This window comes from Molossus molossus, unplaced genomic scaffold (genome assembly GCF_014108415.1).
Source record: "Molossus molossus isolate mMolMol1 unplaced genomic scaffold, mMolMol1.p scaffold_m16_p_6, whole genome shotgun sequence".
In the NCBI taxonomy this organism is placed as follows: Eukaryota; Metazoa; Chordata; class Mammalia; order Chiroptera; family Molossidae; genus Molossus; species Molossus molossus.
Window position 1 is genome coordinate 2,538,607 of NW_023425399.1, and position 70,132 is coordinate 2,608,738.

The following is a 70,132-nucleotide window of genomic DNA, read 5'->3' on the forward strand; positions in this document are numbered from 1 at the left end:
TGGAGGTCCCTTCCACCCTGCCAATCATATCTCGGAAGTGAGGGCCTTTCCTGAGTCCCCCGTTCTTGACCCGACTTGCAAAACCCAGGTGATAGATCAACACTAGCACGCAATTGTCCCCTGGGGAGAAAGATAGCTCTTTTTTTTTTTTTTACGCTAGTACATGTCCTTTCTGTGTTGTGTGCGGCCTTCCTGTGCCCACCCAGGGGGCGCGCCCAACCTGAGTGTAGTCTTCTTTCCATATGTCAACCGAGGGGCGGTTCCTTCACGTCCTGATTCTCCTTGTCAATCTCTGCAGGGTTCGCTGCGCCTCCCGCGACCGACCCCCATGCTCCCACGAGAGAGAGAAGAGAACGGGGTCCGATGACTTCGTTTCACCGTGTTAAGAACTTCAGGGCAATTTATCCGTTCTCACCGGCCTCCCTTCCACACCTGTGCACGGCCACCACCAAGACCCCCTGGGCCACGGGACTGCAGGAGGGAGGCCCAGCTGCATCTCTGGAGGGTGGAGAGAGGGAGTGCAGATAGGAGTCCTTCCCGAGGAAAGAAGGAAACGTCTTCGCTCTTCGCTGGCAAGAGCTGGGGTCCCCGTGCCCTACTCTGCGGCCCCTCCTGCACCTGTACAGGGCACTGCTGCCTGGAGATTCAACACTTCCCAGGAGGGTGTCCCTCATCACCTCCCAAGACGGTGAGCTGTCTTTGAAGAAATAGAAGGGCACGCACGGCCTTCCCAGTGTGCCCAGGGAGGTAGACTAAGGCAGTAGGTGGCTGTTGATGCCAACGTTGGGGTGTCCTTCCCCAAAGACCATGGAGCCCCTGGACCTCAGCTCCAGCAGTCTCCTTGCCAGCCCCTGCGGCGACGGACCACCCGGCACTGGCCTGTCTTCCCTGGCACACAGCCCTGCAAATTGTGAGGGCGAGGGGAGAGGGAGAGGCAAAACCAGGACTGTGCTCGCCACTAAGAAGCCAGGGGGGTCGACCAGCAGGCCAGGAGACTACGTTCCCGGGACAGGTCCTCCCTCTGCCTGTGGGTTTGGCTCCTTGACACATTCTCTCTGGTTTTTGAGGAGGAGTTGGGAGGATTCACATGTTCCTTTTCACCCACGCTGAGTGCCTGGGGACAGGCTTGCTCTGGCCTTCTTTGGTAGACCTGGCTGTGTTTCGGCAAAGGAACAGACCGAGCTGGCCTGGCTCCCGCGGCGGGGCCGGATGCGTCCCCCCCAACCTGGTCCCACTAGCCTGCCCCAGAAGACGGAGACACAGGCACAGCAAGGGCAAATGAGGCAGAACCCTGCAAGTCTTCCTTCACCTGGGGCCTCTCCCTTCTCCACGCCGTGCCTCAGTTTCCCCCCGGGGCTTAAAGGACTGTGTTCTGTTCGAGTTCGCTCCAGTGTGGTGTCGTGACGACAAATCACATAAGGAAACGTTTTGGATCCTGTCCAGTCCCTTGGCATCTCTGATTCCGTGAAGAAAATTCCTACTGCCACTATGAGGCCCCGAACCCCCGCCCGTGTGAACGAAGCAGGCCTTGGGCCCCGGCTCATCCTCGGGCGAGGCTTCCTGCCAACTCGAACAATGTTTTGTTCCGTTGCCTCTGTTCATGGTTAGCGTCTACTGCACATGGCGAGGAATAATGATTTTCCACTCCGACCTTTGTCAAGAAATCGGTGACTTTTTAAAAACAGGCAAATTGATTTGGAAACAAACATCACAACGTCCCATCAGCGAGAGTCAAAGGGGCGAGTTCTCGATGGGGCCGCCTGCCTCCCAGGAGGCTGGCGTGGCAACCGAGTCCCCAAACGCAGAACCTTCCTCCCCAGTCTGGAGTCCACGGGGCTCTGGAAACCAGGTCAAGGTTGGGGACCACGCGGGAAGTTAGAGAACCCGCTTTTACCTTCCCGTCAGCCCAGGCCGTGCTGGGGACACGAGGGGCTGGAGAAATACCTGCACGATTGGGTCAGATCCTCAAACCCACCTGTCACAAGCCCAGCGGACGTGCAGACAGACCAGTGCCCACGCGCAGAAACACAAACAGCTGGTCCCGGCCGGCACAGCACCCTGGGGCACCGGAGCTGAGGACACCTGGACAGCAAGGGACAGGCCAGCCCGGCGCCCTGCTCGTTCCAGAAACTGAAGCTGCCGGTTTCTGCAGCCGCGTTGCTGGCCCGTCGGCCGGGGCCCGCTTCCGAGGGAGCCTTGGTCACCAAAGCCCTGGCCGCCCTGTGCCAGGTCGTCAGTGCTGAAGGCGAGCAACTCCACGGAACATTTGGCAATTAATTGGGTTCCCCAAGCGCCGGTCAATAAATCTCGGGGGAGCTCTCTCCCGGAAAGCCTGCCCCTCACGGCGAGGAGCGGAGCGCAGCTCCGGGCTCGGCCAAAGAGGAAAGGAGCCGGCGGCGCTGCTGGAGCGTCCGTGCCACCTCCTCCACCTCCCCTCGCGAGGGCGAGTCACCCACCAGGGGAAGGTCAGTCGGTGCAGCAGCCGCGGGCCCCGCCCACCGGGGCCCTGCTGGGCAGAGAGGGAGCAGCCCCATCCCTGGACTGGACGCCGCCTCCCTCTGGAGCTGGGCTGCCAGCTGGGGTTCCCAGGACGGGCCAGCACTGCCGTCCGAACGAAGGCCGGAGGAGGGGCCCGGTGGCGATGGCCCCGGCCCCCTGAGCTCCCATCGGCTCCCGTGTGCCTTACCAGGGCCCGGGAGACCAGGTGGGCGGGGGGCTCAGAGGGGTGTTTGCCGTAGGGTCCCTGTGCCTCAGTGGTCACCCTATAGCGAGCCCTTCCTCGGAACCCTGGCCGCTCGCCTGCCCCGGGAATGTCTTTGTAGCACAGAACAGAGGCCAGGTCCGAAGGGCCAGGTCCGAAGGGCCAGCTCCAGCCCCGGCCCCGGGCAGCTTACAGGTTCCCGGCCCAGGCAGGGAGGGGCGCAGGCCCGGAGTCCCGGCGGTGTCAGCAGTTACTGAGGAAGGAGCCAGGCCCCGGGCGCGTGGACACTGCCCTCTGCTCGGGGCGGAGTGCACCCTCTGCACTCACGTTCACCCCAAGGCCGCTCAGGGGACAGTCGGGACTCCCCATTTTACTGAAGGGCAGGCAGCCTGGGGCTCAGGCCTGGGGCGGGCCTGCCAGAGAGCACGCCTAGGGGTGACCACACCTGGGATCTAACCCCGGGCCTAACTTCACTCTACCTGCCGCTGTCCCTTCCTGCTTCCCTGGTTCTGCAGTTCGTCCTGAGTGTGTCCTGTGGGCTTGTCGGGGCTGTGCTGGGGGCGCCCAGGGAGTGGGGGTGAAGGAGGGCTGGAGGGGCTCAGGCACGGAGGACGCGCTGGCCAAGCCCCCTCCCCTGGGCATGGGGCCCCGGCTCCGCACAGCCCACGAAGCTGGGTCCGGGCCCCCAGGGGCACGTTCTCGTGCTGGCCTCGTGACCGGGAACAGCGGCGTCGGTGACCTGCAGCCTAAACCAGGGAACTGTGCTCCCGAGATGTCTGGGGGACCAGCACCCTCAGGTCCCACCGCCACCACCCACTGTCACTGTCCGGGAGCCCTGTGCCTCTCCTTGGCGGCACTTGTGACCCTCTGTCCTTGTCTGTTTGGCTGTGCTGGAATCCAGTCTCTGTCACCACAGTCGGTGTCAAGCTTCCCGAGGGCAGGGACTGTCTGTTTCATGTTTCCTCCTGAGCCTTGAGAACAGTGGGTGGATCTGAAAAACAGAGAAGGAAGAGGGAGACAGAGCCTGGGCGGGGGGACTCATACACACCCCTGGACGCGAGGCCCCTCCGTGCTTTTGGGGGGCTGCTGAAAGGTGCTCCCCTGCACTGAAAAGCAGGTCGGAGGAGGCAATCTGAGCCCCCCCCAATAACAGTGACAGTCTAGAATTCTGCAAAATGGGAGGTCAGCTGTCCACATGGGTGATGGGTGTTACTCACAGGACCCCGTGTCCTTAAGAAAAGGCGAAATGATGCTGCGAAACGATGTTGCTGACTGAGGCAGGACCTCGAGCAGAGTGTCCACCGTGGCGTCCACGTGGGGTGCCCCCGAGGCCCTCCGTGCCCTGCAACCAGAGAGCTCACGCAGCGCCCGAAACACGCCAGGCACAGGTTGCGTGGCTGAGATTCTGGGCGGCTTCGCTGAGCTTCGACGTTCTGAAACCAAGCTCACGTGGACTACTGATGACAATCCGCAGTCTCCCTCGCGGTCCGTTTTGCCAGCCGTGCTCATTTTAGTCATTCATAAGCGAGGCCTGCCCGTGTGTCTGCTTGCAACGCGTGTAATGAGCCAAATCGTGAAATTAGATAACGCCAGACTGCGGCGGGGGGACAGGTGACCGGCCAAGCACCCAGATCGGGGAGCACAGACCCGCCGGCGAGGAGACCGTGGCCCCTGCCGCCACCCGGATCTCGCCCCCCGCAGAGCCGGAACGAAACTTTTCCCATTAGGACAAGTGAGTCACCTTGTTTGTGAAGTTCTTTGTATTAGAGAGACATTTGCCCCAGACCGTCATCATTCATTCCCGGGTTTAATATCCTGAGACGTCAGGAACTTTCCCCCAGTATCTAAATTAAATTCTTTCCTCTGAAGCTCCGCTCCGTGTCCTTCTGCACCGATAGCGAGCTGGCTGCTCCCTGTCTGGGCGGTAACGAGAGCCATAGATTTTGTAGGATTATCTGATCCAAGCTCCCGTCTTCGGAGGCAGCGGCTGCGAAGGTGGTGGGTTGCCCGAGACCACACGGCAAGCTGGGCACCGCGCTGGCCTCCGAGTCCAGGCCCGGCCGCGCCCTGCCGCCCCACCCCAGCCCACTCCCCGCGGGCCCACCCAGGACGTCTGAGGGCTAAGACGATGCCGAGGGCGTGCCTTTTTTTTTTTTTTTAATGGACACCCGGGGACATGTTTGCATGTATCTTCAGCTAGAGGAGGGAGAGAGAGAGAAACATCAATGTGAGAGAGACACATCGATGGTTGCCACCCACATGACCCCAACCGGGGCCGGGGACAAACTGCAAACGAAATACATGCCCTTAGCGGGAACCGAACCCGGGACTCTCTGATCTGCAGGCCGACACTCTAACCGCTGAACCACACCAGCCAGGGCCACGGGCGTGTCTACTGAAGGACCTGGACCGCTAAGCCACAGGGAAGGAAATCTCCGTTGGCTTTGAGCGCAGAGGAAAAGCTGCCCCACCTCATGTATAATCACAATGCAAATGAGGCGGCTGTCAGATGGCACCGTCACAGAGCTTGGCAACACCCGGTCATCTCTTGGCTCGAGGACATCAGACACCCTTGAACACGGCTGCTTCTTAGGAGCCATTGGCAATATCCATTCAGATTAAAACCAGACATGCGCTCCCTCACAGGAGTTTGTCCAGCAGACCTTCTGACCCATCGCCCCGAACAGGGAGGGTGCCGAGGACGCCCGATGTCCGTGAGGGGGTGCCGTCTGAGTCAGGGCTGGCCCACACCGAGCGCCGTGCTGCCCAAGGTGGAGCCGGGCCCCCGGGCATGGGTGTGGACCTATCTCCCAGGTAACCTGCTGCCTGAGAAACGGAACAGAACGATGCTGGGCATATCCCTAGAAGGATGGCCAAGGCGCTGTTCTCGATTGCTGATCTGAGGAGGGGACTGGAGCCCCCGGGAGGGATGGACACTGACCTTCCTTTACGCCTCCTGGGATCCTCCAAGTTGTCCGGGTGGGCACGCGTTGTCACGGTGGGCATTTCGATAGAGCTCCGCAGAACGGAACCGAGGCCCCGGAGCTGGTGCGGGGACCTGGCTCTGGGCCCTGCGGGGTGGGACCTGGGCAGCTCCGACCTGTGGGTCCATGGAGAGGGGAGAGCACCCACCTCCCCGTCCCCACATGATCCTGAAACGCGGGGCTCTGGAAGACGCCTGCCCGCCGGGCCGTCAGTGGCCCGTGGCGCTGCCTGAGGCTGCCCCTGCTCCCAGGTCACGTCCCTGAGTGTCCGACAGAGCCTGCTCACAGCCTCCATTCGCTCCCGGAGACACCGACTCTCTCTGGTTTTGTTGTTTTCTCGTTTACGGTTCGACAGAGTACCCCAGGTGGAAGCCACCGAGACTAATGCAAATCCACCTCCCTTCCATGCACCAGCCCCCCCGAATACCCTTCCTCGTGCAAAGGAAGGAAGAGCATGCAGCAGCCCATCCAGACGCGCGTCGGCTCCACGTGGAGCGATGGGAATTCCCAGAAGCCCCCGATGGCGGTGCAGAGCGGCGTGAACTTGCGACAGTTCTGGGTTCAGTGTGACATCCAGGCAGCATGTGACCCAGCGGGAAGGACACTGTGGTGCGAGAGGACCCAGGGCAGCTGCGGTGCCCATAACCCCACACTGCAAACAGCCCAGACTCCCATCCGGGGTAAACGGCTGACAGGTTGAGCTGTGTCCATCCAATAAAATAAAGGAGAAGAAAGAAAAATAACCGGCATCACCGACACACACACACAACAAACCCTCAAAAACATGACGCGGAGCGAAAGAACCAGACGCTGACATGGACGTTTGTGTGATCCACTCCCCTGAAGGTGGACAGAAACATTAACTGACTGGACTAGAAATCAGAATAGTGGTTGCCTCTGGGCAGCCAGGGTCGGGAGGTGGTCATTACCTGTGAGGAGAGAAGGGGACTTTCTGGGGAGAAGGAAAGGTTCTATTTCTTGGTTGGGAGGGTGGTTACTTGGGCTCATACCTAGTAGAGTTCACAGGGCCGTAAACAAAAAATCGGAGCACTTCCCTGAATGCAAATATACATCCAACGAACCCCAAAAGTGAGGGCAAAGTCCCACACCTCCCTGGGCCGGGTTCGTGGCCGCTCCTCCGTCCACGCCCCTTAGGTTCAAAATGTACCAACTGCGTGCACACACCCCACTGGTAGGGTCCAGTGGCACCCCTAGTGCATGCACCTGAAAAGTGCACCCCGAAGGTAGTTTGCAGCACAAAGGAAACCCAAGGCTAATTTAGAGCAATTTCGACGATGTTCTCGACAGGTGTGGAATCGTTCCGTGGACATGAACGCTTCTGGGTGTTTTATTGCCCGATGAGGAGAAAGCTACATGCGCCATCTCTCAGCCTGGGGACCCCTGTCCGAGCCGTGCATCGAGGCTGGGGGTGGTCTGTGTCATCAGCGATGGAATTTTGTTTATGGGGAGAAAGGTACCCCGGAGCCCGTCTGGGAGTCTGTCAGTGGCAGCTCTCAGGTGATGGATGAAACGGCTTAATTGCTCAGGAAGCTGATCTTGACCTGGACACACATTTCCACTCCTGAGCGTTCACTCATCCTGCCCCTCGCCCCACCCCCTCTTTCCTGGCTGTTCCAAAGACATTTCGCTCCCCCCCCGCCCCTCTGGAACCTCACAATAGCCCTGGGACACCGGGGTCATGAGCACCCTTCTGCGGGGAGAAGGAAGAAGCAGAAACCTTCAAGGTTCGCGTGGCGGGGAGAGCAGGGCCAGGGGACCCTCAGCCTGTCCTGTCCCCACTCACTGCCCTCTGGCCCACTCCTTTCGATCACGCAAAGCCTCCATCCAGAGGTCTCTGCCCAGAGTCCCCTTGCTTCCCGGCACTCCACCCGGGCTTAACCTGGGCAACCTCTTGGACTGCTTAGCATTTAGGGTGAGTGAGTCTCCTCACACCTGGGAGAGGCTCAACCCCGTGGACACCGGACCCTCCCTTTGAGTTCTGCGGGCTGGACCAATTTGGGGGCAGGAGCTGGGGAGGGTGGAGGCTCAATACTACGGATTGATGGATTGATTGGCACACACCCCACTGGCAATCTGTGTTATTAGTCTCCAGCGGCGTACACTCTTCCTGATTAGATTTTTGCTCCATCAATTAGGATGCTGTGTGCAGACCTGCTGTGTCAGGGAAGGACCGGACAGTAAATAATGTTTAGTGTCCTCTCTGGGCGCTCGGGCACTGTGCCTGGGTCCCAGGCCGCAGAGGCGCGGCTGGGAATGTCACACGCCCCGTGCGACACGCCAGCACACACGCACGGGGAGGGCCCGCATACATCAATTAAAAGGACGGCCATTAGCATGTAGGTGAAGGCGGTGCACTGGGGCGGGGTGAGGTACGGAGGTTTTTGCTCAACTACAAGGTGACTTTGCCTTTCATCAACCTGTCGGCTGTTTTCATCCCCAGAATTAAACAATAACATGTGCTCCCCGAGCAGAAACGCAGCATACAAGGCCTTTATCCCCCAGGTATGGCCTCCCAGCTGTCGGCCCGGAGAGCGGAGGGCGGAGCAGGTGGCTCCGGGATGGCCTCTCGTCCTGACACCTCAGAAGGGTCCGGGACGCACCTGGGGTGGGGACATTCTGGTGGGCAGCCTTCCCCAAGGAGGGCTGCTTGGGACCTCTGGCTGCTTGTCGTGCTGGACTCGGACAGGAGATGTGTCCCAGGACGGCCGCCCGCGTGCCGGGGCAGCAGTGTGCCCGCGCTGGGCCGGCCCCCGAGACACCCTGGTGACTGCTCTGCTCCGGCCCTCGCTGGCTGTTTGCTCTACCACTTTGTCTCTCCCTTCCCGCTGCCTCAGCCCTGGGGGGTGCTGTTTATTATTTGTCTTCCTTAGCATTTTAAAGAACCCATTTGCGCGGGGACCCTGGTGCAGCCGCGTGGAGCTACCCCTCGAGTGGGAGACAAACCGGCCACGTTGCGGCCACGCCCAGCTCTGCCTCAGACCCGGCTCCGTCCTCAGCTCCAGCCCCAAGTTCTGTCTCACACCGAAGCCCAGACGAGCCCCCGGCCCCCGCCGTAGCTGGCCCGTCGGAGTAGGCTGGCCCTTGTCCTCACGCGGGGACGGAGCAGCTGGACCCACAGAGGACCAGCTGGAGCAGGCTCTTCAGGCAGCCCACAACATTCACCCCTCGAACCAGTAAATTGGATTCCTGAGTTCCTAAATTAAAAATTATGCGAACCGTCCTTGGGAAACGCAGGCCCTCAATGCAAACCTACATTAACATGCACGGAAAGGCAGCTCGAGAGGAGGCTGTGAGGACAGGGGCCCCCGGGGACAGTGGGGTCGTGACACAGCGTCCTCTCCACTGCCCCTCGGACGCTGGCAGAAGACTCCAGAAAGCCCTCGACACGCAAAGTCCTGACACCGACATGCTCGGTGATGGGAGAGAAACTGACTATAAATCACTCTGACCTCTTGGGCCCCTCGGCCGGAGCAGGAGGGCAGCTGCCAGGTGCCAAGCACCTCGCTGGGCAGCAGGGGTCTCTGGTCCGGGTCAGCGTGTCCCTGGGGCGACCCCGGCGGCTCCTCTCCCAGATTCGCTGGGGCCCGAACACAGGCTGCCCAGGAGCGAGTCTCCGGGCTCCTTGGGAGCCCAGTGAGTTCCCCCGTCGCTGCCATTTGAATACCCCCCTCCTCCCTGGCATCTTAACTTCATCCTGCACTCACAGGTCAGAGGGCCAGACTCCATGGTCCCCGCCACGCCTTCCGTCCCTGCGGCTCGCGAGGCAGGACCCTGGCAGCTGCGGGTTTTCTGAGAGGCTGCTCTGCGGCGGGCTGACCGGGCTGTCCGGGGCGGGGGTCAGTGGCTGGCAGGGGTGGGGGCTGAGGAGCTTGGGGCCGAGAAGTGGAGGCCGAGCCAGGACGAGGCTCCTGTAGGGTGAGCAGGGTGTCGGGGCAGAGGGCAGGAGACGGAGCCCCGCTCTGGCCCTCGAGGGCGACCCACAGAGCTCAACAGATGTCCACGGGACGATGGCTGAGTGACGGAACGCACGGACGTCCTCCCGGTCCATACAGCCAAGGGAACTCCAGGCCCCTCCCTGCTCACCACCCTACCCTGCGCCTTCCGGAAGCCACAGGTTTGGAGGGGTCCCCGCTCACCACCCTACCCTGCGCCTTCCGGAAGCCGCAGGTTTGGACTTTGAGACTTGCTGGCTGCCCTCCCTGACCTTGCTGGACATGAGCACCCACCCCTCACCGCGCCCTCAAATGCCCGCAACAGCCACGCCGAGTGGCACTGCCATTTCAGCTGCTGCCTGCAAGGCTGCCGAGGTCAAGGCCCTTGGGTTTCTGTCGAGGAGAGTGTGAGCTTCCAGGAGGCCACCCAGACGGGGCCCCTCCTCTCTTGGTGGCCAGTCCCTCCGCCACCATCTGCCCCTGGTTTCTGAACATCTGAGTGGAATGGCACGCGACCCACTCCCCATCGGGGCAGGAGGAGGCCGTGGCGGTGCCGGGGAAGCGCCGTGACCCTGGGCCTCCAGAAATGGCCACGGATGCAGCGGCCTCTCCTCGGGGGAGGGCCCCGCAGATTAGAACCAGGCGGCTTGCCCTGGCCAAGCAAACGGGGAGCTGAAAGTCTCAGGATAACGTATGTCGAGCTTCCCAGCTCCAAGCACAAGTTTGTGTCCAGCGAGCTGAGCAGATCCAGGCAGAAGTCAAAAGTTGATTGTTCAGCTGTCTGCACGCACAGGAGGAAAGAGCCCCACGCCCCGGGACGGGGGCCAGCAGACCCACCTTCTCCGTGATTTGCTTTTCAAAATCAGGCCTGGAAACAAGCTTGAGAAAGGTCACTGAGAGGGGAACAAAGATGGAGCTGTGGTGGGGGGTTCTTTCCGTCCCCCCCCCATCTCTTTCCTTTTTCTGTCAAAAAACAACGAGCGAATAGGAAGCATTTTGTTCATCAATGCATAGATTTTTAACCAACCATTTGATCATCCAACCCTCTATTCTAACAATTAACATTTTGTTTGTCTATCTATTCAACTGTCCAGACATTCATCCATTTAATTATCTATCTGACCCTTCATCCGACTACATGTTCACCCTTCCTCTATCCTTCTACACTTCTTACATCCAACTATCCATTCAAACATATAACCACCCACCCACCCACCCATCCACACATCCATCCATGCATCGAATCATCTATTCATCCATACGTCTACCTATCCACTCATCCATCCATCCATCCATCCAACCATCCATCCACCCACCCACCCATCCATGCATTGATCCATCTATTCATCCATCCATCCATCCATCCACCCACCCACCCATCCATGCATTGATCCATCCATCCATCCATCCATCCTCCTTCTCACAAACATGTATTTCACACCCACTATGCCCAGACACTGTGCCAGGGGTATGGTGGTGAACAATACAGACCTAGACCTCCTGGTGCTTATTTCCAAGAGATCAGATCCAACAAACATCTCGCGGCTATCTCTTCTGTGTCTGGTCTTGGAAACACAAGGACAACATCATAGTCTCAGCTCTGGAGGAAGAGACGGATGCAAGACGAGCAGTTGCTAGGACCTCTAAGTGTAGGGGCCGAGCAGGTGCAGAATCTATGGGGAGGCCCCTGTTGGGGAGAAAGGATATGTCATGGATCGAGAGGGTGAGTGGTGGTGAGCCAAGTAGAAAGCATAGTCCCAGCATGCCCTGCCTCCCCACTGTCTAGAACTCTGCGTAGCACACAGTAGCAGCTCAGTTTGTACTTGTCGGACAAACGTTGGATGAAAGTGAGCGAGAGAGACGGTGCTTTCGGGGAACTTAATAGTCCTGCTCGGCACAGGGTCCCAGCCCTGTTCTGAATGGAATCAAAGGGCCTTGGAAGGCACAACAGTTTGCCCATCTGTCAAACGGGGACGATAACACTGCCCGCCCATTAGGGCCGCGGCTGCAGGTGGCTCTCGCACACCGGTGGCCTGGCACATCATGGGATCCCGTGTGACTGAATAATTAAGGTTAACGACAACGGATCATTGATAATGTAATTAAATCACACCATGCCGTGCCAGTCAGGGATCCTTGGTGACGCATTTGGAGCACACAGCCGTCATTACTGTCGTAGTGTGCCGCCATTCATGCCCCGGGATGTCTGCGCGTGCTCCGCGTGGTAGCTCGCGAGCCCAGGGGAGGCACACCACCCTGGCATCTGCCCCTTCGGAACGCTGTCTGAGAGGAGCGCGGTGCCCGCCCCTCACGAGGACTGCCATGTGCCTGGTCGCATGCCGCCGCGTGGGGCCGCGCGGTCCCCTCCTGACCCGGGCGGCCTGGGCCCAGGGCTTCAAGAATGGCCCGCCCTACTCTCTCTCCCTTAATAACGCCATTATGGCTGCTACCCATGAATTTCGCTAAAACCTTTCGGGAAATTGTTTATATTTTCAGCTGAATGACCTCCTGGGGTAATGAGTTTCCATAACAACTAATGGGTGGCCAGCATGCTTCCGCCCTGAGCCGGCGCCTTGTGCTCTGATTCATCCCCAGCAGAGCCCAGGGCAGGGCCTGTTTGCAGGCCCCTGCGGCAGGTGGGTGGGGGCGGGACCGCAGGCCTGGGGTGCTCTGCAGGGACCCCCCTCTGACACGAGCCTGTACCTACCTGGGGGGTGGACTCGCTGGTGGCTGGCTGGACCTTTGCAGGAAGTGTCCCCAGACCCAAAGTGGGAACACCTAGCCAGGGTCACCTCTGCAGCCAAACAAAGGGAGAAGTTGGCAGCCCCAAAAAACAAGCACATAAATCACGCTGCCGGCGTCCATCCATTTCCCTCTCCTGGTGGGCGGGGGTGCAGAGGGCAGGGCCGGGCCCCGCTCTAGCCCTGACAGGTGGTCAGTAGGTGAGGGAGGGGGAAGAAAAGAGGAGGGGTTACCAGGACCCCCAGGTCACCTTGAGCGGTGCTACGGGGTCACCCGCGTCGGGTCTGCAAGAAGACGGTGTCTGGAGTTGCAGCCTGAGGCTGGAGGCCCAGGCGACCCCCTGCCCCAACGCCGCCCTGGAGGAGGAGGTTGCTGGGTTCTGTCTCCCGAATGCCGCTCTCCCCGGAGCGGAGACGTGACTCCGACATATTTTAAATGTTCGGGGATGAGGTGATGGACAGCTCTTAATGAGGGATTAAGGGGCACATTCGAGGGCCTGGGAAACACCAGGCCCAGATCCACGGCCTCTGAAGAGCGGCCTCTGACCTTTTCCATCTTGGGAGCTGCAGGGCTTTCGCTGGAGGGACCGGGCTCAGCGCCCGTTTCAACTCCTCCCTTGGAGGGGGGCAGTCACCGACAAGAGGTCCCATCCGCCCCCGAGGACCCTTTTGCGGGACCCAGAGGCCACATGGCAGCAGCTACCACCTTTTGAAATGCAAAGCCGCCTGGAGGTGCCCCAGAGTGGAGAGTGGACAGCTTGAGGACCCCCAATCCTGCAGGAGGGGCCCTCTCAGCACAACCCCCACCGGGGCTCTGCTCCCTGGGGTGTAACATGCCCGTAGGCGATGCTCCAGGCAGCCCGTAGCTGTTTCTTCAGAGCTCAATGCCCATGCCCAGTGGACCGTTCCTGGCTGCCAGCCCCTCAGGGGTGACAATGGGGAAACCGAGGCCGAGGGGCCGGCTGGGGCTGCTCCCTTTGCAGCGTGTCCCCTGCGCCCAAGGGGAGCAGCACAGCACGAGAAACTGGAGGCAGGAAGCTTTCTGAGCTTCCGCTGATTGAGCCTCAAGCAGAACGGAAGAAAGGGGAGCTCAGGAGGGATGGAGGGGGGTCGATGAGCAGCACAAAATTGGGCTTATACAAGAAAAATCAGTCTGTGCTCCTGCCCTGGAGGAGGGCCGCATGGGGTCTGAATGACTCCTCGGGGCTATTTGGTTTTGCCTTCAAATCAGAACATTGTGGTTATTACAGCCCCAGGGCTGATTGGCCTGGAGGCGGCCTCAGGTCCACCTCTGTCTTTGTCCGCTGAGTTCTGAATCAGAGCCGCTCCGGTTCCTCCCTGCGGCGCGGGCGGCTCTGGGGAGGGACGGAGGGGCAAAGGGCTGGGGCCTTCAAGGGGCAGGTGACCTCGCACCTGCGGCTCGGGTGGGCGCGTGCAGACACACTGCAGACTGTGCTGGGAGGGCTGCCTCCTCCCTTCCTCCCGCCCGCCACCTGGCAGCCATCATTGCCCATTGATCACCCTTTGGCTTTGCCCTTAATCCCCTTTTAAGCTTCAGCAAATAACCCCTAATTCACAACCCCCTGAAATGCTATTGATTTTATTTTTAATTTAACTCGCAGGAAGTTTTTGCCCCCCTCGCCCCCCACACACCCAGAGGGCAGGAGAGACGGAGGATGATTTCAAACCTCCTCCTCGGAGCTGTTAAAACAGTGCCCACCCACCTCGCCTTATCTCCCAAGCACAAAACAGGCACTTTCCTCATTATTTATTACAGCACAATGACCTTTTACATTCCTAACTGCTCGGAGAACAAAGACAGGTCCCCAGCGCGCATCGGGCTTTGCAAACTGCTACTAATTTGCAGGGCCCAGAGGTGGACAACCTCCTCTTTGGAGTGTGTGAGGCCCGTGTTGTGGGGAGGCGGGTCTCCCGGATGGGACACCGTGTGCTCTGGGCCACACGACCAGACGACAGACAGCAATACAGCAGACTCCACTGAGTGACGCCCTGTCTGTCCAGGAACATTAGGGCCCTGCAGGGACAGGACGATACTTTGAGGCGCAGTTTATTCATTTATCGTTGGTTTGTTTTCGCCAGCTCTGCCCTTTGTATGGCATCGTTAGAGGAGATAACTGAGCAAGAAGACATTTCCACTACCAGCTACACACTCGCTTTTTCAAGGGACACACACACACACAGTGCATGCAAAACTGGGAATGTCTGAATAGGGGCTTTGGATGGAACCCTTTCAAAGGTCCTACTTCGTTCCTACGCTGTGGTCCCATAACATGTCACTTGTTGGGGGAAGCCGGGGCAGGGTACCTGGGACCTCTCTGGACTATTTTTGCAATTGGCAAGCCCAGAGTTATTTTAAAGCTAAAAAGTTGCTTTTCTGAAGGATATAACCACCTGATTCACCAGGTTTCAAAGGGGTTCAGAGAGCGGGGTCCGTGTTGGGCACTGAGCGCCAAGCCTGGCACCCGTGTGTCCGATAGGTGGGATTATTCTTTACCTGTCTGTCTGTGTATTCAAACCAGCAATGCCCCCCTTGCGTGGGCACGTCCCGAACGCCGGGCGTTCGTTGAAAGCGGATCCTGGCAAAAGCAACACTTCCTCCTTTGTGGTGGTTCATTTGTTCCTGAGGTTAATCGTTGCTCACTGCGCCCTCGGGTTGGCAACAGAGATGTCAGCAGAAGCCCAGTGAAATGCACTGGTTGCCCATGGGCTCCGGCGAGGCAGGCTGACCGCAGACCCTGCCGAGTCTGGGGTCCAGGGAAGGACCGGTGAAGTCTGAACAAGGGCGAGGGACATGGCTGCCAGTCGGCTCGGTGCCCAGACTCATTGTGTTCCCCTTGTACCCCAAGGATCCAGGTCTCTCTGTGCCCCAAGCCACGGCCTCCCTGGACACCAGTGACGTCCGGGCTTCACTGCGGCGCCCAGGCGTCAGACAGCCCCTTTGCGGAGCTGAGCTCTGCTCCTGTGTTCGGTGGCTTGTGCCGGGCACCCTCTCCTAGGTGGCTGTTCACGCCGACAGGCAGCTGGAGGGCGACAGGCAAAGCTACCCCCAGGTCCAGCTTCAAATCCTGCCATTGCTCTGTGACCTCGTGCAGGTTTCTCAGCCTCTCTGGGCCTCAGCTGTCTCTTCGACTGACTGCTGACTAGAAACTCTTGCTTCAGTGTTAACCAGAGGGGTAGCTGGGTGTGGGGTGTGGGGTCCCCGGGAGCCCTCTCTACTATTCATGCAACTCTTCTGTACGTCTGAGATGAGCTAAACATAAAGAGTGGAAAAAAAATTGCCCTGGCCGGTTTGGCTCAGCGGAGAGAGCGTTGGCCCACGGACCAGAGAGACCCGGGTTCGGTTCCCGCTAAGGGCAGGTACCTCGGTTGCAGTTTGTCTCTGGCCCCGGTTGGGGTCGTGTGGGTGGCAGCCAGTCGATGTGTCTCTCTCACATCGATGTTTCTCTCTCTCTCTTCCCTCCTCTCTCCCTCCCGCTCTATCTGAAGATAAATGCAAAGAAATTGATTTTAGAGCGAGAGGAAGGAAGAGGGAGAGAATGCTAGAAACGGCTGAGGATAAAAACAAAAAAAAGGAAGTAAAAAAGTGATCACAAACCCTGGCTTCCCAGGTTGCGGGTTGTCTGCGGCCTGGGCGTGCCGGAGGCGGGGTGCCTGGCATGTGCTCGGTGGCCCCCGCTTTCATGAAGAAAACAGCCCAACCACTGCGCCACCTTTTTCTACCCCCTCTTTGCCTCCCTGTTTCAGATTAAGGGAATGTGGACGCAGCTCCAAGGAGAGAGAGAAATTGAAGGTTATGGGGCAGGAAAAGTTACTCTTGAGACCACAGAGCAGGGGAGCGTTCTCTCTTGAGCTACCATCGCGGACAGACAGGAGTTCCCGGGACTTCGGGCTGTTTCCAGCAGCTTGGCTGCCACACCGAGGGTTCGAGGCCACCTCGTCCCCTGGGCCACGCCAGGCCGTGGAGCTGGCGAGACCGGCACAGGCCCCATCCTTTGGCCAGGAGGATGAAGGAGGCTCAGCGTCCGCCTCAGGAACCCGGGGAAGGTGACGAACACCCCACCTCCATTTCCGCTGTCCTCGCGGGAGGCCCACTCCGCCTACGGGGAGCGTGGGCTGCGGAGGGGCAGTTCAGGGTGACGAAAGGCAGGACACCGGGGAGGTCTGGAAGGAGGGGCGATGGCTGAAGTGCTTCATCCAAACACAGTCCCGTCCCCCACCTGGAGGCTGAGAGGAGCCGTGTCCCGCCCGAGATTTACGCCCCGACTCTCGCCTCCACTCGGTCGTAAACTCTGTCCTCTGATCAATACGGGCGCTGGGCTGCCTGTCAGCAGCATGGCCGCCCATTTAGCAAAGTCACCGTGTAATGGGAAATGCAATCGAGTTGCATAATGAGTTTGGGTAATTGGATGGTCCGGGCAGAATGGGCCCACTAAATAGATTCAGTCCGGTGTATTAATTAAAAGCTCGACACTCCGAGCACCGTCCAACGTGCCCCATTAATTATTCTTTGAATCCAAAGGTCAGACCCAGTGGATGAGGTGTAAGATGAGGATCATGTGGCTCAGCTCCGGGGACCTTTGCGATGAGCGCAGCGTCGGGGCCTGGATGTACCTGCAGCTCCAGCGACGGCGGGGAGTCGGCCCCTCTCTCCTGTGCGTCGGCGCGGCTGCTCCGGTGCTGACCCGCTCGGCCCTCACTCCCGGAGGCCCCGGCCACAGACACGTGAGCAGCGTCTTCCCTTCCGTGGGAGTCGGGAGTAGCCAATCCCATCAGCCCCTGGTCTCTCAACTCTGCGGCCGAACCCAGGTGAAGGGACTCACCCGAAGCCAGAGATCCGCCGGTGAGGATTCAGACCCAGCTGTCCGGGTCCAGAGCCACAACAAGGTTCTTATTTCTGTAAAAAGAAACAGATAAGCGTTGGGCGTAAAGCCCAAAGCGGAAGTGGTGAGGGTCCCTCGGGCTGTGTGACCTTGGGCAAGTCGCTTTGCCTCTCTGGCAGACCTGTCCCAGCACCAGCTGCGCCCACCTGGCCAGGCTGGCTCCAGAGGTGCCCCTCGACACCACGCCCGTCCTCAGGGCCCGTTGGGTCAGGAGGGAAGGAATGCACAGGGCTTCAGGGGAGAAAACCAAAACCGGGCCCAGACTCAAGGACCAGCTCCCCGGCGGGTCAGCAATCCGACATCCGTCAGCATGAACAACTGTTCCCTCAGACCCTCCCCTGTGACCACGTGTCTGAGATGAAAGACCTTCCGTAGCAGGATTGCACAGCCTCCCAAACCCCAGCTCTTTGGGACCCTAAAATAATCGGATGGTGCCATACCCTGAGAACTCACCCCTCACGGAGCTAACGCAAAAGCACCCTAGAGGACCGGTAGAAAAGTGGGTGCAGACTAGCACCCAGAGGACCCATGGCGGCCGTCACACACACACACACACACACACACACACACACACACGGGACGACACACGAAAACTCCCAGGAAGGGGGACATCGGCGCGAAGGAGTCAGGAGCACTTTCTTTTCACTGTATGTCCTTCCGTCCTGATTCGTTTGTGCTCTGTCCTCAACATAGATCATAGTATAATTACGAAGGAAGAGTTCGAGTTTGAAACTTCCAGGACCAGCTGTAAAAGGAGCGGATGAGACGCAGTTCCTCGTGGCCCCTGGAGCAGCCCCGCGCCCCGGCCGGGAGCGAACCGCACTCACCCAAGCTCAGAGGCAGCGGTGCCCCGGCCCGGCCGGCCCTTGAGGTCCCGGCCCTTGAGGTCCCTGCACTGTCTGTGTAACTGACGGCTGCTGTCTTCCTTCCCGCGATGCCCACCCCATAAGAGATGCGCGCCCCGGCCTGTCGCCGTGACAGAGTGCACCCGTGTGTGCCTCTGCTGCCGAGCTGAGCGTCCCAGAGTTTGTTCGCTCACGTTCAACCCATTTTTAAGAGCTGGGGCTTCAGCGAGGGGATGAGAGAACATCTCTCTCCCTGCTTTTGGCTGGAGGCCGGGGGAGACACCCTCATGGGTCCTGCCACTCGAAGGAAGGTCCCGCTGCCCCAAGGCTCTGGCTGAGGGGCAGAGAGATGCAGGTGAGTTTTTTTTTTCTTTATTGATTTTAGAGCGAGAGGAAGGAAGAGGGAGAGAATGCTAGAAACATTGATTGGCCACCTCCTGCACACCCCTCACTGGGAATTTGACCCACAACCTGGGCATGTGCCCTGACCAGGAATCGAACTGGCGACCCCTTGTGCAGGGTCGATGCTCAACCACTGAGCCACACCGGCCGGGCAACTCTCTCACTGCAAGGGGACGCCCCTGCTCGTGCCCAGACGTGTGCCTCCCGTAGCCACACCCCACTGTGCTTAGAAACGCCCGAAACTCGCCAACGCTTCCGGCTGCCTTCCTCCCTCCCTCCTCACGCCCTCCCCGTCAGCCTGCTCTGGCCACCGCAGGTTCCCTCCCTGTCGCATGCAGAGCCGCTTCTTGCTCTGTCCCCTCAGTCAGAGTCCACTCGCGATCTACGTTCTCTGTTTCCATGAGGCTCACACCCTGTGGGCAAGAACAGAGTGGCCGGTAAGCCACCTCCACTCGTTCACTCATCCATCAACCTGACGCGCTCCCGCTGCGCCGGGGGTAGGGGCTGTGGCCATGAGCCGGTCACCCAGCCCCTGCGCTCAGGGACGTCGCCCGTGGCGGGAAGGGACGGCAGTCCTCTCCAGGACTGGACAGTGGGGCCAGCACACGGGAGCGGGGCGGCGGCCAAGACCAGGGAACTGCCAAGGAGCCGGCCAGTTCTCACCAGCTCCGCGGGGCTGGAGCGCAGAGCCGGAGCTCAGGGCGGGGTTCCCGCCGCTGGCCCCAGGGTGTCCCCTCCGGGGCACGCCCATCCCGGACCCAGGCTTTTTCCTCCATCCGCCCTCTGGGCCGTCCCAGCCCTACCACGGGACGGGCAGCTGCCGGCTCGGAGCATCGCCGTGGCCAGGCTGTCTCCGAAGCCCTGTCTGGCCTTATCCCGTGCTCGTCCCCAAGCTCCAGGCTCCAGGCTGTCCCCCACATCCCCGACCGGGGGGCTGAGGCTCAGAGAGGGCCAGCAACGGGCCAAGGGCCGGTGGCCGCGACATGTCCAACTTGAATGCCGATGCCCTGACCACCCTCTTCCTCTCGGGACGGGTGGGGACGAGGATGTGCCGGGCTGCCCGGTGTGAACGCGGGGGCTTGGCACCGCCAGCCTGTTACTGCTCCTTCCTTCCCTCTGCGCGCCGGCCAGAGGCATGCCCGCCCGGCAGTCGGGTGAAGTCCAGCATGGAGGGCCTCACCCAGCAACAGCCATATCCGGATGCGGCCTCAGGGGGTGCCCAGAGGGGTCCCCTCTGGAGTTCTGAGCGGTGCCCATCATTACCCCCGACACCTTGGGTTTTCCCAGAGTGGCTGCAAGCCCGAGCACGGCGGGACCCTACGGGGTGCAGGGCCCCTGCCACCTGCTGGGGGACGCTGCTGTATGTCACCAGAGCCCTTTCTTCGTCAGAGGGTGGGCCCTGGCCCGTGAGCAGGTGAGGACAGGGAGAGACGGAGGGGAAAGAGAGAGGGAGAGAGGGCGAGTTGCGTCCGTCCAAAGACAATGGGCAGCGGAGCAGAGGAAACGTGACCCGCGTGTGGCTGCCGCCCTGCCTTCCACGGCAGCCGGGGGCGGGGGGCGTGGGGTCAAAAAGCCCGAGGCAGCACTTCCCTCTGCTTTCCTGGATCCCAGGAGCCACTTGGCAAAGGTCCCCGTGGCTCTCCTGGGGCCATCCCCAAGGCCCTGCGGCCAGGAGATAAACCTGGGACAATGGGGGACCCCAGAGGCCTTCTTCCTTCTTCCCCACATGCACTGTGAATAAGAATAACACGAGGATATTAAAAATAGTTGCTTCCTGAGCGCTCGCCGTGCCCTGGGCATGGTCCTCGCCCACGGAGCGCTCACATCAGCCCCGGGAGGGGCCATGTGGCCCCGCCCCTTCTCAGAGGAGAGCACCCCGGCTCCCAGGGGTCAGGGGCCCGCCACCCAAGGGCGTCCGGTCCTTGGCCTCACACCCGTCGGGGTTTTCTCACCTGTTTAATTTGCTTTATTCATTCAACCCCTCCGAGGTGCAAGGCACAAGGGGGGGGGGGGTGACCGCCCCCTGGAGGAGACCCGACAGCAGCAGGTACGTGGGCACCGGGGAGACCTTGGCAGGCCGACCTCTGAGGCGGGGGCGCCCGAGGCGGCTGCCCGGACTCCGGCGACTCACCTAGGACAGGAACTCGGGCCGTGAGGGCCGCGAGGAAGTCACAGAAGCCAAATCCCAGACTGTTTACGGCCGAGCCGGCCTCTCAGGAAATCCGAGGCCTTTGTGTAATTAGGCCTAATTGAGGGGGAAATGGTTTTTTATCACAAAAGGCATAGATCTGATTTTGCTTTTTAGTTTTAAAAATTCCATTCATTTAAAGAGCAGAACAAAAGGCCTACGGGGGTGCTGTCCAGGCTGAGACAGGAAGGAGCTGGCCAGGGGAGGGGGCTGGAGGGGCCCAGGGAGGGGAGCGGGTGCGAATCTGCACCGGCTCCAGGACCCAGGTACCTCCAGGCTCGGCCCCGGGCACACAGAACGGACAGCAGCCAACCAGCAGCAGGTGAGCTCAGGCCTGGCATACCCTGGGGCCAAGTCCCAGCCCACATGGCAAGCCTCTGAGACCTGGTGTCTGCCTGGGTCCCAGGGGAAGGAGTCAGCGGACAGAACATTGCTACTGCCCCCATGCAGTGGCTGCCAGCCCGGGCAGACCAGGGACAGAGCCCACGGCCACACAGAGCAGGAGGTATTACCCTTCTGCTCCCGACCTCTGAGGACCTGTGTAGCCAGTGAGAATCCCAGGCCAGGACTCAGAGGGGCAAGAAATAGCCCTGTGCCTGTCCTGCCAGCTGAAGGGCACCGGGGGCTCCCCAGGGCCGTGCTCACGTCTGCACAGGTTCCAGTGTCGGCAAGATGCCCTGGGTCGGTGGACCGTCCACAAAGGAGCCCGTTGCCCCAGCTGAGGAGACCAGGCTAGTGACCCCCACGGGCTCCCGGCCTCCCTCCCCTGGGCTTCCTGGCCCCTGAGCGAGGAATGAAGGACGGTCCACGTCTCCCTCTCCCCCATCTCCTCTCCCTCCAACTGCTCAGGACACCGGCTTTACTTCAGCACATGCCGCGGTCCCGTCAGGACGGTGAGTGAGATCATTTCAAACTGCTCATCTCCACCTCCCTGGGCCTCCCTGTGACATGTGAGGCCCCGGGTGCGATGGGTCCAGAATGGTGGGAACCGGGGAAGGGGGCGGTCCCCATCCCTCATGTAACTTCGTGCGGCCGAGTGGACCACGCCCCACAGAAGGCGAGCTGACCCCCAGGTCACTGTGGGCAAACACTGATGCCCAGATCAGCCGGGTCCCCAAGAGAAGCTGGAATCCTGGGTTGTGTGAAACCTGTGACTCCCACGTGGCCAGGTCACAGCTGGTTTGGTTTTCTGGGGGGGCGGTGCTCCAGCAGGTGACTTCACCCCCGCACGTGTAACACATGCCAGCCAGGAGGCCAGGAATGCAGATGGGCCCAGCGAGCTGCCAGAAATGGGGGGGGGGGGCATGAAATATAAGGAAAACCAGCTCCAGTGACTAAAGAAATGACCAGCTACACTGTGCGGGGAGGCCACCCCCGCAAGGAGCAAAGGAGGGGGGACCCGAGGAGACCCCAGCATCTGCGAACCGTCAGTGAACACAAATTAGACCGCTCAGAAGCGCGGAGGGATTTGCAGAAGGAGTCGAGCCCTGCAGCGCCCTGGAGAAATCTTGGCGAATCCAGGAGCTCCGCCCTCTTCTCCGGGGCAGAGATCATTCATCACCCAGATTCTTGCAGTGCGACCTGCCCTAATGTCCTGTGATGGTCCAGTGCTGATGTCACAGCTCAGGTGGAAAGCAGCTCCCCTCTGGAGAGGAGGTGCCCCGTGCGGAGTGTGGCCGCGCTCCATCGGGTACAGGATGCGCAGACTGTGCCCAGCCCTCAGGCCTGGGAAATGCTGCCGCTGTTTCAGTCGGCGATGGAGTCATTTTCCCTCTGTTTCTTTTTCACTCTTAAAATTGTTTCACTTGGTGAGGCCTGCGCTAGAGTTTCCTTCAAACTCAACAAGCTGGTGCACAAGTGCCATCCCAGTGTCTCCTCCCACCCACCGCCCTCTGCCCTTGCCTCCTCTCCACTGCAGGAGAATGGGCCCTAGATCCCCCAGCCTCTATCGCCTCTGTAACCATCCTTAATCTGACTGCATTGAAAGGTAGGTATTTATTTGATTAACTTTCCCCGCCATGATTAGCTAAGGACTTCTAGAAGGATCACTGTTGTATTCCTAAGGGCTTCACATCACAGAGGTACTTGGTGATTGTTGGATGGATGGATGGATGATGGATGGAAGAATGGATCGATGGATGGGTGGATGATGGATGGATAGATGGGTGGATGATGGGTGGAAGAATGAATGGATGGATAGATGATGGATGGATGGATGGAAGAATAGATTGATGGGTGGATGATGGATGGATGGATGGATGGATGGATGGATAGATGGGTGGATGATGGGTGGAAGAATGGATAGATGGATAGATGATGGATGGATGGAAGAATAGATTGATGGGTGGATGATGGATGGATGGATGGATGGATGGATAGATGGGTGGATGCTGGATGGAAGAATGGATAGATGGATAGATGATGGATGGATGGATGATGGATAGAAGGATGGATAGATGGATGGAACAATGGATAGATGGATGGATGCTGGATGGAAGAATGGATAGATGGATAGATGATGGATGGATGGATGGTGGATAGAAGGATGGATAGATGGATGGATGGAAGAATGGATAGATGGGTGGATGATGGATGGAAGAATGGATAGATGGATGGATGATGGATGATGGATAGAAGAATGGATAGATGAATAGATGATGGATGAATGGATGGATAGATGGATGGATGATGGATGGAAGAATGGATAGATGGATAGATGATGGATGGATGGATGGATGGATGATGGATGGAAGGATGGATAGATGGATGGATGATGGACGGAAGAATGGATAGATGGGTGGATGATGGATGGATGGATGATGGATGGAAGAATGGATAGATGGATGGATGATGGATGGAAGAATGGATAGATGGATAGATGATGGATGGATGGATGGATGATGGATGGAAGAATGGATAGATGGATAGATGATGGATGGAAGAATGGATAGATGGATAGATGATGGGTGGATGGATGGATGGATGATGGATGGAAGGATGGATAGATGGATGGATGATGGACGGAAGAATGGATAGATGGGTGGATGATGGATGGAAGGATGGATAGATGGATAGATGGATGGATGATGGATGGAAGAATGGATAGATGGATAGATGGATGGATGATGATAGAAGAATGGATAGATGGGTGGATGATGGATGGAAGAATGGATAGATGGATAGATGGATGGATGATGGATAGAAGAATGGAGAGATGGGTGGATGACGGATGGAAGGATGGATAGATGGATGGGGGCACCATTCTCTCCACTCTACACATGAAAAGGCTGAGGCTTGGGGAAGGGAAGTACAGAATGACCCAAGTTCCCATGGAGGCTGCCACCTGGTGACCGGCCCCCAGAGTCTACATGCCCAGACACAGTCCCTGTCCTGTGGTGCTCAAAACTACATGGGCAGGGAGATGGGCACCCAAGGTCCAAACACCTGGCTATTTTGTGCTCTACCTGCCCCTGGGCGAGGGTGTGAAGGCGCGGGCAGGAGGCACTGCAGGGTTACAGAGGGCCTCCGTGCTGGGTAGGGGGGAACCAAGAGGTTCCGGGTTCCAGTTCATGGTGAGTACTGGCTTTGATTGACTCAGGGTCACTCAGATGGCCGTAAAGTAGCGACCTCACCCAGCGAATTTGAAAGGGCAGCTTGGTGAGGGGTTCCCACGGAGGCAGCTCTGGAGTGGCCCCGCTCTGAGTCGCCCCTCGCTGACACCTGTCATAGCAGGGACGCCTCGCCGGGGCCCGCTGAGCCCAGGCCCAAAGCTTTTCTGATGCCGAAATGATTCCCCTGTTAAAGGGGCCTGTTTGGCCACAGATCTCTGGGGGAGGAGAGAAGAGGAGAGACAGTGGCCAACAGCCCGGGGCCTGGGACACACTATGTGGAATGCTCGTGTCTGTGTTTTGCTCCTGACATGCTCGTTTGGATGACAACATGATCCCTGGAGAAGGTAAAAGGCCCTTTTAGAGTGTCTTAGGATCCAGGGCAGAAACTGGCAATGCTCACATGGAAAAGACTGGCTGAGCTGACTACTCGTCCGTGTCCCTGGGTGTTGGTGCTGGGGGACCACCTACTGCCCTGAGTCCCGGGTGTTTTGGGGAAAATGATGCTCCCCGAGCCGCAGGCATCTGTCTCTTCTGAAACAACCTGGGTGGTAACGGGTCCCAGTTGGAAATGAGAACTCACGCTGGAGTGAATCTAGATACACGTGGTTACATGTAAAGTGTCTGTAGCTATGTGCACGGGTCAGAACACACACATCCCTCTCCTTCCTCTGTCGGCTGAGAGGCAGAAGCGACGGCACCCCGGCAGCAGTCGGCACGCACGGCGCCCGGGTCCGGGGAGAGGCACCAGGGCTCCTGCACAAGCAGCTCGTGCGGACAGGACTACGCGAGAACTCGGGGCATCTCCCAGGGCAGGAAGGAAGGAAATGCTCGCGACAGCAGCGACACTAATAGCCACGGCGATGGGGTTATGTGCAAGCGAAGACGGGAGCCGACTGAAGACTCCCCAAGGTCAAAGCTGGGACAATCTGAGAACAAAATAAATGACGTAGTATGGACTCGTAACCCAAACATAAATATCCGTGAGACCAGACTGATTAAGTGAATGATGGGATAAATAAATAAGTCGGGAGGAGAGACAGCTCTCTGAGGAAGAATTCCGAATAGCTGTGAGTCCTCAGCCTCGGGGAGGCAGAGCATCACCCAGCCCTTACGTGGCGACACACTGGGACTCCTTCCAGAGAGGACAGGTTGGGAAGGAGAGAGGAAAAACCAAGAGTAACTTGGTGGCAGAAAAATCGATCAACGTCACCTCAGCCAGGTGACCCAGTGACAATTTCAGCAGCTCCAACCCATAGACAGGATCGGCGCTGGGGTTGGGCTGGAGGTGTTTTGAGGTCATCTCGACGTCTCCTGAAAGCAGTTGTTCTGGGTCACCCAGGGCACCTCTGGCCATGTCCAGAGACATCTCTGGTTGTCACCACTGGGTTGTCACCTCCGGTGACACACAAGGTAGCACCCACAGCAAAGAATGGCGCAGCCCAGAATGTCAGGGGACCCAGGCCGGGAACCCTGGCCCCAGGAAATGGGGATGTTGACTATGGGCTCCCTGGTCCCGAGTTCAAGCTCGGCCCCCACCCTCTCTTCTGGACGCCTCTCCTGTCCTCAGTTTCTTCTTCAGGGTGGCGCTCGGGACAGTCCCCACGCACTGCAGTGAGAATTAGTGAGGTCGGCGCTAAGCTCTGAGCCCGGGCCCGACTCAGCACCAGGGCCCGTGACGACCTTCATCACCGAGAGCTGTGCCTCCAAGCAGACACCCAAGTGTCCGAGCGGCTCACGGCTGGCCAAGCGACAAGTGGGCTCAACACAGAGCAGACACACCACCGCCGCCGCCCTCGGATGCCCCCCAAAGCACCTCGCTCTCACGTCCTTTCTGCATGGCGTGCCCATCTGCCGGGCACGGCTGGACCCAGGTGGCAGGCCCCCAGCGGACAGAGCTCCGGCCATCGGCAGGGATGTCCGACACCCTCAGATAACAGCTTGCTTTCATCAGGGCTGTCCCGTGGCTGTCCCGTGACTGTCCCATGACGCTCTTCGTGACAAAGGAACTCGGGGTGCTGCCCAGCAGCTCAGCCAAGAGGCTCCAGAACTTTCTGTGAGAGAATCCACATTCCACATTCACTCCAGTTCGGTGACCAAGCTCCCCCTCAAAGAAGAGTGTTGGAGGAGATGTCACCAGCCACAACTTTCTCCTGAGCAGAGTATGTTCTGCAAGCGAGCTGGCGGCTCTGGGGAGCCCCGGGCAGCAGCAACTCCGGCCTCTGCCACTTCTTGCCTGGCGGGGATGTTGTGTCTGAGCCCCAGGGTCTCCGGGGCCCTGCCTGACACCCCTGTACCCCCCGAGGGGACCTAAGAGCTGTTTCTAAAATGGGAACCTCACCCTGGCTGGTGTGGCTTGATTGGTTGGAGTGTGGTCCTGTGCACCAAGACTGCAGGTTTGACTCCCAGTCAGGACACGTACCCAGGTTGCAGTTCTATCCCCATCTGGGGCTCGTGTGGGAGGCAACCGGTCGATGTTTCCCTCTCTCTCTCCCTTCCTCTCTCTAAAATCAGTTAGAAAAACCACACAAAACTTTAAAAATGAGAACCTAATCGTCACATCTCAACCCATTGCTGCACAGGCAGTCTCCCGAGGCCCGAGCGGAAGGGCCAGTCCTGTGTTGGCCTCTGTGGCTCTGCTTGGCCAGACTCTTGTCCCCTCTTGTCCCTGCTCCTCGCCAAGGCTCCGGAAACATGGCCAAGTCCGCCAGTCAGTGGATATACTGTGTCCACAAAGCCCACGTCTGGTACACTCCTAGTGGGAAGGACAGGGATGACGGTCCCTCTGCGTCATGGCAGGTGCGGTAATTGCTAAAATAACTTGCTTTTATCCCCAGTTAGGGAATGAGCCGCACCAGAGAGAGACATCGGTAGGGATCGGAGGAACTCACTCCCCTCTCTCTAGGGTCATCACGTAAAATACAGGACACCTGGTGAGATTGGATTTTTCAGATAAACAGGGACTAATTTTCCAGCACCGTACGTCTGACCTGTCACATGGGACACACTCATACCAACATGTCATTTACTGTTTACCTGAAGTGCAGATGGACCCGGGCTTTCTGTAATGTACCTGCTCAGGGGGCAGCCCTTGGCCAGCGCCTTGGACATCACGGTGACCCTTGCCCGTCCACGGCCCACGCGTACTCACTGGACTCGAGGTATACTTAGCTCTTTCTGTTTCCCGTGGTGTCATCCTCAGACCACCCCAGAGGTCAGTGCCGTTAGCTGTGGTGTTACTTTACTTACCACAGCAACGCTCTCCATCCAAACAGGTGCTGTGGTTGGGAGTTCAGGTGTGGCCAGCTGGGCGGTGCCCCCCGGGTCTTTCGTGAGACCGCAGTCCTCGGAAGGCGTGCAGGGGGACGACCACCCACCTCCAGGTGGCCCACTCACATACCTGGCACACAGGTGCTGAGTGTTGGCAGAAGGCCGTGGGGACTGTTAGCATCCCCATTTCACAGGCAGAAACGCTGAGGCACAGAGAGGTCATGGAACCAACCAGGGCAGCAGGTGGCGGAGCAGGGGCTGGGACCCAGGCCGCCTGACTCCGGACGCGAGCCCTTCCCCCTTCTCGATCCCCTGTGGGCAGAGAGGTAGGTGCTCCATGCCCGCTGGAAAGGGAACCGTGACAATCAGCCACTTCAAATGCTGGTGTGTGCGACCTCACGTATGACTGCAGGCACGACGAACACCCAGAGAATGTCCCCGACAGACGCCAGGAGACCAGGAAAGCATCTCTGGGAATCACCTCCGTTTGGACTTCGCGACAGATGTTCTGCAGGTGTCTGTTCCCGGGTGGCCAGGGTCACACTCTTAATTTGCTTTTTCATAGATAATCCGAAGGGGCGGCAAAGTCCGTGCCCTGTCAGAACAATGATAAACTCTCGATTTATGGCGTCCACGTGACCAAGGCTCGACCACACAGGTGCAGAGGATGACGTCAGAGGCTGATTTAATGGAGCACCCTGAGAACAGCCCCAATTCTGCTGGTCCAGGCCCTCTGGGTAATTCACCCTGAGCCTCTGGGAGGCTTCCGGGCTGCAGGCCCATCTCCCTAATCCTCTCAACAAAGGGTCTTGTCCCAGTGTCTCCCATGGTCCCCCCAACGGCCTGAGAGTCGGCCGGGCCTCCCTGCCGGGCTGGGAAGAATGTGGTAACCGCACCAGGTGGCACCACCTGTGATGGCTTGTGTTCCAGGCCTACAGCTGCTGCCTAGCTGCAGACCCAAATCTCCAAGTTTCCTGAGGATTTTCCCACCATCTGGGCTCAGGAATTCCCATGCCCAGAAGCTTCCTCGTGAGCCAGCGTCTCGTCTCAAATTTACCACCGCTCACAGCCCCTTCCTTCCCCGAGAACATTTGAGCCCCCCACCCCCACCCCAGGCCCACACGTCAGGCCGCAGCTATGCCCACCTGTCTTCCAGCAACGGCTGTCCGTCAGAAGAGGGGGCTGCCGCCTCGCCCGTAATGTTCCGTCGCCCTTTGCGACCCGAGTTCTGAGCGAGTCACATTTAAAGTGCCCGAGCCGGTAGGAAGTTCCTCTGTTAAATCCTTCTGGAGAAGATTCAGTAGCAAGTCTCATGTTTCTTGGTGTTTCCTTATTGCTAACCTGTACCTGTAATCAGGGCTCCTTGATCCCAACGTGAATCAATAAATAACTACAAAAATGTTCCCCCTGGTTGGTCCTTCCTTCCTTCCTTCCTTCCTTCCTTCCTTCCTTCCTTCCTTCCTTCCTTCCTTCCTTCCTTCCTTCCTTCCTTCCTTCCTTTCTTTCTCTCTTCTTCACCTGAGGACATTTTCACATTTATCTTCAGATCGAGTGGGAGGGAGAGAGGGAGGAAGAGAGAGAGAGAGAAACATCGACGTGAAAGGGACACATCTACTGGTCGCCACCCACATGACCCCAACCGGGACCGGGGACAAACCGCAACCGAGGTACCTGCCCTTAGCGGGAACCAAACCCGGGTCTCTCTGGTCCATGGGCAGACGCTCTAACCATTGAACCAAACCAGCCAGGACGCCCCCTGGTTTTTCTTTTGTTTTGTTTTTTTAAGTCCTCACCAGAGGATACTTTTTTCCATTTTTATTTTCAGGTAGAGAGGGAGGGAGGGAAAGAGAGAGAGAAACATCAGTGTGAGAGACACATCAATTGGTTGCCTCCGGCATGACGCAGACCAGGGCTGGGGCTGAACCACAACTGAGGTATGTGCCCTTCACCGAAACTGAACCACGGCCTTTTGGTCTACGGGCCGACGCTCTAACCTTCGAGCCGAATCGGCCAGGGCTCCCCTGGTTTGGGAAGATTCAGCTTTGAAACTGCAGATGCTCTGACCGGGGAGTGAGGATACGGCTTCTCCTGGGGGTCCCTGTCATGGTTCCACACACTTGCTCACTGCCTCGGACCTTCCGCGGCATGGCAGTTTGGGGGGTCTCCACTGACACATCCTTAAAAAGAATTCGCATTCCCCCTACTTATACCGTCAGACTGATTCCTGGGCCACAGCGCGTGGAGGGAAATGCCGCTGCCCGGTCTCAGGAAGTCTCTGAATAAGCCTGTCGAGGTGCATGTCCCAGGGACAGGCTGGACATGGATGACGTGCGTAAGTGAGCCATTCAGGACAGGCGTGAAGTCTTCTCAAGGGCCCTCGGGTGACTAGGCACCTGCGATCGGTCCTTGGGGGTTTCGTTGCTCATCACCCGTTTCCCTTCTTCTAGAAAGAGCAACAAAACCTCCTCCGGCCCAAGAGCTGAGTGCGCATCGGGCCCAGGCTCGTCCTTGCTGTACCCTCCCGGGCAGCGACCAGGTCAGGGATGGACGCGTGACCCGGGCCGGCCCCATCGCCACGGAGCCGGGACTCCTACAGGGACAGCTGAGGACAAAGCTCTCTCTTTCTCCTTGGACTCGAAACGACACAAGCTGGTCATGCCTGGATTCTCCCGGGTCAGTTAGAGGAGGGCGTTCCCGTGAGAATCTTTACCCCGTCACACGGGGTCAGGAACTGGGGACTTTGCATCACTGGGGAGGAAAATGCATTATCGCATGAAATCCACGTCGAAAGTGAGCCAGGGCTCAGAAGTTCAACCGGAGACCAATGTCACCAGCAACCTGGCTGCGTGCTGTCCTGTCTCTCCGGGGGGCATAGCTTCCTTGCCGTCAGTTCGGGGTCCCACCAGCCCCCTCCCCCTGCTCACACCATGCCCTTCCAACTCCTGGACGGCTCGCTCCGGACCCAGCCCTGGGCCAGATGCAAAGTCTATGTTGATGCCACGGAGTGGCTGCCTGGGTAAGCAATCCACTCGGACGGAAGTCCCTGTGGGGGGCACACTCCACGGGGCGGGAGGAGAAAGCGGCAGGCTGGTTGCAGTGGCTCCCACCGCCCCTCCCAGCGATCAGCACTCCAACAGGGAGACAGTCCCCCCAGGAACACGGTGGGCAGGGGGAGATGCTCATCAGCCTCCGGGGCCCCACCTCCTTCCTCACCAGCCCTCGCTCCCCTGCTGTTTGTTACAAGGTCCCAGCTCACACAACGTCCCCACAGCGTGTCCCGGTCCAGTCCGTCCTCGCTCCTCCCCAGCGTCTGACTGCGCTGGGATCATTTCTGCCTCCTTATTGGCTGTGTCACTTTGTCACTTTGGGCCAGCCACTTCATCTTTTGAGCCTCAGATAGATGACTTATCTAGAGACGGGGATAATGAGAATGCATTCCTCAAGTCTGACAATATCTCCCCCAAATGTGGAAGCATTTACCCTTTAACACAGCAATCTCCCCGGGAATCAATCCCACAGACAGACGCGCGCACGTAGGTGACAACTGTGAAGTCATTCTTCATATTCTTTGTCGGAAACAGTGAAGGCCACCCATGGGTACCCACTGAATAAACTGTACCCTGTCATCTCCTAGCTCTGTTAAGCAAAAAAAGACACAAAAAAGTGTGGGTGTATGGGGTAGTAAAAAATAAATACTGGGTCTTTGTCCCAGTTCCTGGCACCTAAAATCGTTGCAATTTCTTGTCCCCTGTAGGCTGACGAGATGCCTCAGGCCAGCACCCCTGCATCTGCAGGATGGGGGCTCCTGTCAGAAAGACCAAGCCGTGACTAAAGGGTTGGGACTTCCGGAAACCCCCTCCATCAGCTCCAAGGAGAGGAAAGGGGCTGGAGACTGAGTTCGATCACCGGACGTCAGGGGTCTAATCAATTATGCTACGTAATGAAACCTCGAGAAAACACCCCTAACGGAGTTTGGGAATTTCTAGGTTGGTGAATACGTGGATCTGCTGAGAAGGTGGTGGGCTTGGGGAGGGCATGGAAGGTGTGTGCCACCTTGACGCCCCCTCCCCAGTAAGCCTGTCCTCTGTATCTTTTCCACTGGGCTATCCCTGGGTTGCATCCTTCAGAATAAAGCTATAAGCAGAACTAGAGAACTTTCCAGAGGTCCATGAGTCCTTCCAGTGAGCTATCCAACTTGATGGGGGGCCAGGATTGTGGGAACCACTAAATGTGCAGTCAGCTGGGCCGATGTGTGGGTCACCCGGGGACCCCACTTGTGCTAGCCTGTGCGGTAGGGACAGTCTTGTGGGACCAAGACTGGAGGGGTGGGACGCTCCCTCCGGACAGTGTCAAAGTGGAATCGAATTGTTGGACACCCCCTGGCGTCCCAGAGCCGGAGGACTGGTGTAGAGAAAGGACCCAGATTTGTTGTGAGAATAAAAAATACACATTTGGTGCAAAAGTGGTATCAGAAAAATAACCACGCAGTGTTGTACGCTGAGTTTGCAAGAAGGAGAAGGAAACAGGACGGTGCGTTTGCATTGACCCGTATTTTCACGACGAGACAGTGAAAGGGCTCGACCGGAAAGCAACAGAAATGACGACCCACAGCGGGTAGGCAGGGCAGGGAGGGGCCAGACCTCCCTACGGATGATGTTCTGTAGCTTCAGTTTTTGTTTTTGTTTTTGTACGTGCCCCTAGCGGGCACCGAACCCGGGACTCTCTGGTCCACAAGCCGACGCTCCAACCGCTGAACCAAACTGGCCAGGGCAGCGTCAGTGTTTGAATCATGTAAGGATGCCACCTCCACCCTCTCTTTGGGGCTGGTGTACACCCAGCACCCACATAGCCAAAGGGGACCCGCGTCCTGAGAGTCACCGTGGAGGAAGAACTGGAGACACACTGAGGTGAGCAGCCCCCACGCAGGCGGCGAGCAAAGCAGGGCCCCGAGAAGGGCTGACGCTCGTGCAGAGGGGTAAGCCCTCTGCCGGGGCCGGGAGCCCGACGTGGCCCCGCAGGTTCTGGGCAAGCGTGGGAATCAACGGGAATGGACGTTAAGTCGCTTCACAGTGGAGACGGAGGACGGAATCGGGAAGGGAGGAAAGAAAAAGGGAAGGAGGAAGGAAGCCGGTGGAGGCCATGCTCATTCACCGCCTCCCGGTCCCACGAGATTCTTCCTCTCTGACATGAACGTTTAATGCCTCTGCCTCTCCCGTGTACCCCCCCCCCCTTGTCATTTGCTCGGGGCCCATTGTTCTGGGAGGATGAATGAGACATGCCTGGCACAGGTTGGCTCCCTCATTCATTCTGGTCCCTGACAGCTACTGGTTCTCCATGTCCCCCGCCCCGAAAACCACTCAGATCTCGACCCCGCGGAGCCCTCCTGCCGGCAAAGACAAGAAATCGCATATTCAGTGACTGCAGGACCCCCGTGGGCTCATCACGGTCTGAATAACAGGCAACCTGATTTCTCGGGAGCCCTGGGATACTTAAGAGTCACATAAAAGAATTTGGGGATTTATAGAATACACGTCTTTGGGGTGGGGGGGGGAGTAATTATCCTGACAATGGCAATAAATCAAATTCTATGACTTTGAAGAACATTCTAAGTTCAAAGAAGTGCTTCTAGGCGAAGCTGTTAGTAAAAATAGGAGCTGGTGACTCGTTCAGGGCCAACTGTGAAGACTAGGAGCCCGTATCTTCGGCCTGGAGTGAGTTCAGGGTGTAAAATGTGGGCTGCGTACCATGGTGTCTTTCCATCCGGCCTATTGACGAAGGTGGGGGGCAGGCAGGGCTGGTATTCTCACACCCATTTTGTTAATGAAGAAACAGGCTCGGTTGAAGGCTGGCCCCCTCGGGGATTTGCTGGCAAAGCCAGGTGTGCAGACTCAACCGGCCCGGCTGCTGGGGCTCACAGGTGTGCAGCCAGGCAGGTGAGGGCCCGCGAGTGGGCTGATGCTGCCTTGTCCCCATCCTGAAAGTCTCCAAACTTTTGAACCAGGAGCCCTGCAAATCCCGTAGCTGGTCCTGCTCACAGCTCCACGGACTCCCCTCTGGACTCCACCAGAGCCCAGAAACGCCGCCGTGTCCGGGGCTGGATCCCTGGGCCCCCTCAGCTCGCCCCTGCCCCCGGAGCCGCGGGAGCCCCGAACGCTGGTCCCCCGTCTGCGCAGCGGCACGCCGCAGGGTACGTCGGCACCCCACTCCATCGGTTCATCAAAGTCAAAGTCCTTTAAAATGAGTTCAATTAAAACAAGAGGCTCTCGAGTTTTATTAGACTCAACGTGATAAAACCCACTGAGAACACTGGATTCCTCTTTGCTCTTTAGCTGGGTCTCTCTGTCCAGTTCTCTGCCTCTGATGGTCTCCAGTTCTTGACTCAAAAGAAGAGAGAAAGAGAGAGGAAGGGAGAGGGAAGGGAGGAAAGAAGGGACCAGAGAGACAGAAACAAAGAAAACCCTCCTCTCTCCTAACCCTCCCAGCTCCCAGAGATGCCTTCTAAGTCTGGAAGGATTCGTGCAGAAGATCAAACGTGGTCGCTTCTGGCTACAAACTTTCAAGAACCGCGAGCAGCAAAGCGAAACAAAATGCCCATCTGAGAGCTGATGAGGTCGACCTCGCTGCCGGCTGTCTGTCCCTCCCTGGCACCTCCTGAGCCTCCCGGGCCTGGGAGGCAGGAACAGAGCTTTGCATACCAGGGGAAGTCAGCTCTCCCCCGACCGCCCCCAATGCTTTCTCTCCTCGGCGGGGGACCCGGTGGTCCTTCTCCTTCCTGAGCCTTGCACCAGCCCCTCCTGACTTTCCATGGAGTCTATTCCTGAACCGTGACAGCCTCCACCCCTCCAGAGGTCCACGGACCGTCGACGTGCACCAGGCATAACACCCCGGCGAGAAAAACCCACAGACCAGAGCCAACGTCGAGATCTCTTTTTATTATGCATTCGCCAGCCTTTCGTGAGTGTTCGCGCCGTGCTCGGGCGTCTCCCCAGAGGGCGCCTTGCCCCCGAGCCAGTGGGTACGTGTTTTAAAAACGTTAATTCCAGCTCTACAGAATCTGAGCGCTCGACGCAGGGCAGCGTGGCGTCCGGACAGAGCCCCGGGAAGCAGCCGGAGGAGAGAGAGGTCCACAATAAATAAGGGCTTCTCTAAACGGTACGCGCCAGCCACGGCCCTTCCGCCGCCTCGGGGTCCACATCCGCTTCTCCTGACTCGGGGCCACGCGGAGGGAAGTGATCATTAGGTCCAGGCCGATGCTGCCCCTCCCACCTGGTTTCCCCCGCTGCACCCCAATTCTGGTCTGTGCCACAGGTGGGGGCGGGGGCCTGTCCCCCGCGGAGAGCTCACCCCGGCACGGCTGGAGGAGGGAGTGTGGCCGAAAGAGGCGGTGACCCTTCGGGCAGCCCCAGTTGTTCCCAATTACACAGATAAATAGGAATTTACATAATTTACAAAGAGTTTGTGTTTGCGGCTCCTTCCGAAGCCGTTCCCCAAAGATCCACATTTATTCATGAAAGCAAATACGGGGTTCGCTCCAAGGGCCCTGACCCGGGGCTGCCTTCCCAGCAGCTTCCTGCGAACAGGCCCGCGGTGTGAGCGGCTGTTCCGGGGGCTCGGACCCCACAGCCGCGCGTTCTCCCCTGGCCGCGGACATCGAGGTTTCTTTTCTCTTTTCTTCCTTCTCCTGCTCTTTTGAGATACATTCTTTCGGTGGGTACCAAGCACAGCGGACCATTTCTGTCTGCCCCGTGACCCTCCAGCTCACCGAGTCCTGCCCAGCTCGGGTCGTGCCCGCGGCTCCCCGCCCCACCCTACACGCCCGAGCGCGGCGGCACCTAGGAGATGGACAGTCCGCTGACTCGCCAGGAGGAGTCAAGGTGACAGCCAGCGAGTGGCTTCCCAACGCAGCACACCTCTCCAAAGCCCACTTCCCGCGGGGAGGCACGCCCAGGGTGTCGCGCGCCAGGCACCTCTGGGACTGCTGTCCCCACGCGGCAGACGGGGGCTGTTCGGATGGGGCGTTCTTGGGTAGGGGTGAGGGCCCTTTGGGTGGGTTTGCTCCCCCGGGGAGGAACTCATTCTGCATCTTCAGAGGTGGAAATACGGAGCAGGTGGGCGGAACGGAGGCCTTCCTAACAGGACGGGCAGCCGCTCTCCTGGGGGCTCCTGAGACGGGGCGGAGGGGCAGGCGAGGCGGGGTCCACTGCGGGCGAGCTCGGACGGTGGCGTCTAAAGGCCACCCGCTCCGTCTGTCTCTGACTTCAGCCTACCTTGGAGAAGGGGCCAAAGGAAAAGGCGAGTTACGGAAGGTCTCTTCACTGTCTGCAGAAGGCAACATCTCCCCTCTCCGTGTCCCGCCCGCCCTCCTCGCCAGTGTTTCCCGGCAGTTTCGGGGCCCGCCACGCACTGGGGGGGTGTGACCAGGACCCCGGCACCTGCGGCCGCCAGGGGCTCTCCCACGGCCCCCCTGGACGGGTGCTAGCTCAGGACAGCAGCAGCTCCCACTCTCACGGCATGAACCTGGGGGTTGCTAACTCGAGTCTTGCGAGACAGTAGGGGCTGTGGCTGACAAGGAAAGACTTTTCTGCCCAAGTCAAGCTTCTTAGAGGCGCTTCCTAGGCCCCCAGCGGACACCTGTGCCGTCCTCAGGACCCAAACAGCAGAGCAAGGCCACGCTTTTCCTGTGTGGGCTCCTCCTACGTCCTTGAAGACACCCACACGGTCCTACCCCAGGACCTTTGCACTTACTCTTCGCCTGCCTGGAACCCCCGCCCCCTTCTCATCCCTCTGGCTCACCCCTTCTCTCCCTTTGGGTCTTCATGCCGATGTCCCCATCCACCCAACCCCAAACCGCAAGCTCCCCGACACTTCCTAACCGGGCCTGGCTCCCCTGTTCTCCCTCAGAGTTTCTGTACTTGTGTGCTGTCTGCTTCCCCCACTATTTACGCTCCATGAAGGCAGACTCTTTGCCTGGCTCCCTGCTGTGTCCCCAACATCAAGAAAAGCGCCTAGAGTGTGTCGGAGCTCGGAACATCTTTTCTCTGTTAGTCCTCACCCAAGGATGCTTTTCCAGTGGTCTTCAGAGAGAGAGAGAGAGAGAAAGAGAGAGAGAGAGAGAGAGACATCGATGCGAGAGAGACACATCAACTGGTTGTCTCCCACCCTGCAGCCAAGGCACGTGCCCTTGACCGGAGTCAAACCGCTGAGCCAGACTGGCCGGGGCTCTCCGCAAATCTTCACCGAACAAATGCATAAGGGAACATGGACGTGATGCCACGGAGGGATGGTTTCAATCACATCCCTCCCTCGCCAAGAAGAGCTCGGGTCTGGAGGGAGGAAGAGAGGAGGAGACAGACGAGAGAGGCAACGCAGGAGCAGCTGGGCCTGACTCATGCTCCCCAGGGATGATGCTCTCTGCGGCTGGGCCTCCTCGTCCTCCCTCTGTTTTCATCACGAACGCGACAGACCTCTCTCCGGGGGACTAGGAGCGACCTGCCACCGATGTGGAGAGCCGCCGGTGCCCCGAGCAGGGTGCGCGCTCAGTCAGTCCCTGCCGGAGCCCAGCCACCTCCAGGCCCTTCTTATGAACACAAGTCACTGCCCCCATCGCAGCCGTGTGGGTAGGCCTGTCCCAGTGAGTCCTGATGGACAGACTGACAGATACATCCAGTTTGGCTGTAGGCAGCCCTGAGGATCTCATACGAGAGAGACAAGCGGGTACAAAAATTAATCCAACGAATGCGGGGAACCGCTGTACTTCTCTGTCCAGAGACAGCGGCTGGGAAGGAAGAAATGTTCTCTTCTGTTTTTCTCCGGAAAGACCACGTGTGCTGTGGGTCTGGGGAGATGGGCAGAGGGTCGGCTTGCCTCGTCTGGACCCACTGAGCTCCAGGACTGGGCACCACTGCACCCATGCCACAAGGGATGCCAGGGGTCAGCTCCTCGGGGCAGGGCCTGCTGGCCAGGGGCAGGGCGGTGAGTGGCTGTCCACAGCGTCAGCCTGCTCTGTCCGCACAGATGACTTACCAACGGCACCGCTGCCTGTTATGGGGTGCCCCGTGTGCAGTGGGGTTCCCACTGGCCACCTCTCAGGCCAGAAGCCACCCCCACTCGTGCCCCTGAAGGTACGATGCCCGGGGAAGCAACATCACCTCCTCGGATGCGGGTCTCCGTCCGCCCTGCCGGTGGGCGCCGCCGCTCCTCCGTCCGGGTTCTCCGCTGCCCCCGAGCTCCTGTGGGGAGAGAGCAGCGTAACGAACTGACCTCGTTTCCTCGTGGCTCGTTTGCCAGCGTCCAGCCGCGCGCGGCTGCAGTGCCCAAGGGCCGCGTCTGGGGCACCGGTGCTGGGGTCCAGCACACGGCGGGTGGATTTCCACTCGCTCCTCATCCACTCGAGGGATGTTAAGGAGCCAAGAAGAAAAACGCGGTCAGCACAGGGGTTTCTGGACAGTGGGCCCTGGGTCCCTGACCCCTTGGCACCTTGGCACGGGGCGCTGGCCCTCCGTGCACGTGCACACAAGAGTACACAGGGGGCAGCACCTACGGGTCCCATCGCACCACCTCTGCCTCGGAAGAGTTTCCAGGGTGTCTCCACCTGCTGGGTGGAGGGGTCTTGGCCCAAAGTGAGGGGTGAGGGGCATTAACAGGAGTAAGTGCTCAGTGATGACCGACTTGAAAGCCCGCCCCCGGCCGGGACCCTCCTTCGCTGGAGTCCACACTGGTCGCAAGCAGCAGGCAACCTGCAGGGTCTGACTCGGAGCCTCGGGGGCCTCAAAGCAGGATGATGGGTAACACGGGGGCGTGGGCACTGCGTGTCCCCCTCAGACGGAATTGGCCCCCCCTCTGTTCCGGCCTGTACGGGCCAGGAGCAAAGGTGAGGTTGGTGAGACCAGATGGTCCCATTTGCTGTTTCTGAAGAAGCTAAACATGTGCCCTTTGGGAAGGGGTGGGGCAACGGCGCCCACTTTCCAGTGTTGGCAGCTCACTGAGACGTCGGCGTGGTGCTGGGCGGTCCAGAAGAAACGTGTCTGGGCACCAGACACGGCCATGCCATGCTCTGGGCTCGGTCCCAAGGCAGCGGGGAGGCAGGGACACCGCTCCGGGATGCAGGCGCACCGGGTGGGCACGGCTGCCCTGCACCGTGGCGGTCAGATGCCCCAGCGCGCCTGCCCCAGAGCAGCTGGCACTGGGGGGGCCCGGCTGGATGGGGCGCGTACCTGCCGGCAGCCAGGGTCCGGGTGCAGAAGCGTCCGCAGGCCAGGTCGCGGCTCTCCGCACACGCACAGCGCAGTGTCCACCTCGAGGGCCGTGGGCTCTGCGGAGACGGCCCTGCGGACCTCCTGCCCCGGAAGCTTCCTCTGGGGTTGGACAGTCCATAGGGCACAGTCCGTCTGCGGAATACAGAGCACCGTCAGGGTCACGGGAACCAGCCACGAGGCACAGCCGTGCACCTGCCTTTGTGTCCGCATCGTCCCCTGTGTGTGTCTGAGGACGCTTCTGGAGTGAACTTGTTCCCCTCAACCCCCAGGGAGTGTGCCGGGACCCAGGGGACGGGGGGACGGGGAGGGCAGGGAGCTGGGGAGGACGGTCCATCCTGCCCTCGGGCCGGGAGCCGAGTCGCCGGGTGTGGACACATGGCCGTCAGTCTTCCTAAGACCAACAAACCCCAGTCCTCCCTGGGCAGTTCTGGTTCTGATTTCCTTCCTGAACCCAAAGCCCTGATACAGATGGTCCCACAGACCCGTACGCCGGTCCCAGTCTTCGTCCTTAAGCCAACGCCTGGGCCGGATCATCAATACCAGCCACGCCTGCCTACCCCAGGGCCTGAGGCTGGCCTGGCGCCCCCCTCCTGCCCTGGAATCCCCCCAGTGCCCCCGGCAGCCTCGCAGTCGGTACCGGCGGCACCGCCACCATGCACACACGCCACCGAGACGCAGCTTGGCCTTGGATGTGGCCTCCTGGAAGGGACAGACTTCAGAGGAGCCGCCGGGCCGGCTGTGGGAGGCAGTGGATGACGGGCGGCCCTGGGGAAAGGCCTGCAAAGCCAACGTCTGGGACTGTTTACCAGCTTCGTTTATGGTCGGAGCTGGGAGGAAGGCGATGGTGTCATTCAGAACAATAAGCGTTTACTCATCCTTCACGCCCCAGCTCATCCGGGCCGCCCTCTGCAAGGCAGGCCGCCACGGGCCCGAGTTCAAAGCAAGTGCTCAGCTCGTTAATGCCATTGAACGCGGTCTGGGGGATAAAGGACCAGTAAGGAGAGGATGGCCCGAAGTCACTTCTCCAGGAAGTCTTGGTTCTCCTGCTGGTCCCCCAAATTAACTGCTTTGGTTCTGCAAGCCCCACAGAGTCTCACCAATCAGCCACCTCAAAGGGGGTTCTGACATCCTGTCGCGCTGTCGAAACCAAATCAAATGGAATCTACTTTAATTCGAAACACACGCCGTGGAGCCTTGTTGGGGTGGCGAGGGCAAAGCGGGGGGTGCCCCGCCGCGACCTGATGCCTGAGCCCAACTTCCTCCCCGCTGGGCTGCGGCTGAGGACGTCACCCCGCAGTCTACGCCCCCGACCGAAGCAGCGTGGCACAGTCCGAGCTCACCGACGGGAAGGCCGGCGGGGTCCAGCCCGGTCTGAGCGTCGTCACCTCTGCAAAAAAGCCCGTTTTCCCCCGGGAATGGGCAGTGGGGGTGGAGGCGGCCAAACAATGCGGACATTGTTGTGAGACAGGATTTGACTGAAGGTATGTTTTCCAGTCACAGGGCCACACTAAATCTCGGAGTGCTGACATGAGGCTCAGCCCCCCCACCCCAGTCCTTGGTGAAAATCACACAGAAGGAAAACAAGGCTCCCATTTTGCCGTGGACGAGGCGGACCGGCCTTTGTGGGGCGGCTCTCAGCTGGCTCTGCACGTCCCCACACAGCCACCCAACCTCAGGGAGACCCCGAGGGCTTCTGATCAGGACGCACGGCGGTGGCCGAGCTGGTACACAAACGAGCTTGCCATTCTCCACAAGGCACACAGGGGCCTGCGCCCAGGCCAGAGGCCCTCACGGGAGTCCCGGTTCCCACGGCGCCCACCTCCCACAGGTAGGAAACCGCCTGGCTGTCAATCAATCTGATAAGCTCTTAAACAAGACAGTTCCATCCTGGTACCTGAACAAGTCTGGCGACCAAACCCCTCGGCAGCTCGGCCTTGAACTTGGCGCTCTGAGGCTCCTTGAGGTTTGTGTTGACAGATGACACACCAAGGAGATTCGGCACCTTCTCTTTCAGGCTGCTGCACCCCACACCAAGGGGGGCTCATCCACTCCCATGTGGACGTACCCCCCAGCTCCAACTACCCCTGATGCTGCCAGCTGCTGCCCCTTGGCCACCCTCAGCATATGCACCTGGAACCTGTCCTGTCCCTGGGCGTCGGACCCTGGAAGTGGGCCCGGTGAGATTTGGGCAGGAGATTCCAGGAGCCTGAATATGGAACATGGTCTAGAAGGGACAGTGCGTGGCTTTCAGTCCCACAGACTCCTGGCAGTGGGGTTGCAGACGTGGCCAGAGGAGGGGCCGAGGCAGCCCTCGAGCCCACAGGGCCTCGGGCGGGGTTCTTTCTTGACCAGCTCTAAGGCCACCAGCCCAAAGGTCACCAGCCCCTCACAAGCAGGAGGCAGTTCTCCTCGTGTGCCTGCCGTAAACTTAGCACAGGGTTGGACAACGGAGAACCCAGACTGAGCAGCTGGTAGTTAACTGTGAGATAATCTAGTTCAACAACATGGGATTCCTTCCAACCTCAAAAGTTCAATAACAACAACATTCCATGACAAAGAACTCCACCATGAGCCAGGCACTCACTGTATAAATAGTCAGATAATCCCTCGTGTCTTCTAAGTGCTATCGAGATACAAAGGCACATGCATGTCTGTGCCTTCCCATGCTCCTGGGTACATACAGGTACGTGCAAGGTACACAGAGTGCGGAGAACGGTTACCTGGTAATTCCATCATTATGTTGTAAAGCACTTACATGATGGTCACTCCACCCTCTCAACAGTTTCCTGATCTACAAAAGGGCTGTCGACAGATTGGATGAGACAGAGCCCTGCGTGGAGAGACTTACCAAGAGTCAGCAGTAAGATATGTTAGCTGCTCTTGTTGCTTACTTGGTCTGGGAATTCAAGTCAGTTGTATCAGGCAGAAATATCCCCTCTAGGAGGACTGCATTTGAGATGTGTGACTAAGCAATAAAGAGGAGTAAAAGTACTAAAGAACTGGAGAGCCATTTGGCACAGCAGTGCCATTCTTTGCCACCCTTCCTTTTGGCTGGCACATCCTCAACACGGCCTGTCGAATGAGTATTTGCCTATTTAAGTTGTCTGGGTGCCCTTTGGCACTGGCTGCTTTTTGAACGGTGAATTGGAAGGACCTAATGACAGAACCATGAAAATGCAGTTGCATTGGCTGAGAACCTTTGCCTAATTGTTTTAGCCTATAGGGTTTGGAGAATGCAATTCTCAGTCAAGGTACGCAGCTCTTCAATCTGTTAGTGCTTCAGTTATAGCTCAGAGCTCCATGCAAAAGACAAGCAGATGAGATCAATCTAGATGCTCTCAGACAAAACGAGACACCCCTCCAGCGTGCCCACAGGGGCGATGCCAAGTGTGGTGCCTATGCATGATAAATCGCCCCTCACTGCACATAGTCAGAACATTCATTATTTGCTCAGTGATGGTGATGTCAGAGTCTTATTTATCACTGTGTTCCCCGTCTGCCGCTTTTCCCCAAATGTCACATATAAATGTTATTAAATATTGACCTTCCAAATCTCCTGTATTCATTCTTCATGTGCAGTGTCACACTGGAGCATTTTCCTTCTCTCTACAAGAAGTTTTTCAGTAAGAAAAGCTGACTTTTTTGCCCTGGCCAGTTTGGCTCAGCGGTTAGAGCGTCAGCCTGTGGTCCGGAGAAAAGCTGACTTTTTTTTTTTTAAAGATTCTGTTTTTAAACTCAGTGTTGCCTTTTCAGAAACGAATCGATGATCTCCATCTCTCCGATCGAGAAACTCGCCTCCACACCCCACGTTTAAAGGAAAGGACAGATATTCACAAAGGCAGCCCAAGGCGTTTCCCTGGCCAGATTCTAACCTCCCAGGAAGCTCATCCAACCGTCATCCCCTCAAACACCACTGTTCACCCCCCACCCCCGAGTAGCAGCCAACAAACACCTGCGGAGCGTTTTCTCATGAGCAGGCGCTGGACTCGCTGCGGGGTGAACCTGCGTGAACGAGATGGATAAGTGCCCTTGTACACACACGGTTTTAGTTTAGTACGGAGGTCGGCAAGCTAGCATTTGACGGGCTTCATTCAGTTGGCAGAGAGGTGTTTCAATCTGAATATTTCACAGAAGCACCCCAACCTCCAGCTTCTCGCGAATCACGTGAAGTCACACGAACGCTGACCCCACGCTCCAACCCGCAGCCCCTGTCTGGCCCTCACCCGGCGCGGCTCATCATCACCCCGCTTTACCCCAGCCCCCCAGTCCCAGCGGCCTCACACCTGTCCTTGGCTCACGTCCGTTACCTGTCTGGCCCGCACGGACATTGAGTTTACAATCCCTGGCCTGGTGGATATCCTGAAAAAGCCAGACAGGCCATATGACACGGTGACAGAATTAGCACGTGGTACTATTTGTCTAAATAGAGTTGTTTTCCATGTTTGAAAGTCCCAGTTCTATCTCCCCAACAGAGAGAATGTTTTCACACCGCAATCAGAAGGTCAGGTTGACCATCGACTTCTTTCAGTCACTTCTCCTGAAATGGGGAAGCAAAGGCAGTATCCCCTTTGGGCCCAGGGGACACACTGCGCCGAAGGCAGAAGTCGGGGGTGGCAGACAGGCAGGCAGGAGGCCACCCCGGCCACCGGGTACCAGGGTCCGGGAGATACCGCCTCCCACCCGTTCCCAGAGCAACAACGTCCAGACCCCAGCGCACTTGCTAACTATGGCTCGATGTCAGCTTTCATAAATGCCTTTGGCAGCAGGCACCTCTCGCCTGCTCTTTGAGCCCAGCGGTATCTCCTCGGACGAGGAAGTCTAGATGTCCTCCGTGGACTGTGGTTGGGACCTTAACCAGAAAGAACAGCTAACGAAGAGTTCCGTTCTAACCCAAGACAAGATGGGGCCACCCTCGCACGCAGCTGACGAGCAGTCGGCAGCCTTAAGAGGGTCTGTTCGCTTCCACCAGTGTCCAGGGGGCCCGGCATGGGACGGGCAACAGACGCTGGGGGGTGTCCCCCTCTCAAAGGACTCAAAAACCCACAATTCTCGGGAGCCTGGGGCCAACTCTGGTGGGGGTTTTTTGTCTCCGGAAATCCAATCTCTTCTCTTTGCTGTGGGGAATCACCCCTCCATCCTCTGTGAGGTAGGTCTTGGTGAGACCGTCAATCAATGAGCCTCAGGACTCAGCAAGTTACCCAAACTGGGCAATCTGACCCTCTCGCTCCCGAGACAAAAGATGCAGAGCAATTCAAGATGACCAAGGACTCGAAGCTGCTATTTGCCAGGTGGCCCCATCCTGCCTGCCTGTCCGGGGTTGCACCCCTGGGCCCTCAGTCCAGTCCTGGTATCTGTCCTTTCTGAGCTTCTCTGCCTGTCTGTGGGTTCCCTGTGGGTTCCAGTAACTTCTCTTACGCAGTGTTAGCGGGACTAGGTTTCGGTTGCTTGTGACCAGTGACTTCTAGCTGACCTGGAACTCACTTTCTTGAGATTGGTGCAACCAGCCTCTCCTGGGGTTAACAGAAAAACTGAGTCTCCCCAGATGCCAGGGAGACGTGAGATTGCCTTCACTGCAACAAGGCACACCAAACAAGTGTGTTCAGCGTCAGAACGAGACCCCGCGAACTCAGCTGGCTGGAGTCCCTTCGTCCCAGGTGCGTCCCCTGGGACATGTTTGGTTTGGAGCGCACAGCCCTGCACGCAGGTGGAAGCCAGCGGCCACTCGGAGAGGCGAGGGCCCCGTGCCCTGTCCACCCGTCAGCGGCAGCGAGAGGCTGCTGTGGCCGGGCCTCGCGCCAGGCAGCCACGGGGTGCCCTTCCGACCACCAGGAAGAAGCAGGCAGGAAATCCAGCTCCTCCGTGACCTCGTTACACAAGCAGAAAAACTTTCTGGCCCTAAAGATTATTACCCAGACTCTGCTCGCAAACAACGTGGCGTGGACTGGCAAGCTGTAGCTTTACGCCCACTGCGGAGAATTCTAGCATCTTTAGGTCAGAAGACCCCGAGGCAGGCTGCTCGCCCGACCCCCACCACGTGGAAAGTCCTCCTCACCGCCCTTGAAAGAGCTGAAAATATCAGAAGATCAAAAGAGAGAGCAATGTGCTGTGGGCTAGCGGTTGACTTTTTTTAAGGATTCCACAACCCCCCAGCCTCCTTCCCCCCAAAGCCAACTTTTGGGTTTATCCTAGACTTAACTGTTTGGGAGTTTTACCAGAATCATGTCCATGTTCAAGGAGAGTTGAGCGCTGACCCCCACCAATCAGACCCCAGGACAGGGATCGTTTCTTCACCTGTACTTGCTGTCCCCACGGTGGACAACGGCTGGACTGTGTCCCCCCAGAATCGCAGACGTTTCTGCCTTGCTCACCTCTGCACCCAGGGCAGCCGGTGCAGCTGGGCTCAGGGGGCTGTCCAATGCTTCGATATCTCAATAATAAACATCTGGGAAGGAAGCAAGGAAAGGAGGGGGGGAGGAAGGAAGGAAGGCCGTCTGAATTAGCCGTGACTTCCAGGCCACACCACATCTCCCAAGTGTGCGACATTCTCGGCCCATTTATTGGAGTTAGGCTGCTGTCCTGGCCTCCCCGTCCCCGAGAGGTGCCCGGGCGAGGGCACAGCCCCCGCAGGACACCAGCTGAAGGACTGCGACCTGCTACAGCCTCCGCAGGCCGCCTCGGCGCCCGGTCTGAGCAGCCGGGGTGCACACGAGGGAGGCCTCAGGCGAAACCAGAGGCTTCCTCGGGCTGCAGACCCAGGTTTCTGGTCCCAGTGCAGGCCCAGCTCCCCGAGAGTCCCTGCCTGAGAAATGCAAGGGCCAGATCCCTGGAAATGTCCCTCCAGCTCCACATTCTCAAAGGGCCTCTGTCGCCGAGCATCTCCAGACAGCCCATCGCCCCTCCTTCCGGCAGTAAAGCCACACTCAGGCTGGGGTTTCCATCCCCGTCAAGGCCAGAGCGTCCCAGGATCCCCACCACTGCATTTAGCAAGCTTCCATGTCGTCACCAAAGCCGCAGACCGCATCACCCCATCAGCGCCCTGGGAACAGACCGAGTCCCCCCGACGTGGAGCGCCCGGAGGGAGACTTAGCAGAAGCTTTCGGACCAAGGAGCAGCAAACACAGAAAACTCCGGCTTGCGCCTAGCTCATTTAAAAACAAAACAGAAACAAAAAATCAGAGCAACAAACTGCTCCACTAGGTGCGGATGACGCCGTCGCCAGAACCCCCCGATTAGCTGGTTTCCAAATGTGTTCCCCTGAGTCAGGCTCGAGTTTCTCTCCCCGGCCCCCCGTGACCCTGACGAATTCCAGGTCGAATGTAGGCATGAGAAACCCACGTGTGTCTGGCACAGCCTCATTATAACTTTATGCAAAGCTGCAGACAGATGGGGCCCAAAATAGTTCCCAGCCGTGGCAACAGAAGGGGTAAGAGAAGGAGCAGGTATTGTTTTTACGATGAGGGCATTTGTGCAAGTTTTTTGTTGTTGTTTTTTTAACGCAGAAACCATCACCCATCTCTAAGAATCGGCCGGAAGCGAGAGAAGATGCCCTGGCTAATTTCCAGGAGACTCCACCGGAGGGGTAGAAAGTCCCATGAGCACCCCCTCCAAGGGTAGTACAGACTCTGCATTTCTCTCCTCGTCCAACTGTTCCTGGCCTGGTGTCCTTTTGGTAGCGGTGAGCCGTTGACCACCTACTCCAACTGGGAAGACAGTCCCTCCAGAGAAACAGACCAGCTCCAAGACCAGGATGGGGGGAGGAGGGGCAGTCTAAAGCACAGATCCTGCTGCCTGTGTTAAAAATGATGATTTTGATTTTTAAAGCAAGGCAGCAGCTTTTATTTACTCCGCCGTTGCCTTTGGGGCAGCTCCCCAGCGAGAGCGTCGGGCCCTCACCCTGTTCTTGGCTCCGCGGGAAACCCGAGGAAAACAGAGCTATAAACTCCAGAAAGGACACTCCTCTGCCTTGTCTCGCACTTGCTTCCGACTTTCTGCAGAGCTGTTCGTCTCCCCAGGTCGTGGTGAAGCTGTCCCCCACAGGTCACCGTGCAACCTCCGGGCCTTTCTCGTGAAATGAGTCCGTCTCCGCTTCTTAAACAGCTGGGCCAGGGCACAGGGCCCCCGCTGCCCGGTCGAGAGTTGCTGTTTGTTAAGGCGTTTTGCTACGTCAGCCCCGAGGCCATAAAAGCCCAGAAGGCCTGCCCCTCCGGCCTCTGCACATGGCCAAGTTCTCCAAGAGCACCTGGCTCCTGAGACCTCCGAGGAGGGGCCGCTGAGGGACTCAAATGGACGCCCCATCCTGCGTGTCCATTCCTGGGGGCTTAATAGATGAACAGGAACTAGAAGCACCCCAGATTATGTCTGGACAAGCAGCTCATCATATTTCGGCCAGTGTCTGGATTTATTTCCTAAAATTGGTTCCTATTTCAAATAGTGGAGAAGTGTGCGTACATGCATGCGTGTGCGTACATGCATGCGTGTGCGTGCGTGTGCGTGCGTGTGCATGCGTGTGCACGTGTTTCCCATTTTAAGGACTCTCTCTTTCCATCTGAAACATGACACAGAAGGACAGCAGGTCATTCCCTCCTAGGGAACAGCCTCACGTGCTGGAGAGCTGAGTGGTGGTCCCCGGGGCTCCCTGGAGGAAGAAGGGGGCCCCTCTCCAGCAGCCAGTGGGGCGCAGTGAAAGCCCAGTGGGGTTCCAGCACAGCTGTGGGGTCCCCCGAGGAAGGCGCTGTGTGCCCCTTGCATCCTTTGTGTGCGGTTGTTGCAGGATGAACCGCACCAGAGACGCCTCAGCCCTTTGTCCGCCGCAGATTGAAGGCCAAGCTCCGAGCTGCCACATCCCCTTCTTGTGTCAGAGACCCAGACTCTCCCTCGGGGGCACGCGGGGCCACGACCTTCGCACCGGGTCTTCAGGCTGCAATGCGGCAGCCCAGCCTGGAGTCGCTCTTCCTCCCCTCCAGTCGGGACCAGCTGCCCTCAGCCAAGCCCGGCTTTGCACCTGGACGTCCCCTCACTGCTGAGACCCCTCTGGGGAAGAAAAGGGGGCTTTCGGGCTGAGAGACCCCAACAGGAAGGTCATCGGCTGTGAGCGGACGGCCGCAGCCAACGCCGATCTGCTGCCCAGGCCCTGGCGGTGGAGACAGCTCGGGGCCATGTCCTCGGAGACGTGCTCCTCGGACTCAGAGCTGGGACCCGGCTGCCCACTCGCCTTCCGAGGGGGCAGAGACGAGGGGAAAAGAGAACCACCATCATCAGGCCCGGGTTCAAGACGGTTGTCAGTCTCGCCGGCAGCATCTCCTCTCGTGTCCTCGTTTATTATTTCCCACAAGCAGATGTCCATCGTGTTTCCTGGAACCGCTTCCTGGCCACCCACACTTCCGGTCCTGGGGCCCGGGGCCCCAGGAGGCCCTCAGTCTGCATATCAGGGGGCGCCGTTTACTCTGCAGGACTAGCCAGCTAGGAACAGGGGCGCAGACAGACCTGAGCGAGGTCTCCGCGGGAGACCTCTAACAAAGGGTCCTGACCAGCTCATTTACATGACCCTGCAAAGCCAGGCCCCCGCCACTGCCCCCCATGGGGCCTGTTCCCCAAACATTCCAGCCTGTCCCCAGGTGAGCAGGAAGCAGTAGAAAACAAGGAAGCAGGGACACGCAGGGTGGGACCCAATCTCGGCAAGCGTGGGACAACCTTTGGCCGCCAGCACCCTTATCAAGCTGCTTATCAGCCGCAGGGCCCCGGCGCACCTTCCCCGGGTCTGCACCCCGTACAGATAGGATGCTGACAGACCGCCCCCGGCCCCCAGGAGGGGTCGGCTCGGGAGGTCGACCTCAGCAGGACTTGCCGGAGAACTCTGCTCACGGGCACCCTCCCAGCACGGAGGGCACTCGGCAGGCGGGGGCGCCGCCCTGGCACGGAGGCTGGTGCTTATCTTTACGGCCGTGTCTTCCAGGTGCCCAGCGCTCACCAGACCGCGGGCACCGTCTGAGCGAGTCCAGGTCCTTTCTCAGGTCATCCTCACACATCTCGACTCACGGGCATCCCAGGCAACGGCGATGTGGCCGCCACTACCCTCCGCGCTGCCATGATGATCGCAGTGGCCACAAGCACGGTCCCTCTGCCTTCGCCTCTGCATCTCCATCCACGACACCCTGTCCTGGCTCTTGGGCCGGCGACTCACCGGACCCGTGAAATCGCAGTGGGTGCACAGGGGCCCACGTCAGCAGGAGGCTGGGTTCCGGATCCATCCTCTCCGTCGGGACGTCCTACAGTTGGAAGGTCCCTTCTTGGCCAGAAACATGGACAACATGGGGGGCAGAGAGAGAATCTGCTGAATGGCTACCTTTTTGCGGTAGAATACATTAAACATGTTAACGTTTTGTTAGTTATTACGGTGATCATTTTTACTCTACTTGCTTGGGAAGAAAGAGAACACAAAACCAATGTCGTTCCTGCTGGGCTGAGCCACAGGAGCAGCTGAGGCGGCCCCGCTGGTTACTCTCTTAGAGTCGGGCTGATGTGTGCACCTCACGTGGGCACAGAGAGGGTGGCACCAACCCCAGGCCACGCGGCGAAGCAGGTGCTGGGTCTGGTGTCTTCCCATGAGTGGGGGCTGTAGACCCCGCGTTGCCCAGCACAGTCATGACCTCAGACACCCTGCACTGCCCTTTTCGTAGATAAACTCCTTCCTACCTGTCATCCCACGTGCCGGGAGCTTTGACAAGCATAGTCACCTGTGCTTAAAGCATCACGGTGCCTCCCCCATGGTGTCCTTGGAGGGATTAACCAATGACAGGTGCCCTCGATCCTTGGGGACAAAGTGGGGAGGGACCTAGTGGGGTTCCTCATGGGTGTCCTGCAGCCCCATCGGCACTTGGGGGGCTGGCTCTACTCTCCAGCCAGGGGTCCCACGGCAGGTTCTGAGGGGCTGGCCCACTGTGTGGCTGGAGAGAACGGATAGCCCTGTGTGGGTGAGTTTGTGTGTACAGGATACCCACATGTTCAGTCAAACAACAGTCTGTCTACATGTAACTGGGAAGGCATGTTTCAGACGTGATTAATATTTAAATCAGTCGACGCTGAGCAAAGCAGATTGCCCTTCGCAGTGTGGTGGGCCGCGTCTAATCAGCCGAAGGCCTTAACGGAAAAGACTGAAGTGCCCTGGAGACAAGGGGAGTCTGCCTCCAGAACGCCTTTGAACTCGAGCCTGCAACCTCAGCTCCCCTCTGTGTGTTCCTGCAGACGTGTATACCCACACACGCGCAGACACGCAGGTCCTGTCGGCTCTGCCTCTCCGGAGGCCCTGACTGATCCAACCCGCGCTGCGTTGCGGGACAGCTGTTTATAGAGACGCCCGCGGCGGAAGCCCACACACACGAGAAGGACGCACACGGACAGCATCCTCTCTGCCTCTCCCGTCACCTCGCTCTGACCAGACCCCAGGGCCATGCGATGGGATGTGTCTCCTCTGACTCAGGGTGCGTTTTCGTGTGTTTGCAATGGCAGGTTCCGGGGGGAAGGTTGAGGGGCTTCCTCACAAGGCCGAGGAAAGTCATGAGAATCATCCCATCCCGTGGACCCGCTGTGATCTCAGCACAGGGACAGGGAGGTGGATGCCAGGGCTTACTGGGTTCCTCTCTGGGGGCCATGGACCTTCAGGAGGGTACAATGGAAGTTATGGGCAAGGTCCCCGGGAAAGTCTCCACTCCCACACCCGTCTTCAGGGCCGTGTGGACCTGCGAGAGCATCCGTGCCCTGGAACGGGAGGTCTCACCTGCGGGGGGAGGCCTCGCTCACTGACCTCAGCGGAGCCAGGGAACCGTCACCAGGCGGAGGGCCAGGCCTGAGCTCACTGCGTGCGGCCGGGGCCGGGCACGCTCAGGTCCGGAAGAATGACGCATGTGGGAAAACCACGGGAGAACCGAGAGCCTCAGCTCTCACCCCCGCAAGCTGCTTCAGGGAGGGGCTGACCCGGACGCTACGGGACACAGGACACGGACGCGGGACCAGCCTCAGCATGTTTCCTGTGGCCTTTAGGTCCTTGAATGTGGCAGAAGGGACCGCCCTCGGGGACAGCCTCGCAGACGTCCTTCCAAACACAGTAGATGGTTGCTGAGTCCATCTCCGGGCGACTGAGTGGGTGGTGGGTGGGAAGACACCCAAAGCCGAAAACCACCCAAAGTCAAGGCTCTAGATTTAGGCATGAGGATCAAGACCCTCTGGGTTCTCAGAGCAGTCAGCAGCAGGGACAGGAGGAGGTCACAGCCTGGAGAAGTTTCAGGAGACCAGGAGGGTCTGAGAAAGGACAGAAGGCGAAGGCCGAGGGGCAGAAGTGGGGCTGTGACGGCGACAGCCCCGGGGAAGACCCCCGTGTGCCTGCTGCTGCTGTAGCGCAACTGAGTAGTCGTTCAGGTTCAGTCATTCCTCCAACACCCGCCTTCTCGGTCCCTACGTTTTCTCACTTTGCAATCTTGCTCGAGATGTTTTAAAGATAACAAATGGGCTGGTCCACATGTCAACGGAGAGTTTGGGGAGGGAAGGAAGAAAGGACCGAGGGAGGGAGGGGAGAAAGAGAAAGACCATCCGGAAAAATCTGCCTTATAAAAATAATTGTGCTCTTCTGACTTCAAAATGCTCACGTCTGGCTATTGTCATTTTTGTTTCCTGAGTAGCTCGTGGGACCCAAAACACCATATTTAATCCCTCTCTCCCAGTGTTTAAATGAGCCAGGGTCAGGGAAGAAAGGAAGGTGTAAATCAAACTGGGAGGGAGAAAGTTAGCAAGTTGGCAGTCCTGGAGAAAGTCGGCCATCCAGGGCCTCCCCTCGGGCATGCCAGACACTGGAAATGAGGAGGCAGGACCCAAACAGCAGGGTGTTTGCCCCACCTCCAGGATGGGGCTTGGGAACCGGTGGAGAACCACGGTGGTCTCCACGGCCTCTTCTCCTCCCCTCCTGCTCCCCTCCTGCCCCAGGCTCCCTGCCCACCGCTCAGTTGGCTTCCTTCTTTCTCCTTCTAGATGGGTCCACAGTGTGGGATTCTTGCCAAGGCCAGACTCGGCCCTGCGCTTGACCGCCCTGAGCGCTGGGTTCTGTGAAGCTAATTTGGTCAGATCACAAAGCCAGGAGGATAAGAATCGTGACACGTGTCAGGCGACGGAGGCTAGAGAAGGTGACCCTGATCACTGTCCGAGGACAGAGGCATTGGTGGCAGCCTGCTCTAGGTCCTCCTGCCCCCCCCCCCCCCGTCCCTGCACTTCCCTGCGGAGGGAAGTCTGACCACACGCAGCCCGGTGAGGCCGTTCCGCATCAGGACGTGGGGTCCGGGACAGAGTGCAGGCGCGGACGCTCTGGTTCAGAGAGTATTAAGAATGTCAAGACGGTGACAACAGAGCATCAAACAGAGGGTGGGCCCTGTGCCTGGGTTCGGGCTGCGGGGTGAAGCTGCCCCCTCGGCCATTCTGACATAATGGGTGACTTCCCAGATCCACCCCAGGAGGACTCAGAGGTCCTCCTGTGAAGTCGGCTGGGGGGAACGGCACCGGCCCCTCGGTTTACTGGGCTCTGCAGGTCCTTCTCCAGGTGCCCACGGAACAGGGTGGAACGTGAGCCCATCAGAGGTGTCGCCCAGCGTGCTCAGAGGTTGCTGGGCTTGGGGATGGAGGACCTGCATCGAGCTGGTTCCCAACACCAGTGACGAAGCTGCCCTGCCAGGCCTGGGGTGCTGTTCACACCAGCTCCTCCAGAAGGACCCCTGGCAGGGTGCTGGGAGTCCCAAGAGACCCCAAGGACCCCCGGGGTAGGACACGTGGAGACATCTGGTCCGAGTCCCAGCTTTCAGAGAGGGGAGGGCAAAGCCCCGAAGCTGGTGAGCAGAGCAAGGTCAAGGCCTGTTTGCTGTTTGCAGGACGGCGCTTCTGCAGAAGGAGCTCCTGGGCTGAGGGACTGAGCTGGGAAGCCAGCAGCCCCCGCGGGACAGCACTGTCCATGGCCTCCGGACAGCGTTGACTGTACACCAAGGCGGACCCAGGACAACTCAGACAGCACGATCTCGGTCCCAAGAGTTCCCGGGGACTGGAGGGGAGAAGGCGAGGCTACCTGCAGCAGTGGGTGCCAGTGGGCGACGGGAGCCAGCCCGTGGGAAGACCCCTCGGTCCTCCACCCCTGACCCCTGGGAGGAAGGGGCCAGGCCCCCGTGGAATCTCACCCTGACTGGCAGGTTCCACCAGGCCCTGCCAACCCACCCCCATGTTCCCTGTTCCCTGGTGACAGGCTGCTCTCAAGGAATTTGAAACTCCTTGGAGCCTGGCAGGGTCAGAGGGGGGACAGCCCCCTTCCCCTGAGGCAGCAGACAGCTTTCGGGCTTCCTCCATCTCAGAGGGACTTCTCAGGTATCTAATCCCTCTGGCTGGCTCAGTTCACTAGGAGGGACGGCCCCCCTTCCACCGGATCAGAAACTCTGGGGTTGGGTTTCTCCTGGGCCAGGCCCTCCAAGGGGTGAGGGTCACACCCTGACCTGCAGACCAGACCTGGGCTGGCAGGAGACCCAGCAAGAGCTGACTCTGGGCTAAGCGGGCTGGGGTGGGACCAGGTCCCCTGGGAGTGTGAAGCTGCGGCCTGGCTTGGGAAGCCCCCACCCCCTCAGGCCCGTGCCCACCCCCCAGGGCTCACTCACTCAGGGGTGTTGATCCAGATGATGTCCAGGTGGCAATAGTAGACGCACTCCTTGTCCTTGTAGGTGAAGCACGTGCAGCGTCTGGCTCGGTGGCGCACGGGGCCCCCTTTGGCCTCCTGCTCCCCAGACCAACCTGGTCCCTGCTCCTGCCCAGGGCTCCCAGGACTTGGACCTCGCGCTGTAGTGGTGGCCACCGGCTCCTCTATGTGCCCCTCCAATCTGAATGCAGGGGGGCCCTGGGGTACGCCAGCGTCCCCGGGCTGGGCGCCAGGCATCAGTCCTGCAGAAGGCAAATGGAGAGACTCCTGAGCTCCTGAGGGTGCACGCCCCCCACCCCCAGCCTCCCCCCAAGAATCCTGGCAGAGGGACTTTCCTTCTGCAAAGTTTGCAAGCTAGTTGCACTTTCTAGAAAGTCTCCAAGCTCTGCCAAACGTTCTGAAAAGTTTGCAAAGCTCTGTGCCCAGTTTCTGAGAAGTTCACAAGCTGAGTGTACTTAGTGGAGAGCTTGCAAGCTATTTCCACTTTCTGCAAAGTCTGCAAGCTATTTGCACCCCTTGGAAACTTGCAATCGTTTTGCATGCTTTCTCAAAACTCTGCAATCATTTTGCAGTTTCTGAAGGGTTTGCAAACTTTGAAAAGTTCCCTATTTCGTGAAAAACTAGCCAGGTTGGCTCAGGCCACAGGTCTCCAGTCTGCTCTTGGGCTACATGCAACCTCAAGAGCCCCTGGGGCAGTCCATGCGCCCAGTTTCTGTCCCCAGCCCTCCCCCAGGCGCCTCCAGGGATGGCGAGCCCAGGCAAGAGGCTGCGCCCCGCAATGCACCCATCCTCCAGCCCCCCCTGCTCCAGGGTCCTTTTGTGTGCGCTCGCGCCAGAAGAGGCGCCCCGCCCCGCCCGCCCGCTTACCTGCAGCGGAGGTCACTGTGAGCCCGAAAAGGAGCCACAGCCCCAGCTCCATGAACCCCGATCAGGCGCAGGAGCACCGGGCCTGGAGGACGCACTCCTGTGGCCCCGGAAGGGCTCTCGGGTCGGGCTCTCCGGCCTCACCCTCCAGCTGTGGGGTTCCAGGCGGGCCGCTCGCTCGCTTGGTCCCGGCTCCCTCCAGGAGTTGACTGCGGCAGTCACAAACTTCAGAGCGCGCTGCCCATCCCTACGCAGGGCTGGCCGGCTGTGGGCTCAGGCTTTTCTGGCTCCCGCACCACCCCCTCGCCTCCCCGCCCCCCGGCGGGGCTGGAGCCGCAGCGCGGGGCCTTTGAACCCCGGGCGCACCGGGGGTCGCCTCCAAGGCGAGGGGGGAGCGAGCCGGAGCGCAGCGGCCGGCCGCCGCGCACCCAGCACAGCGAAGGGGCGGGGGCGGCGCGCCAGGCCGGGTGCGGTGCGGTGGGGGCCGGGACAGCTGCCGGGAGGCCACGCGAACACACACACTCACACATATACGCAGGCACACGCGTGCACACGCCCTCACACCCCGCCCGCCGCTTTGCGCCCCGGACCTGCAGCTCCCACCCCCAGAAGCACAGGAGAGATAAAAGGCGGGGAAGAAAGGGTGCTCTTTCATCTCAGGGACCTAGGGAAAGCGACATCTCTCCCTGTTCACCTCATGACACCTTACCCTTCCTTGCACAAGGCCTGCCTGCCAAGGCGTACTTTACACTCGTGACTCAGGGCACTGGCTTGTCTCCCTGCCTCTCCCAGGAGCTCCCAGCCAGTGGGCGTGGGCCCTGGCCTGGGAGCAAAGTCAACCAAGCAGGGTTAGTGGTCCCGTGGGTCCAGGACGTACTGTGGGCCCCTGCACGGAGGGGTGGCTCCGGGAAGAGGCACCTTCCCAGCTCACCTGGGGTTGTCTTCTGCATGGAGCATGCCCAGAAGAGGAGGGCTGGTCTGTTTTGTCCTTACCAAGGCCATCTGTGCTCAGAGCTGTCTCTGGGCACGTAGGAAGTAGTCACGAAAGATTTGTGAGTGAGTGAGTGAGTGAGTGAGTGAGTGAGTGAATGCTTCTCATGGATTCCGCCCTGGACTGCTGACCTGTGGGGACATCAAGAAACCCTTAGCGACCCTCCTTTACCAGAGGCCCCTGGCCAGAGGGAAGGATGATAAAGAGGGACAGTATTCTAGACGTCATCCGGTTGTTCCCTCCTGGCCACTGCCAACCCCATCCGCCTGGATTGGGGGTCACAGACCACAGGGAGGAAGAGAAACAGGTCTGAGGCCCTGGAGTGGCTCCTGGTGCTTCAGGGCACTTGTGGTCAACGTAAAGCATGTCCACAAAGCCTTTGACACTCTTCCCATGAAAGATGAAGTTGAATTCCATCCCCATCCTCTTTAGCCTGAATGACCCACTTCTAATACACAGTGCAGCGAAAGTGACCAGAATGACTAATGAGGGGAAGTCATAAAGGTGTGACAACTTCCACCTGGCTCTTTCTCCTGGGACACTTGTCCTCTGGACACAGCCACCATGCTGGGAGGAAGCTCAAATAAGCCCCCACGTGGAGAGATCACATGGAGAAACCTACATGGTGAGAAACTGAGGCCTCCCAGCCAACAGCCAATGCCAACCCCTGATGTGTAAATGAATGTGCCTCAGATGATTGGACTAGCTGCATCCCTGTGCCCTGTCTGAATGCTGACCCACAAAACCCATGGGCATAATGGATGGCAATTCTGCTCCATTCCATTTTGAGTGATTTGTTACTAAAATAGCACCCCAGAGTCAGCTCAGTGCCTCCCCCTCCCTTCTACCCAGGCTCCCTCCATTCCGCCCAGTCCTTGAGTCCAAGTCAAAGAGTGGAGAGTGAAAGGTACCATCTTTGAGGGCCACTTATCACCAGTGAGGACAGTGCTCTGTAGGGGTTCTGCTCTAGATTTTGTGCTCCATGTTTTGAAAAATAGAAACACCCAAGAGTAGGATTCTCTTCTGTTTCTACTGGGCTAGAATTTGGATCACGTAATTATGATCCAATTTCCTTGGAATTAAAATATCCATCACCTACAGGATAAAAAATTGTTAGATTGGAGGATGGCCGGAAAAAAGAGAAACTATACGAATCAGCCAGAGGAGAAAAAGGCTAGAAAGCGTTTTCCTGGTGTGTTCAGACTGCGAGACGTCAGCGCCGCTGGCCCACGCACTGGGTCCACGCCCTTCGCAGCCTGGACTCAAACCAGCGCCGCCTGGGTGAGCCGCTCGGGCACGTGGCTCTGGAAGACCAGGCGGCACCGGCCTCGTCCTCAGAGTCCAGTCTCGTTGAAAGCAGGAAGTCCAGGGATGGAGAACACGGTCAGCTGAGTAGTCAGAGGAGGCAGCATTGTCCTTGGTCCTCACAGCCATCTGAGCACCAGGATTGGACGTGGCACCTGCCATGACGCTCAGCAGCACCCGCCTACTCACAGTGACCGAGTTCTTCCCTTCTCTGCTCTTCTTCAGTCCTCACCTGCCCGCACGGACACCTCGCCTGGGTGTCGTTAACAGACCTCCACCTGTGTCCCCTCCTTGGGCAGGCTTGGGATCCAGATACCCGTCTTCCCCAACTGCCTTTCGTTGTGGCAAAATACATGTAACAGAAAGTCGACCACCGTAACCTCTTTAAGAGCTGAGTGCTTTTAAATGCTTTCGTAATGTTGTGTGACCATCACCACCATCCATTTCCGCACATTTTCATCGTGTACAAGTGAACCTCTGTGCCTAAGTGAACAGTTTGAACAGTGACACCCCCGCTCTCCTCTCCCCCTCGCTCCTGGCACCCCCATCCTACGTCACATTTGTCTCTATGACTTTGACTCCTCAAGGACCTCCTGTAGTGATTTCACTTAGCGCAATGTCCTCAGGGTCCATCCACCTTGCGGCAGGTGTCAGAATGTCCTTCCGTCTGAGGGCGAGTAACATGCCATGGTGTGGACAGGCCACCTTCGTTTACCCATCACCCACCGGCGGGCCCTTGGGTTGTTCCACATCCCAGCCACTGTGAAAGTTGCTATGAACAGGGGTGTCCAAGCATGTCTCCGACACCCTGTTTTCCATTCCTGTGGGTGCACAGTCAGACGTGGAGAGCTGGGTCATGTGGGAATTGCATTTTCAATGTTTTGAGGGACCACTTTGCTGGTTTTCATGGCGGCTGCACGGTTTTACGTTCCGCCACATCCTCACCAACACTTGTTCTTCAGAAGGTTTTGGGTAGCGGCCACCCGGATGGGGGTGAGGTGGTGTCTCCTTGCTGTTCCGATTTGCGTTTCCCTGATGGTCGGTGACACTGAGCATCTTCTCATGGGCCGTCCTTCTGTCTCCTTTGGGGAGACGTCTGTTCCAGCCCTTGGCCCCTTGTTGAATCGAGAGGGTTTTTGTCGTTTCACTTGGGGTTCTGTGACACTGTTATTGTCACCGCACTTGCTTTTCCTTGGATCTTTTATTTAGGACAAGTGATGCTGGTAAATAAAGTAAATTAAGTGCCCTTATCTAAGTAAAATAAAAGTAACCTGCATCGAAGTGTGAAGTACTGTAAAGTACTGTGTAAAGTGTGAAAGCCCAGATGTGAAGGAAACTAGGCGAGGAGGGGGGTGGAGGGGGCGGAGGGGCAGGTGGAGGGGCCCGGGAAGGACCCAGCAGCAGAGCCCTGTGACTGCGCGTCCCCAAGGCACAGGACGTGAGCTCTCTGGAACGGAGAACGCGCCTTGTTCGGGGTAAGAGCTTTTACAAAGACTCCGCGGAGATTAATGAAACACACACGATGTATTTGGGCAAGTTCAGGGTACAGAACTTCAAATATCAGTGACGACTTCTGATCACTTTCATTGGCCTGGGGGGAAGGGCCAACAGAAGGGGGCTGCCTTTCTGCACCGCTGGTGCTGCCTTGGGAACCCCAGGGCTCGGTCCTGGTCCTTCCGTGACTGGAGCCACCTGGCTGGGCGGGAGGAGGGAGGACTTGGGGGAGTCAGGGCGGGGCTGGCAATCGGCACTGTCAGCACCCGTTTGTCCACTTGACGCCACACGATGGCTCGTTAACCCGGAGGCCACTGTCAAAGATGCTGCTTAGTTTTGCCCACCCAGCATCCACTCTCCGTGGTCTGGTCACTGCACTCTCCTTCGGGAACTAACCCACCCTTTGTCCACGCGGTCAGGGGGTGGGACTCCGCGGCAGGCGTGGGACTGCGATGGGGCCGATCGATAGACCCCATCCACTTGGCCCCCGAGCTGGTTCGGGGCAGAAGAAGGTTGGATGGGACCAGAGTCCGTCTCAGGACTTTGCTGGAACTGGAGAAAGAAGTTCTCTATTGACCGGAATTGTAGAGAAGACAGGAAATTTGCCACCGTGAAGCGAGATGCCCCTACAGGTGGGCTTGACAGAGAAGAAAATGGAGTCAGGGGACAGGGTTGATGTCCTGATGTGAGCCCCTGGATTCAGCTGGGCCTGAAGTCCACGCTACGCATATACTCTGTTTGCAATAGCTCACATCTTCCTTTGGTGTGAGCTCGGGGGGTCTGTCACCTCCCGGCGAACAGTTCCTGGGGGGCTGGTCCTCCGCGGCTACAGGCTAAGCCTCGTGCAAAGGGAACACAGTTCACACGATGCGAGGGCGGGCTGGTGGGGAGGGCTTTACTCATTGTTTTGCCCTTGTGACAACACAACAAAGTTCACACGATCACTGTCGCCATTTTAGAGATGAAGAAAGCTGAGATCCGGCACGGTTCAAATGACCGGCCTACAGTCAGCCGCTGTTAAGCGGCGAGGTCAGGATTCGAACTCAGTCCTGTCCGGTTCCTGGGGCGGAGAACATGACCATCAGCCTGCACTGATATCTCATGGGTGTGCCTCCCTCCGCACGGGTCTAGTTTCCTTGGTCGCATAGTCTCTGACGAAAGGTCATGTGGAGGGACGATGGCCCCGTGCGTCCTCTGCTGAGGACACTAACAACGGTCCTTGTCCTTCTCCGAAGTTGGCCAACGCTCTCGATTGTCCTTGGCTGTCTCTGCCATCAATGGGACCCCTAAGAGAGGCGATAGGTCAAGATGCCTCTGGGCCTCGGCCAAGCGCACAGCTAGGTCGGTCTGTTTATTTTTCGTCAGCTTGCTCCGGGCGGGCAGATGTGCGGCTGTCCCTTTGAGACGGCACCTCTCACTTCGACTTTGATCCAAATTCCGGCCCTTAAGAATAGAGCGATGTATCTGGTTAAGCGTCTCCTCAATTGGCCTCTCCATGTGCTTTACGACTCCTTTGAAGATTGTTTTCCTTAAAATTTAGGGGATTTGAGTGAGAGCAACAAAACACAGGATGTAGTTTTCCATTATCCCGGAGTTTCTTCCTCCCGCACCCTGCCCATCCGAAAGCCTGGACCCGCTCAAACACTGGGTGATTCAGGGCTTCTCCCCGTTGTCCGAGGCTTAGCTGTGTGTCCCCCCCGTCGCCTTGGTCCATCGCAAGACACACCAGAGGAGGGCCAGGCTCCACATTCTTTGCTTTAAAAGGGACATGAGTTGTATATAAAGTTCCCAATGAACTCTACTACACTGCTGGTGGGCATGCAGACTGGGGCAGCCACTATGGAAAACAATATGGTGTTTCCTCAAAAAATTAAAAATGGAACTTCCATTTGACCCAGTGATCCCACTTCTAGGAATATACCCTAAGAAGCCTGAAACACCGATCAGAAAGAATATATGTACCCCCATGTTCATAGCGGCACTATTTACAATAGCTAAGATCTGGAAACAGCCCAAGTGCCCATCAGTAGACGAATGGATAAAAAAGCAGCGGTACATATACACAATGGAGTACTATGCAGCTGTAAGAAAGAAAAATCTCTTATCCTTTGATGGAGGGACCTGGAAAGTATTATCCTAAGCGAAACAAGCCAAGCAGAGAAAGACAAATATCACATGATCTCACTTATTTGTGGAATATAATGAACATAACAGTCTGAGGAACGGGGTAGTCCCAGAGACGTGAAAATGGGGTACAGACTGACAATCCCCAGAAAAGGGGATGAGGGGGAGAGATAAACCACAGAACTTATGTGCATGTATGCATGAACAATGGACATGGACAACAAAGGTGGGGATGGGGGGGTGGGGGAGGGGGGAATCAGTGGGGGAAAAAAGGAGAAACATTTGTAACAAAAATAAATTAATTAATTTTAAAAAATAAAAAAAGTAAAGTTCCCAATGAAATAACGTTATCACGAGGCGCCCCACACTTCAGCCTGTGACGCGGCTCAAGGGCTCAGAGAAATCGACCAGTTCCCAGAAGAACTCTGATGGCGGGTCTAGCCAACATGCTTCCAGAACTCCAGTCATTGTCCGGTGTGGACACAGCTGTCGCTGGTCCTTCAGCATCCCGTTCCCCACACTCTCTGTGGTTCAGGCGGGACTCCAGGGCCAACCTCGTGTCTCTGGACTAACCAGTCGGAGCCTCCAATCCTCTGGAGACAGGTAGGCCTCCAGCAATATAAGAGAATGCATTTGTGTGTTGTTTTTTTAAATCCTTACCTGAGGGTACTTTTCCATTTATCTTCAGATTGAGTTGGAGAGAGAGAGAGAGAGACAGGTGAGAGAGACACATAGATTGGTTGTCCCCCGCACGACCCCAACCAGGGCTGGGGACCAAACCGCAACCGAAGGACGTGCCCTTGACTGGATCGAACCCATGACTGTTTGATCCTCAGGCTGATGCTCTAACCACTGGGTCAAACCAGCTGGGGCCATTTGTGTTGCTTTAAGCCACAGAGTTTGTGATAGTTTATTACAGCGGCTGAGGACATGAGCAGCCTTGAACAGAGTGACTGGCTCAGGGACCGGCCTGTGAGCAGAGCCCAGCCCTATCCAAGCCCATGAGGTTTAGTTCTGGGAATTGGAATGGGAAGCTCTTCTATTTTTACATGGAGTTGCTGAGAAGATCAGATGAAAGTGGTGTTGGCAGCCACTTTGTCACCATGAGGAGAAAAGTCTGTTCAAGAGTGGAGCCAACACAGAGAAAGCAGGAGTCGAAAGCAGAGTGTGCCTTCTGAACCCTGAGGCAGCATGTTGTACAAACATCAGTGCCACGCCAGCCCAGAGCCTTGTGGTTGCCTAGCATGAGCCACAGATACTGCCGGCAAGGCCCAGGACCGTGCCTCCAACAGCATCTGCCCTCCCAGAAGCCGCTTTTGTTAGAGAACCTCCGTCCCACATTTTTGTGCCTGTTTCCCTCGGGAAATGCCTCCAACTCATACTTTCCTGTCCGCTCCCGGGAGCCCCCACCTGACCACTCTCACACCCCCTCCCCTCAACTTATCTCCAACAACACGGGTGCGTGTCCGCTGGCGCCGGGAACGCCTTACCCGCAGGGGGGAATTTCAGGCATCCTGGCAGATTAATGGGAGGGATGCTTTTGAGAAAGCTAAGTCAACATGCCACGAACACACCTGCCCGCTTCGCCCACCTTGAAGGAGCCTTGACTTTTATCAGAGGAATTTCTAAGTCTCGTGTGTCTCGCAGACGCGGCCAGTGGCTGAAGCTGGGAACTGGATGCTGGCAGCTGTCGAATGCCTTGATCTGTTTGCGGGTTAAAATATCCACAAAAACACTTCTCCCTTCCCTCCACCTCGTTGTGTGGGCCCTGCCCAGAGCCATTCCAGAGCCCAAAGGCCGCCGTGTCTAGAAAGTTCTATCTGATTTGCTTGCTCAGAGGGAATGACTTCTGACCCTCTTGGAGCTGCTAAAACATTTAGACTTGCAGTGAACCCTCACAGGAACATGGGTGGGCATGGGACTCGAACAGAGCTCGCGTGGAATCCTGACTCCCCATCCCCTTGCCTCGCTGTGTGACCTGGGCCAAACCACGTCACCTCTCTGAGTCTCTGTTTCCTCATCTTTGAGATGGGGTAACAGCCGTAACCGCCTAGTGGGGCTGCTCTGTGGATTAAGTATGGTCGACAGGGCCTGGCACAAAACGTGTCAGCCTTGCATAAAGGTTATCCACCTGTGGTACTCGTGAGACTGACCGTCGTGTGCAGACTCTTCCCCCCCAATAGGAGAAGACCTCTGAGGGCTGTGTGTTTGTCACTGATTGGCACAAGCGTGTCCGCAATGAACGTCCCCTGAACCGGAGCCGTGGTCAACAAGGCATCCGTTGGCTGGGCAGCGGTGTGACCTCGCTGGGCTCGCTCGGACAGCCGGGGATTAGCTGGCTACTGGAGGACCCCGGCTGACTGTGTTGGGGACAACAGACGTGACTCAGCTCCGCCCTGGGTGTTTCTCACCCTCCAGCATGCAAGCCCAGGCATGTCCTCCCGTGGCAGTGGAGGGGGCACCGGGGAGAGAAATCCAGCACACAGCCCATCTGCTGCTGAACCTCCCTGCGGCCAAAGCGACGCCATGGCCAAGCCCTCGTGACAGGAGGTCAAGGGCATGGTCAGAGAGGCGTGAAGAATTGGCCTCATCTGCCGGATACCACAGGGAGGGACTTGAGTCCAAAGCGATGTGTCTGCATCCGGAGACATCTGTACATGTGGTCTGGGTCGAACATCAATCTGGTCTCTAAATGTACGTTGCCAAGATGGCAAACGTCAGAATCAGAGATGAAAAATAGAGGAATGTATGGAGTATAGGTGATTCATTGTTATTGAGGTTGTGGGGGTTTTACCTCCAAAATAGCTAGTTGTGTGTCTTACATGGAAATCTTTAAGCTCTTGTTCCCAGGGCCAGAGAGACAAGATATATTCTATCTGCCTCAACCCCCTGCTGTGTCACCCACATTTTCTCCTCACCCGGGTCTGTCTCTCACACCTGGGGAGCCGTGCGGACTTCACAGAGGGGATGAGGGAGGGGAGGACGTGGAAGCCCGTGGCGGGAAGGGGAAGAGACTGCTGGGGGAGCGGGGGGCGGGAACGCAGGGCCGAAAGCAAAGAGGGCTGCCTAGTTCTGAACCTCCCAAGTTATGGCACGGATACAGTTTCTTCTGAGAGACATTTCGCAATTGCGTTTTTAATGAGCTCCACATTTGGTCGTGTGAAAACAATCTCCTTCTGAGAGATGAGAGAAGCCACCGCAGCAAGACACTGTGCCACAGAAGAGCATTGGGTACGCTGAAGCCACAGCTCAAGTTCATGGGGGGTGACTCGGAGCTCTGAGCAGTCTGCTGCCCAGCATGGTGACGGGAGAGGGGAGGGAATGGATATAGTGTGGCACTTTTATTTTAACCTTGGGATTAAACTCTTAGTTTCCAGAGATGCCACAACGGGGAGCACAGTGAGCACACACTGAAAAGGGCTTACGTGTGCTCCTTCATTTATTCAACAACGACTGGAGCACCTGTTAGGAGCCAGCCCTAGACTAGATACCCACCTGAGGACCTTGAACATGACGGATGCCTCCATGATGCCAACGGTAAACAACGGAACACAAACCATGACTTGGGGTTGGGACAAGCCCTGTGAAGAATGGATGGAAGGGCTACAGAGGGACGAACTGGGCAGGGAGAGAGGCCCTATGTTGGATGGAGTGGACGGACATACCATTTGAGCAGAGACCCAAAGAGCTGAGGGACAAAGCCAGGACACACGAAGAGCGTCCCAGACCAAGGGGACTGCCAGGCGGGCATGAACATGGCATCTTTGGGCCGAGTGATAAGATCAGTCTGTTGGTTACTCTCCACCGCGTCATCTGAGCTCCCTTTAGATGCCAAATCAAGGGCAATTCACCCTTCTTGGTCCTCAGAACACCTGGATTCTCCTTCAGAGTGTCCTCTGGAGTTGTGACCAAGTGGCTATTTCTTCTGATTTCTGTTGATGACCTGGTGAGTGTCTGATGTCCCCTACAACAGACCACGCCCTGTGTTCATCACTGTGATTTCAGTACCTGCACGAGGGTCTGACACTCAGCAGATGCTCCACAAACACATTCTGGGTTTTCCCTGCTTCCTCCAGTTACTCCTCAAGCCCATTAGACCCATTTCACAGATGAGGAAACAGATAGAGAAGGGAAGTAACTCGGGCAATGGTCAGGGTTTTAGGCCAGGCCTGTTTGACTCCAGTGCCCAACCAGCACACCCCACCTCTGGATAGGTGGTTGGCATACCACAGGCAACATCTGTTGGGGCGTCTAGGAAGGAGCCGTCGTGGTGGATCCGAAGGTGAAGGCAATGTCGTGGAAGACAGAATGGAGAGACAGAGAACTGGGGCCCTGGTGACGTCATTCGAGGCACTGGATCAAGCTTCCCCTGGATCAGAGCAGCCCCGACTTTATATTCAAAGGCAGCATGTCTGTGTCTTTCACTCACAACATGACCATTTTCTAATTGATTCAAGCTGCTGGCAACGGTCGTCACCGTCATGACCGGGGCTCCTGCTTTATGAAAGAAACGAAGATATAAATATGTGCATATTTCATCAGACCTGGTCACACACCACGTTTTCCAGAAAGGTCTTCCCATGGTCTCTACCTTCCCAGCTGTGGCAAGCTCCCCATGGTAGACCAGCTGTCCCGACACCCTGCTATGGCCACCACAGCACGAGAAGGAATAAAGTAAGATGCCTGGAGACGCTTGTGCTTCGAACATTCTGAGCCATGTCTGTCTTTTCCTCAATACCTTGAACACCTGATCACTTTCTGCCAGATGTGGAAGTCAGGTACAGTCAGGTGAGAGCAGTTGAGCCCGCAAGATAGGAACCCACCCATCGCCAGTGACTCAGGGCATTGTGCCGGTGCCCGGGGCACACACGTGTGACGGAGCCTTGGCTTTTTCTTTTCTTTTCTTTTCTTTTTATCCTCACCCGAGGATATTTTTCCATTTTTTTGTACAGATAGAGCGGGAGGGAGAGAGAGGAAGGGAGAGAGAGACAGAAACATCGACGTGAAAGGGACACATCGAGTGGCTGCCACCCGCACGACCAACCAGGGCCGGGGACAAACTGCAACCGAAGTACGTGCCCTTAGCAGGAACCGAACCCGGGTCTCTCCGGACCGCAGGCCGATGCTCTAACCGCTGAGCCAAACCGGCCAGGGTGAGCCTTGGCTCTTTAGAAGCCTGAGGTCTACCAGGGAGACAAAGGAAAAGTGAGGAATTGTTTGAGTACAGTGCCGGGCAGTTGCCATGAGGGCCCAAGTGTCCTGAGGTCTGTGCAGGTGGCAGACACGTCTCAGCAGCCGTAGGTCCGGGGACCCTGCCACACGTCCCACCACCCACACAGTTCTTGCCATCGCCGGGAGCTTCCCCACCATCCTTCATTTAATACCTTTCTTTTACCCCGACCTTTCCCCCTCGAACGCTGTGCTTTGGAAAGAGCCGTCAGTTCTGCAGATGGAAACCTGTTTCCCGTGCCGTAGAGAAAAAGTAGCTATAAAATGAGATCTGACGAAAGCCAAAAACATGATCATCAACTGTCCGACCAGATGCAAGTGTGCTCCAGAGCCTCAGCCCTTGGCTGGCCCCCTCTGCATAAACAGGAGGGAGTGAGCGTGAGGGAGGCAGGCACGCTGCTGCAGAGAGACTGTCCCGGAGGCTGTCGGGATTGGAACAGAGTGAGGGAGTGGCCTTATCAGTCTGTGATTAGTGTTGACATCATACCCCTGCACATACCGGTCGCCTGCGGAGCACGCCCGCGGGTGGCTGTGGGGAAAGGTGCATGCATCCCAGCCCAGGTCCAGGGCTGTTCAACATGCTGGCCAGGAGCACACCGCTTAGCTCTCCAAGTGACAGCGTTCTCCTTGGAAAATGGTGACAATAATGACAGCCGGCTGGCTCCCAGTGTCGCTGGGAGGGTTGTAAGGGGGATGACTTATGCACAACGACACGCACATAACAACAAATATAATCTGTCGCTATTTTGATTGCAATGGCAATGATGACATTGGAGACCCAGAGGCCACCAGTGGGTGGAGTGGCTTTGAGCTTGGTTGACAATGACGACTGTGACTGGCTGCAAGGACGGACACAAGGCGCGGGAACAGGACAATGCAACCTCGCCGGGGGAGGCCCTTGGTGCTGAGACCGGACAGAGAGAGGAGACCCAGTACAGGGATCATCCTTGCCATGCAAATGAGTGAGCCTGGGCAGCCAATAGGAGAGCAGCTCCAAGCACCTGGCAGGTCTTCACATCAGTCCTGGGGATTTCCACCCAGTGTCCCGCTGGGCCAAGGCCAGGCCGGCCTCACCCCGCGGGTGCTGGTTGATCATCGGCGAGGGTGTGGCCACACAGACCTGCCGTGGGTTCATTCCAAAGGGCTGCCTGGGTGGTGCCCACCGTTGCCCGGGTGAAGGGCTACCAACACCCCTCCGTTCTCATCTCCCAGGGAGCCTTGCTTCTCCCTGCAACAGACCTGAGGCCAGGTGTTCACAGACATCCGCTCTGGAGCCACCCGGACTCACTGCTCTGGCGAAGTGTGGGCACTACGTCCTCTGTTGAACACTTGGATGTCGTGGCTGCTTGAAGGAGCCCACGGGGCCCTGCGGGAGACAGTGGGGAGACAGCTCCGGACGACGGGCCGTGTCACAACCAAGAACTCTACTTAGGCTGCCCGAGGGCCTCTCCGGAGCCGCTTTCCACCCAGTGACACTGAGCAGGGGGCACAGAGAGCGGGCGCTGTTCACCCCTACAGGGCCACCCGTGGGACCCGAGGCAGGGAGAGAGCTGGAGAAGGTCCTCAGTGCCTCCGAGGGTTCGGGACGAGGGGGTGGCGAGGCAGTTCTGCCTGAGCGAAGGGACCCCTTGCACCCGGCAGCAGCTGAAACTAGAGGGTGCCCCTGTGTCACTCCCCAAAGTAGAAGGTCACAGACACAGACCTGTCCTCTAGCCCTCACCGGTTTCTCTTACCCCCTCATCTCTGCCTCCGATGCAGACCGCGCTTCTTCTGGGAAAGCAGGGGGCCCGACAGGAGGAAAGAGGAATCCTTGGGGGCCGGCCCCATAACGCAGAACACTCATAGGGCCTCCCTCCACTCGGGGCCCGCCGCCCCTGCTCAACCCGTTCCTGGGGACACCTCTGTCAGCCCCCAGCGGACCAGGCCTGGGCCACGTGACCCTCCGAGCCGTCCACAACGATCGTGGGAGTGGTTGGCCTCGCTGCTCTGAGCGAGGGGAAGACAAGAAGAGACAGAAATGGAAGCCCTTTGGGAAAACAGACCAACGAGAAAAAGTGCCAACGGGACCCACGGAGCTTCGCGTGTTGAGGTGAAGGGAGGCGCCTCGGAGCTGCCTGGCCTGCAGGTTCCAGAGTAGCTGGGGGTGCTGTGGATCCTCATCTTTTTCATTGAATCCTCACCCGAGAGTATTTTTCAGATTATCTTCAGACAGCGTGGGAGAGAGGGAAAGACATATCGATATGAGAGGAACACATCGACTGCTTGCCTCCCGCATGACCCCAACCAGGGCCGGGGATGAGCCGCAACTGAAGTACATGCCCTTGACCGGAATCGAACCCACAACTCTTTGGTCTGCAGGTCAACCTTCTCACCACTGAGCCAAGCTGGCCAGGGTGGGCTCTACAACCTTTCCATTCTCACTTTCGTGGTTTCCCAAATGCTCTCTGTTAGGAATGTCTGATAAGAGAAGTGACCCTGGGGCTTTTTCCCGCTGAACCTGAAGAAGATAAACTGAAAATAAAGCTGACCACTTCCTGGGCACCCCCGGGAGCCACGCCCAACACAACACCTGTAACGCGCTGTTTCCCAGGCGAGGGAACCTAGGCTCAGAGACGCGACCGAGGTCTGGTCGCGCGGGGAGAGGTTGGGTGTGGAGGTTTGAACGTGGGAGTCGTCAGCAGATGGAGCTTCCCAAGTACACGGACCGCCGTGGGGATTAGTGTGGATCGAGAAGACATCGGGGACTGAGACTGGAGTGACCCACAGCTCAGAGCTGCAAAAAGGAAGAAGATCCAGAAAAAGGGACTTGAAAAGGATGTAACTTTGATTCAACCCCACTGGGCCACTGTCCCCCACTGATAATGGGGGTCCAGAGCCAGACACCTGCTCTCTCTCATATTCCCAACAGCCATGTACCCGCTGGCTCACGAGTTTGCCCAACACTCCCTGAGACGTGAGCAGTGGTGGGGCTAGAGGAGGAGGCTGCGGACAAGCCATCCCATGTTCTGCCGAGACGTGGCAGGGGAGGCAAGTTTCAAACAGCGATCAAGAGGGACCCCCTCCCCTGACTACGTTGATTAGATGATTCCCAATAAACGAAAAAGAAAGCCACCAGGCAACACCAAGGCCCAAAATAATGAGAATCTCTGGATACCATTCTCAAAAAGTTTACAATCTCCTGGAACAGCTAGACGGGAACCGAGATCACACAGATGCTCTGGGAACATGGCAAATCCAAACGACACCTGAATCCAGTCCAAGTCACCAACGGCAAGCCCAGGGGAAAACCCTCGCAGGTATCTGCAGATGATTCCGTCGAGGGTGCCAAGACCATCCGATGGGGACAAGGTAGTCTTTTCAACCAGTGGTGCTGGGAAAACCGGATCGCACTGACTGAGGCCGGATCCATAAGCAACACCACGTGCAAAAACGAACTCAGTGTTCAAAGACCTAAACGTAAGAGCTAAAGTGGCAGAACTCTTAGAAGAAAGCGTAGGGGGACAGCTTCATGACACTGGCTTTGGCAGAGACTCTTCGGACATGACACCCCCCAAAGAAGGCAATTTGGACTTCATCAAAAACTTTGTGCTCAAAGGACACCCTCAACAGAGTAAAAAGCAACCCATGCAATGGGGAAAGTACTTGCAAATCATACCTCTGATATGGGATTAATATTCAAATTATGGACAGAACCCTAACCTCAACAACAACAAAAACACTCAAAAATGGCAAAGGACTCAAATAGACATTTCTCCAAAGAAAATATTTCAAATCGAGGGATTCTTTTGATGGTCAGACACATTAAAAGTTAGAACGTGCCACAGAGCTGTCAGTAAGTCCATTAAAAAATGCTCAGCAACACCAATCATTAGGGAAACTCAAATCAGAACCATGAGACAGCAAATCACACCCAGTAGGAGGATGGCTACTATAAAAACAAAACAAAACAAAAGCAGAAAATAAGAATTGAAAGCAGGGTTTCGAAGAGATATCAGCATACCTATGTCCACAGCAGCACTGTTCACAGAAGCCAAAATGTGGAAGCCACCCCAATGAGCATGGAGGGATGAACGGATAAACTAACTGTGGTAGATCCATACAGTGGAATATTACTCGGCCTGAAAAAGGAGAGACATTCTGACAGATGCTACAACATGCATGAATCTTGAGGACATTATGCTGGGGAAATAAGCCAATGCCAGGAGGACAAGGTACTGTACGATGGCACTCATATGCCGTACTTAGAGCAGAAAGTAAGAGAGTGGGTGCCGGGGGCTGGGAGGAAGAACAGAGAGTTAGTGTTTCATGGGGACAGAGTTTCAGTTTTGCGAGATGAAAAGTTCTGAAGGTGGAGGGTGGCAACGGCCTCACTTAACGCCACTGAACCGCACACTGAGAAATGGTCACAAGGGTATATACGTTTTGCATATTTTACCGCAGTTTTAAAAGATGAATTGAAAAAAAAAAAAAAAACAGGAAAAAATAATGGCCAAGTGAGCTGGTTTCCAGAGCGCTCAGTCCAAGGCCGGACGGGAGCAGGACGTCCACGGGTCTTGGAAAAAGTCAG

At 57.7% G+C, this 70,132-nt stretch overlaps 1 protein-coding gene and 1 long non-coding RNA gene across 2 annotated transcripts; both read right to left on the reverse strand.

Annotated features, from left to right (window-relative positions):
* Window positions 1–34,506: 34,506 nt before the first annotated feature.
* Window positions 34,507–37,819, reverse strand: LOC118618717. The gene is made up of 2 exons (XR_004957089.1): window positions 37,742–37,819; window positions 34,507–35,856 (listed from the first exon to the last, which is right to left on the reverse strand). It is a non-coding gene; the product is annotated as an uncharacterized LOC118618717 (long non-coding RNA).
* A 310-nt stretch (window positions 37,820–38,129) lies between these two features.
* On the reverse strand, window positions 38,130–54,809 carry EDN3 (endothelin 3). Its single transcript, XM_036244648.1, has 4 exons — window positions 54,426–54,809; window positions 53,521–53,800; window positions 38,807–38,980; window positions 38,130–38,184 (listed from the first exon to the last, which is right to left on the reverse strand). Exons 1-4 carry the CDS (start codon window positions 54,475–54,477, stop codon window positions 38,130–38,132), a joined length of 561 nt encoding a protein of 186 aa, XP_036100541.1. The 5' UTR covers window positions 54,478–54,809.
* Window positions 54,810–70,132: the final 15,323 nt, after the last annotated feature.

Excerpts from the sequence above, each read along its gene's own strand:
- EDN3 (XM_036244648.1), bottom strand. The coding sequence starts at position 54,477 with ATGGAGCTGGGGCTGTGGCTCCTTTTCGGGCTCACAGTGACCTCCGCT. Across the intron at positions 53,801-54,425 it reads CACAGTGACCTCCGCTGCAG|GACTGATGCCTGGCGCCCAG; the intron begins GTAAGCGGGCGG and ends TGCCTTCTGCAG. Across the intron at positions 38,185-38,806 it reads CGGACCCTGGCTGCCGGCAG|GTGGAGACACCCTGGAAACT; the intron begins GTACGCGCCCCA and ends TCCACCCAGCAG.